At 42.1% G+C, this 72,089-nt stretch overlaps 1 protein-coding gene across 1 annotated transcript; it reads left to right on the plus strand.

Moving 5' to 3' along the window:
* The first annotated feature begins 8,317 nt into the window (after positions 1-8,317).
* HAS2 (hyaluronan synthase 2) lies at positions 8,318-28,566 on the plus strand. Its single transcript, XM_074846652.1, has 4 exons — positions 8,318-8,873; positions 18,367-18,993; positions 23,470-23,571; positions 25,689-28,566. The coding sequence occupies exons 2-4, from the start codon at positions 18,367-18,369 to the stop codon at positions 26,616-26,618; spliced, it is 1,659 nt and encodes a 552-aa protein (XP_074702753.1). The 5' UTR covers positions 8,318-8,873; the 3' UTR covers positions 26,619-28,566.
* The last annotated feature ends 43,523 nt before the right edge of the window (positions 28,567-72,089 follow it).

The following is a 72,089-nucleotide window of genomic DNA, read 5'->3' on the forward strand; positions in this document are numbered from 1 at the left end:
TTCTTTCAAAAATGTGTTCATGGAGTAAATTAATAATTAATAATAATTAATATCAATCTGCAGAATTAATTAATTAATATCAATCTGCAGAAGATGTGGGGGGAAAAATCCTTTGGGAATATCCCTGTGTGAGCATATCAAGAAATCATGCTATGCTCTCATTTTCTAATGTAACTGCCCATTCTAGCTTGATAGAAAGTGGCATAGATCTTTTTGGTGGCACTTAGCTGCCAAGATGTTTTAATGAAAGGGAATCGTCAGGAGGTAGCAACCTGAAGTACCAAGCAATGCCACAAAATCCAGAGATTTTGTCAAAAGATTTTATCTGTCCTTCTTCATACAGCTGTACCCTTGATTTTGGTCATGAAGTCATGAATGTTTTTATTATTCCTTGCAACATGCAGGATGAATCCATCAGTACTGTGGATTGGAGAGGGGACAGTGAGAGAAATGAGCCTGTTAGGGCTTATCGGTGAATGTAGCAGAACTAGCAGAGGGACTGAGGCCCTTAATGCATCTATGTTAAAAGGCCTTGTGTCTGCTGTAATCTGGAATTTGCCAAATGTTTGCTGCATGCATGTAGGATTGAATACGATTGAGTTTGTGCTGTGTACCCAGCCACCACATCTGAGATTTTTCACAGCGTATGCTAAGCTCAAACCCATTGCAAAAAAAAAAAAAAAAATCACTAAGGGATTTACACAAAAATATAGATTAACACAGCCTGAATGAGTGCATTTGATTGGGTCAAGTGATGGGCTGCAAAATCTTAAGATGCTGTAATTCAAGTCCCAGCAATCATATGCCTAATATATTACGAAGTCTGTGTCTATCCCAGTAAATGAAATTAATTAGAGTCTGTCCACTGGTCCTGAAGGGTAATGTTATGGTTTATTTTCTCATGACTGGGCTGGAGCCTGCAGCTGGTTCTGCCTGATTTGGTACAGTAGACATAGCCTGACATGCTGTCAGATGAGCGTATTCAAAAGGCAAAAAAGCCCCATCTTTCTTGACTTCAGAAAGCTGAGACCTCTGCAGGTGACATTAAATATTATGGGAGGATGGAGCTGTCTCTGGTAGGTATTTGCACACCAAGGACTTGTTAAATGTCACGTCCAGCATGACCCTGAGGTCCAGCTGGATGGCAGATGGAGGGTGGCACTTTTTACCTGGTCACAGAACACAAGTATTTGCAGAATCATTGTTTAAACAACAGTATCAGAGCATTATGCTAAATCATGTGTTTGGCTGCACAGAATATTGTGTGAGATTCAGAGGGTTCCTCCAAAAAGTTAGTAAAATCAATAGTGTAGAGTTTGTTTAACCTTTAGAAAAAGGCACATGCCAGGAGCACTGAAGATACCAGATCACCATTTTGTCCTCCAGCCACAGTGGGGAAAAGACACTCACTAAAACACAGGAAGATGAACCGGGGGGATGTCTCTTTAGCCATGATGCTTCTTCAAGAGCCAGTCCACAACATAACACAACAGCTCTGAATTACCCTCTGTAGGAAGCTGCTGTCCTCCACTGACTATGGAAAGAACTTGGAAAAATCACCCAGCCTTCACACATGCCCCCTCCTGCCCTAACACACTGTTCCCAGCTCGGGGGGTCAGAGACAGAGTGGCTGCCTGTAGCCCTCTGTGGGGACAGTGGGGTGGCAAGGCTCACAGCTCTCCCTGACAGATGAATGTGGAAGTTCATGCTTCTTCTCATGGCATTGTTTCCATGCCTGTGTCTACCCGGAGGATTTCCTCTTCCTGCGACCAATGATGGAAAGACTTTCCCCCGCCATAGGCCAGACAGTCAATATCACTTCAGACAGCAGCAAGCAGCAGCAGGAAAAGGTGAACTCTGCATTTGGGCATGTTAATGCTGCCAAATCTCTGTTGATTTACTGGTAGCTCTGATAAGTCACCCACTCCTGTTGCTGTGGTCAGGGAAAAGACCCCCTCATTGTCAAGGCTTCAGTCTGACAACAGGCATGAAAGAGCAGTGTCTTTGAAACCTGCCCTCATAACCAGAACTGAAAACATTTTCAGAAAAAGATTAGTAGAGTGAGTTGAATCAGCAAGCTCTGCAGCTTGTCATTACTCGCAGGTTTGCTTTGTTATCAGCACGTACATTCAAACGCATGTTTACAAAGGGGCTGTGGCACGGTTGCCCCATTCAAATTGTGGAGGAAAGCAAGAAAATTATTTGGCTTGTGTTTGCCTGTGATGAGGTCTTGCCTTCTTTGTGTGCAAGCTGCTGGGGATCATTAGTACTCTCTGATATTCATTATTTGTAAGCAGGCCTGCTCTCTTCAGGTTCATTTCCTGCTCCTCAATGCAACACTACTAGACATTTTCACACACTCTGGATGGATTGCGTAACATGGGGCAAAAATCTTCAGCAACTAAGTGACCGCCTGACCATCCACTAACCCAAACAACTCAGCTGTCGTACGCTGCAACCCAGCCTCCTACCCAGACCACGTGCTGAGAAAATCCATGAAGGCCAGAGACCTCTAAAAAGTGGGACCTGCACCCTTCCCACAGTTAACACTGAATCCCAGGCAAGAAAAAGTGTGGGCAAATCCAGACTCCTGTCCTGGGGCAGCAATTGATTGTTAGTGTTGTCACATAATATGTTACCATAGACAAGTGTGTTGGGTCCTATCTTGAGACGCACCCTTCCTTGGTGAGGTCTGCATGTCAGAGGCACATTGCACAGCCACACTGGTCGGCAACCAGCTGGGAGGTGCACAGCGGCCCACAAGTGTTAGTTCACTCCTGATTTTTAGCTACTTTTGATGGAAAATCTGATATTAACTCAGAGCTACTGCTCTGATGTGGAACTTCCAGAGAAAGGAACAAGAGATACATGGGCAGAAAATGGGCCTCCAAGTTCTATGACTGCAGCTGCATCCCTTGGGGTCTCCTGGGGCAGCTGTACTCAGATGCCTGCAGGATGGTGACCCATCTCTCACTGAGCTGGTGACAGTAGGGAGGGGCTCTCAGTTTAATAGTATTCACCTTCCTGCCACTGATCTGCAACATGAATCATGTTCTTGGAACGTGAGCAAGAGACCATGTAATTATTAAAGTGCCAAGTTTGGGTCAACTGGCTGGTAAGTACCAGAAACAGACAAAAGAGCAACCTAAAGCTCAATAAAAGGGATGTCCTGAGCCCCTGCCTAGACCTCATACACTCTAGGAAAGTCTCGCTCATTTTTTTAATTTCAGTTAATGAAACTTCATTTCAATGAAAATTGGAATTTCATTTCAATGACCTTAGAGGGTCCAGATCCCTGTGTCTTCGTTCCCATCTGGCAGCTGAGGATGACGGCACTGCCTCAGTTGGCAGCACTGTTGGGAGGACAGCCCCAAACATCAGGCTGGCAGAGGCTGGGGCAATGCTGAAAGCAGGCTGTGACCAGCTCCACCACTTCAGTGCCCTGCAAAGGCACCAGGGAGGTTAATAAAGGCAACTACCTCCAACCAGTTGTAGAGGCTTCTAAAAAACCACTATGCTGGTGGATGTAAAAACCACTATTCTGTCCAGTTCCTCCATCTGAAAGCAGCTGGGAATGTACAGGAAGATGTCCCCATCCTGTGAGCAGCCCATTGGAGGTGAGAGCCCCAACATCCTCCCAGGTGGGGAACTGGTCCCTTTCAGGGATGGTCAGGCTCTCCAGACTGGTAAGGATCAGCCCTGCCAGGAGCTTGACAACAGTGAAATAGTGTCGATGAACACGTGCCAACCTTGAGCTGCCTGGCTCTGGTCAGTTTAGTTTACTAGCATAGTAATTGTTTGTAGATCTATCTTTCAATTACATGTGCTCTTTGTTTTATGTGCTGTTATCTATGGATCCTACAAAGAATATAATGCTGCTATTTAAAAATAACATCAAGTCGTTCTAAACTGGGGTCTCACTACTGTCACATTAGACTATAGGCATGCGATTAAGTCATTTCTCTTAAATTAGACTTCACAAAAGAAACCTCTAACTGACCCGCTTTTACTTCTACTCCATGCTGGTTACACATTAGAACTCATTACTTCAAACCATCCTGAAGGGCATTTTTGCTGACAATCACAGTCCATTCTTAGCCAAGAGTTCTGGACACATCCAAATGTGCATGACTTGTTTCTAGTCTGAACTTGTCTGCTATTAACTTCTAACTGTTGCTTTGAGTTACGGCTTTCTCTGCTTTATGAAAAAGAAATTGTTGGAAAGTTTCAATTCGCAAGAGTGATTTCATTTTAAAGACCAGGGGTTTTCTCCAGATCCTGTAAAGCTTCACTTATGAACAACCTTGTATTTAAATGCCCAGAACACTGGCAGCCTCTAAAATGGTTCTGTATGTAGTGAAAACAACCACAGAGTTTTAGGTCTGTCTGCACCCAGTCTTCATGAGCCTCAAACTGCCCATGACATTTATATTAAAATCTTCAAGTGGATTCTCAGTCATCATAAAATCATAATTTAGGGCATGATTCTGCTTTCACTTACATCCGTAACAGTTTCTGTAACTCTCCCACTTCCAGCAGAATCTGCTACATGTGGAAATAGAAGTGGAATACACCTGACATGTCAGCCCGATTGTTGGTAGTTTCATGGAGTTTAGGGGTGGAAGAAACTGCTAGATCACTTAGTCTGACATACTCATTATGGAAATGCATTCAGTTATTCTTGTACTGGGTCCAATAAATTGCACTGAACTCAAATGTAGCTTCCAAAAAAGCATCCAGAGGATTTCAAAACATAGGAATCTACCACTCCCCTTCATCGTTCAGACAACTGTTAAAGAAAGCTCACTATTAAATGTGCCTCTTGTCTAGCTTGAATATGTCTACCTTTCACTTTTAGCTTTTCACTGTTACATGAAAAAGATCCTTATTATCTCTCATTTTCTTACTGTGAAGACACTGTGCATTGCAAACAGTTGCTTCTTGCTTTTCTTTTTGATAAGCTCTGCACAGTAGCTGATCTGCCCTTAAAAGAGTGTGTGTAAATCCTTACCTTACAGAAGATGTGAGATAAGAGCCCTTCAGCGTGGATGAGCTGAGCCACCTCAGCTTCACTGAAGGACCACCTTGGTGGTCTTCAAACTTTGATGGGCCAAGCAAGAGAGTAGATTGACATGTGTGTGTGTGTGTGTGTGGTGTACATTGTGGGGAGGACTTTAAGGGTGATAGGAAAGCAGAGGCAGGAAAAATGCACATGGAGCCATCCCCTCAGGATAAAAGCAAGTACTCAATAGTTGCTGGAGAGTGGCTAACATGCCATCAGTTCATCCCTTAATTTTCTCTGCAGTAACCAATTGATTTAACCATAGACTATGTCAAACTCCCCCCCCAAAATGTATTTTGTCTGACCTCTGTCAAACAAACCCATTGCCTCATTTAGAAAATGAGGTCAAGTTAGTTCACTAAGATTATTCTCCTACTGCTGGTGATTATCTATGCCTGTGGACAGTGACAGCCAAGAAGTCCCTTTTCCCCACTACTTGTGATTATAAATCCCAATTAGAAAACAGGAGTGTTTGATAATGGTAACCATGTAGACGTAACATAACATATAAAAGTAGATGTGAGATATACTTCCAATGAAACACATCTACATCTGTTTTCTATAGTACTACGTGGATTGGCATTAATCATATCCTCCTACTTTTAATTCCTTCCTAGTAGGCGAACCTAGCTTCAGCGACCTACATTATCCCGCTTGCCCTGACACCACGATCACAAAACATGAGCCATGGCTGAGAAGGAAGTAGCTGTGGACATGAGAGACTCACCACTCCCATTATGTCATTTTCTAAAACAAAGTTTCAGTGTGATTTAAGTGCTGCTATTGCTGCCCCTGTAATGCAAGCAGGACACAAAGATTTGTGCCTCACCAGACTCTGTCTCTTGATCCCTGTTCAAACCTAAAGAGCGTGGGATTAAGCCAATGGGACACTGTGCATTTCCAGAGTAATACACAGTCATCAGTAGAGAGATGTGCAGCCTCCAAATTTAAACTATTAGAAGGTGGAATATGAAAAAAAAAAAAAAAAAGCTCATTTGTAACAAATACTCATTTTAAAAAGTTCGTTTGTAACAGTCGGTTGCAAAAAGAAGGAAAAGCCCAAACACACATACCCCCCAACCTCATTTCAGAAATTATCCTAGACATGAAGTCCCCTGTGCAGGACATACTTGTACCTGGGTTACAACAAGGCAAATGAGTGCCCAGGGAGCCCGAGAGAGGCTGACAGCAACAGCTCTCCAAGGCACAGCTTTAGGGGTAGCCATGTTCAAGGACAGACTTGGGACATCTGTGTTACGACTTAATCCTCTCTTGCCTCTGGCAGCACCAGAGAAAGTATGATGTCAGGAAATCATGCTTTAGGACTCACAGAGACATCGAGGACTTGGTTACATGTGCGATGGTAGCAGAGCTTGGTGATAGCTCCTTGCCTGGCTAAATCACAAACATTCATCATGTTATAAGCCCAGTTTACACTAGATATTTGGACAGGGAGTTCAGTAGCCCTCGGCACCCTTCTGCCCTCTGGCCCTGCTTGGAGCAGACACTGTGATTTGCCCCTTGCCTGATGAGAGAGACATGCTGGACCCTGTGGCAAGAGATGCTGTAACACATTTGGAGGTGGTTGAGGTATGGGAATGGTGCTGCCTAGGAAGGAAGGCCTGAAACAGAGGATAGACTTCATGCTTGTTAACCCATGCTATCCTTCCAAGGACACTCCAAACCATCGTAAACAGATCACTGTCAAAAGCAGTTGTCCTGTCTTCTCCCTGCCCAAGTTCCTTGTTCTTACTTTTTTGCTGCTTCCTTTCCCCAAACAGCTATTTTCTAAGCTAGGTCAGTTCTCCTGACATAGGGAAAGGGACGGTGCAGAGGCAGGAATGAGGAGCCCAAAGCAGGAGGAGGGCAAGACTGTTGCTTTCCCTCAAACTGCCAGGTTAAAACAGCCCCAAACTCTGGCTTAAAGTAGAGGCAGACTTGTTATTTTAAGCAAACCAGTTTCTCAAGGAGCTCAGCTTCAATGCACATTCTAAAGCCACTCTTTCCCTTGGCAGTGACTGAGCACACCCGAAAATCTGACCACTTCCCCAAGATACCCAAAAAATCTCCAGTCTAGGTGACCACCGACTTTAAACCAGTTCTTGCTCATGAGGAGCCCCCAGAGCTTTCCCGCGCCGGAAGGTAATGACGGGCGATAACTCGGCGAGGAGTCACAGCCGGGTTTCCCAACGGTGTCTGGGCACAGCCTCCCTTGTGGGCTCAACACCTCCAAGCAGCGACCTTTGTGGTCCTTGAGAAAACAGCACGGGGGAATGAGAAGCTGATCCCCCCATCCTCCCCCGGAGGGTCCCTGCCAGGGCACGGCCGCAGCATCCAGCCCGGCTCCGCGCACCCGTCCGCACCGGCCCCGCATCCCAGCCCTGGGTGTTACCGGGCTCCGTGGTGCTCCTCTCACTTCAACAGTGCCACCTAGTGCCTTTTTAAAATTATTTCAAGTGGAAACGGGGGCTCGAAAGTGGGGAAATACGCCTTTGAGGCAGAGAGGAGTTACAAAGGGAAGGAGCCCGTCCGTGCGAGCCAAAGCTGCTGGCAGGCGGTGGGGTGTGCTGTTAGCTGCTGACGCCCCTAGCTAACTGTAAACCATCAATAGAGCACAGAGTGAACACTTCTGGTTTAAAAAAAAAAAAAAAACACCAAAAAAAACCCCACCACACTTAAAAAAAACTCCTTAAAAAACCCCAGCACAATTTTCCAGTTCTTAAATTATCTAACGTGTTTCCTGGCTTTTTTTTTAATGCAAGTGGCATGGGTATTAATGCCAGTGAGAGCTTCCTTGGGTATTTACTACTGCAAATGTTTCCGAAAGTGAATGGGTAAAGCAGAACTGGAAACTGCAAAGTTCATCCATTCATAGAGGCAATTCCCTTATTAATAAAAACCAGCAGCAGCAAAAACTGTCCCAGCTGAATAGTGGCTGTGGGAAGGACAAGTCCCACACCCCAAGCCTAGAGATGCAGCCAGTGGGGTTTTCCCCCTAACCGTGGGGCATGAAGAGGAAATCAGGTGGTGGCAACATACATGTATTGCGTTTCTCTGCAAAATTTACAAGTTAGCTAATTGAATTCCTGCCGCTGAACTGGTCCTTGGCTGAGATCATTTCAATGGGCAGGGTTCGTTTCTTTTTTTTTCCTCCTTACAGGAGTTCCCTCCCCTCCTTCTTCCCATCCTCCGCCTATTAAAACAACTCAAGTCTCACTTGTTAAAAGACCCCATAACGTGGAGGAGGCAGAAAAGCAGCAGCAGCAGCAGGAAAGAAAAAGACGTCTGGAAAATATTACCCGTTTGCTGCTGCTGCTGCTGAGAAACCTCATTGAAACTGTTACTCGGTCAGCAAGGCATCACCAAAGAGACTTTATCTGATGCTGTACATCTCTTAAACTTTCAGACGCTGCCTTGCAACTTCTCCAGGCTCCTGGCTAGCCGGGTTTGAAATAAGATCTTCAGCTTCGACCACGAGAAACTAACTCCTAATTTATTACTTCTAACTTTTTTAATTATTATTATTTGAAAAAACATCCCACAACTTTGAGCTAGAAACTGAAGCAGAGAAAAACAAATACGTGGTAATTGTGAAAACACGTGGGAGAAAATGAGTAGGACTGAATAGCCTTAAACGATTTTATTTTCATTTTTAATTATTTTTTATTTCTGAGCGTCTCAATAAGTCCCTGAAAAGTGCGATTTGATCTTTTACCTCAAACTTGGAAACTGTTCAGCGGGAGCAACGGTACGTGAGACCACACAGCTGGCTGGAGCCCCTCTATGACCAAAGGACAGAAGGACAAACAAGGTAGGTGATTTATGATTACGCCTCTGTCACCTCAAGAGCAGAGGACCCTCTCCTCTATCCCCACTATTCAAGGGAGGAAAGCAGAAACAGAGCCCCAAAATACGAGTGGACCTGGGGGAGGATCTTACCGGCTCTACGCTACACTTAGTTCAGCAATGCATAGGACCGTAGTGAGGATGAATGAGGTTTTCAGCTTCAACCCCACCTCCGTGTAATCCGTTAAAGATATTGCTGACCTTTAAGGTTTGCAAAAAACCCCCAACCGGCCAACCAACAAAACCCCAAACCCCAGCCCAACCGAAAACTGAAATAAAATCGAGCAACAGGTTCGGCGGCCGCTCCGCCGAGCCCAGCGCGGGAGGCGAGACCGGCCACAGCCCAGGCTGGCTCGTCCCCGGCCTCTGCATCCAGGGCCGGGAGGGGCGACGTGACAGGAGCGGGGGGAGGGATGGGACTGCCGGCGGGAAGGCGAGGGGGCGGCCGGCGGGAGGAGGGATCACGTCCCGCCTCGGCGGGGAGAAACCAACGCGCCCGAGCTGCCTCGGCGCCGCGCTGAGCCGAGAGCGCCGTTTCCCCAGGGAGGGAGGAAGGGAGGGAGGGAGGGGGGGAGGCGGTGGGGCGGGAGCCGCAGGCTGCCCGCGAACTTCCAGCGCCGCACGCCTGAGCCCGGCCCCGCCCCGCCGGGCAGCCCGTCGGCGAGACCCGGGCTGGCGGCGGCCGCGGGGACCGGCGGCGGGAGGGTCACGGCAGGGCGGGGAGGGGGGGGGGGGGGGGGTGGAAGGCAGCCCCGGCGCAGCCCCGAACGCGCCGGGCGCGGAAGGGTCCCGACGCCCGCTCCGCTCCGCCCGTCCGCCGCCGCCAGCCCGGACACGGCCGCCGCCGCCGGGCGGAGCAGCGCCCGCCCCTCCGTGACGTGGCGGCGCGGGGGATCCCCCCCGGGCCCCGCCCGCCTGCGGTGACGCAGCCAGCGCCGCCCCCATTGGCCGCGGCGCCGGGCAGGGGTTCCCCTGGAGGAGCAGCCCCGCGGCAGCGGGTGGAGCCGCGCGGACCCGGCCCGGGCCGCTCTCTCGGTGCTCCCCCTCGGGAGTCCGTGGGGCCCCGGGGTCTCTTCCCGGCTGGAGAGCCCGTCGGTGGCCTTCGGCGGCCCCAGGCGCCCTTCCCCGCTCCGGTTCGAGCCTCAGCTGGTGTCGAGACCCAGCCCTAAGAGCCTTCGTACCCCTCCCCTCACCTTGCCAGACTCCACAGCAGCGCTGGCAAAGGGGATGACAGGGACTTCAGGAGAGGATTTACCCGTTTCCCTGCCCCGAGAAAAGACCCCGATGTACTACAACCCTCCCGGTGGGCGTTGTCTCACCCCTCCTTCAGGGGCTGCAGGGACCCCGCATCTCCCCGGGCAAAGCCCTTCCACCGCGTTAGCGCTCCGCTTCGCAGTCTCCTTCCTCAGGGATCATTTTTCTACAGGCACACGTGGGCTTTTCCTCCAGCACACACTGCAGTAATGTGGAGGCCTTGGGGCTTCTTTCAGGGACTGGATAGAACATTTCACGTGGGGGTAACGGCAGTGAAATGTGTTCCTTTGCCCTGAAAAACTGCTCAAAATCCAGCGCCCACCAAGGTTAGGGGAGTTTTGTCCCTGGTGTCAATAAAGCCAGGATTTTATTTCATGCTACTAAACCTTTCTTATCCTACATGCAAGTTCAGAAAAACCTGGGAAAAGGTTTTCCCAGTGGGAAGAGCAGCTCTGCTGGATTCAGTGGAGTTTCTCATGCTTGTTCACCAGCAACTCAGCTGTTCATATTTACGGTGTGGAAGCAAATTTGCTTCATTTTGTTACTATTCAAGCTTAGTGTATAAAGCAGCAAATTACTTCTCCATTCAGTGTAGTGGGACTTGACTAAGTCAAACAAGATATGACGTGTGCTTTATAAACAAATTACAGGATAATCTATGAACACCAAATAAATATTTATTTGCTGGATTAAGGCGTGGAGTAATCAGTTTTGTGCCAAAAGCATCCATGGACTTCATAACCAGCAACCAGAAAACATTTCTAAACTAGATTTTTGTTTCACCACAATCCAAAATATCTGAGTACAAATATGATTTACTTCTTGATTTTTTCTTAAAGCATTTGTGTGGAGTTTGGGTTTTTTTTACCTTTTTTTGGGTCAACTTGACAACTAGTGTATCACTGTTTACACTGGGGACAAATCCAGCCAGCAGCTCTAGAATTCATTCCACATTGGTTACTCAAACCTGTAAGAGACCAAATTTGGGCAGTTCAGTGGGAAACATACATTGAGCAGACAGGAGATTCTTGATTTGCTGATCAAAGCCTGTGCATGCAAATACAGTTTGCCATCATTACTGATCCTGTTCTTTATTTTAAACCCAACCCCCAAGTTAATTTTAGTCTTATGTGAGCCCTTTCCAGAAGATCACTGGCATGACAAAATCTGGAAGTGATAAATAACCAAAAGCACCAGATATGGTAACTCTGCTGTAGTAAAGATGTACAGATGTAACATAACTTTTCAGTTTCCTCTCTGCAGGCTGTAAAATAGAAGAGGGAGTCTGGACAGCTATTTTATGCTTGTAATTAATGTGTACCTGAAATAATTTGTACTTCAAAGATAAATGATTTATTTTGCCACCAAAATGAGGCTAATAACCAATCTAAATATTGGATGAAAAACTGTAACCCTCAGATGCTGCTTGTGTACACACACAGGCTATGCGTGTTTAAAGCCACATACAGTATGTGTCAGGCTGTGTGCGTGCACACACACACTCACACATGCACTCAAACATGCTCATGTCATTGAAGCAGCTGCTCTGTTGAAGCCAATGTAATTATTCTCACAAGTAAGAAGTTTTTTTCAAGGCTTATAAATGATACTCTTCATTTAGCTGTGTGCAAAACAGCCCTCCGTAGCTGTATGCACATATACCCATGTGTGTCAGCTTTTATGTTGCCAACTTCACTGATCTCAGGCATCCTGCTGACTAAAAGTTACATGTTTATTACAGACAAACTCCTACTGACTATACCTTCAGGTGAATGTAGGCAAGGAAAATAGGAATTGGTGTGTTGCTTTTTGTTTTTCTTTTTTTGAGGAAAAACAGTCATATAGAAATAGAGAACCAGTGGGTCCCATACCACACCAGAAAGAGTAAGATTACAAGTATCAGTAACATAAGCCTTATGAAGGGTTTTGTAGACCCCTAGGAATCTCTTGCGTGATCATAATTTCCATTTTACAGGTGAGGAAGACAGAGAGAGGTGCATTCACTTGCCTAAGGTCACCCAGCAGGTGAATGGGAACAGTAGGAACAAAATCCAAATTGCCTGGGTCCCAGTCCATTCTTAAGATTCCCTAATGTAAGAAACGCAGTGGTTAAGAACCATCTGACAACCTTCGGAAGGGAGATTAGTCTCTATAATCAATTTTTCAAATGTATGCATACATTTTTATCATGGGTATCCCAGAAATAGCAGCTTTGCAGAGAAAGATTTTTCTTTTTACTCCTGCACTACAGAACTGTAAGATAAATTACCCACTGATTTCCCTCTTCAGCAAAATACTTAAGTGCACACTTATCTTTAATGACATACTTACATGCTTTGCTGAATCCAAAGCCTCAGCACTAAGGTTCAGAGGACCATGACTAGTAGACATTCAAGAATTCAGCTTCTGTACAGGCATGTAAAATTAGACATTTTCAAAGGTTTTCAGCGCTCAGCACTTCTGACTGAAACAAAGATTTGCAGACAAGTCTGATGTGCAGATCTTGTATGTGAGGTTGGTTTGTATTATCAATTTATTTTGAATCAGAAGTGTGCTGTTGAAGCCAATGCTTCAAGTGCCCCCCTCCAACCAAATTGCTTGGGTTTGTACTGCAAAGCGATCACTGGGCACACAAACTGGATTCCTCTTGAATGAAACTAATTGGAAGAGGTACCCCTGGAGCACACTGTTCAGACCCTATTGGGTTTTCAATCCATGAGATCTGACTAAACTTAGTTCAGAGTAAAATATGAAAATGTATGGAGGGTGGAGTTAGGCCCTCAGCACCAGATGCTTCTCTTTGCAGATCTGCTCCTGTAGTATTAGACTATTTGCTGATGTGACCATTAGCCCTAGATGTCTAGAGAGAGACACAGCTCTTTTGAACCTTTAGAGGTGAAGGGGACAAAATAAGCACACTTGTGACTATACCTTTACTGTTGTCTCCTGGACAAATATTGACTTTTGCAGTATAATGTTTTAGTCTTCAGATGTTTGGAATTAACAAGTGCTAATTCTTTCAAACAGCCTTCCAAATCATTACGTTTAATGTACAAACTTCCTGTGTCTTCCCCTCTTGCTTTCTGATCTCCTGGGGAAAAGCTAGCCAGAAGTACTCCATGGCAATATGTTTGAGTGCTGTACATGAGAGATGGCTTCTGAAACAGATGATGTAGTGAGCTGCATCCTATGTGTTGCAAGCAAACTTAACCATTTTGACCTCCTGTCAGTCACTGGTTCCATGTCCTGTATCAGCAGATGCTGGGAAACACCTGATTGCATCCTTAGTCCTCATAGTAGCTACGCAATGGCTGGTGCAGAATAAATGAACAGACTGCAGATAATATTGATGTGTTCAGACACCAATACACAGGTTTTCTGGATATGCATTTGCCCCTATTCTGTTTTTACTCTCCCAATGTATTAGCAACAAATTAAGCTTCTTTTTTGCTTTGCCTCCTGACTTTGCAGAGGGATGAACTATCTCCAGGTCCTGTTACTCTCAGCAATGCATGAAATCTGATTAATAACCATATGGACAGACTGTGCAATATGATCTTGAAGGAGGGAAAAAGTGGTACTTTACCGTGGAAGTCAGCAGTGTTCTTTGCTGAGTAAAGACCCAGCCCAAAGCAGGACATAAGAACCTGTCGAATTTCAGTCAAGTGTCTAGATCTTATTAAAGTTAGATCTATGTATGATAGCTACAGTTAAATGCTAGCCTAAATACTTTTCCGTATAGAGAGAACTCAGGCATATTTTGCTATGTTCTTCTAATTTGAGATCTAAGGCATTATTCAGTCTGAGAAAGGAGTGTGATCTCTAGTGTTAGAGTTAATACCCCGTCACTATATGTACAGCGTAGGTATCAGTCAATTCTTTGTTAACCTGAATTTTTTTATTAAAATTATGTTAGAAGACTACAACTTCTAATTATGTCAGTTATTAATAGTAACGTAGAGTAAGTTCTTCTTCATCACAGGTGCGACCAAAACAAATACTCTTTGTGTGGCTTTATCAGGATGCCAAAAAAAGACACAATGCCAAACAGTTCACTAGGTGGACTCTGATGCCAAGTACATGCAAGGGTTCATTTCTTGGCCATGCTTTTCTATAGGAGCCTCCAAAGAAAGGCACACATTGCCTCCTCTTGTATAGTCACTACAAGGCACACATATACTTGGGACTCCTTGGTGAATCAAAACGTGTCACTGAATCAGCAACAGCCTACATAGCCTTAGGATTTAGCATATGGCTTTCATACTTCATTTCTACTAGGTGCTCTAGCTACAACTGATCACTCCATCCATGGAATAAACAGCTGCAAGATCATAAAAACAGATTGCTCAGTAGTAGACTTTGAAGCCTCTCTACATACACTCATCTTGTGCATACAAACCTTGAGCCTGTTTGCTGGAGGCTGTGTAAAGCTTGTACAGGGTTCAGCACAGCAGGGTTAGGTGAAGGTGCCTATAAATGATTTAGGTGCCCAAACTGCAGAGTAGAATTAGCAGTCCTGTCTCAGGCTTCCTATGCAGTACATGGGAGACATAGGCACCCCCAAAGACTCTGACACAGCCAGTGCAATCTTATTGCCCCCTGGAAATGTCCTTCAGGGCTCATGCAAAGCAATGGACCCTCTGACTTCTTCCAGTGCTAAATAGCTTTCACTCTTAAAAAAATAATAACAAAGAAAGAACATTGCAGGTACTATCTTCCTCCTCCTGCTTTACAGAACTGGTTAAAAACCTGCCCAGAAAGTACAAGATCCAGGTCTGTCTCCAGAGACAGTGAGGTAACCCATCAACTCACCTTCTCACCAGGTGAGGAGCTCTGTCCCTCTCCTCACTCCAACACCTGCTCCAATGTAGCAGCATACAGAAATGACCTGCAATTATCTTTGTTGATCCAGGAATATGGACTGGCTGCATGTCTTCCATGTGTTGAGCACCTCATCCCCAGCCTAGACAGCACTTTTTTTCTTTTTTTAAGTGCTGCAGTGCCTATTTTGCAGGACAAATCTTACTGGATTAAATACCTCAAGGAACTGAAGATCCATTAGGCTGAGACATAAACAAAACAGTAAAGCTGCGCTGATCATCTGAGCTGATCATACGAGGTGTGTACTGTACCCTCCACCAATTAGTTAACTGTTGAATAGGGCTGTAGTGATGGCATCTTCGCATATAAGCAAATACATTTTGCTGAAAGAATATTGCTAGCACTTGGAAAGAGTGCTTATCAATGAAATGACTGAAGAATAATTGTGGCTTTGAAAGTTAATGTGGCTGTTTTTCCTTCACCAAGTGTTTGACACATCTTGACTTGTCATGGCGTTATTTTTGTCTTGCATTGTTAAAACACAGTACTGTATGCTGGTTCTCTGATAATACTTGATTTTAGCTTTGTGTGACAAGTTCATGAAACTTCAGGAATGGATTTCAGCTGATGTCTTATGAAGGATATCGTTTTACATTTCACTGTGTTAGGCCAGGCTAGGTACTCATAACAGCACTGTCTGACCTTGAAATCTCTGATGCAGCTATTCCCTACCCTCGGCACTAGTATTTGACTCAGCAGTTCATTTTTGGTCCCAGACTTATACAAGCATCATTTCCTTTTAACTTTTTGGCTCAATTATTGGAGAAGGGTGGAGAGTTTTTGGCCATTGTTTGGGCATGTTCAAGTTGATAAAGATCAGTTCTGCTGGGCAAGCTATCAATAGCTCACATGCTAAAGCTTGAGAATATTGAGCAACTTTTTCCAGACTTTCCCTGAGATTCAGTCAGTTAAAAGACTATACATAAAAACCTCAATTGCACATACAAAGGGGAAAGTTTCTTTGATGAAAGCCAGGAATTTAGATCAAAACACAGTTTATTTTCCCAAGGTTGACAGTGAAAGGATAGGAAAAAAAAATGCTGTTTTATTAAGACCAGAAATCCATTTCTTGATCTTAAAAGACTGGGCTTTTGCAAGGGAGGGAAGCTGTGCTGTAATGACAAGATCAGAGAATTAATTTCTTTTTTTTTTTTCCTTTTTTGCGGAAACACTTCATAGGAAGAGAAAAGCAATGGCAAATTAATATAAAAGAAGCCTGGTACAGTATATAGTCAGTCAAATGTAAATGTTCCAGATCTTAATCTAAATCCTGTGAGCTCTACCCATACAAGTGGTCTATTTATTTCAGCCATATAATTCTTAATGCAAGCAGACTTTAGCCCCTACTCACTAATAGTAATTTTCTGTTCCTGGCAAGAGAAGAGAAGTAGTGGACCCCAAATGGGAAAGCAGAGTACAACTGCACCGTTAATGAAACATTTGCACCGTTAATGAAACATTTACCTTGACGTTTGTGACCTTCTGCATGCTTGAGGGATTAATAAACACACAGGCTATTTGACTTCAAGGTAATCTAGAGGGGATCCATTACTTAATCTATTTTCTAAAGTGAGTCTATTTTGGGCACTGAGCTTTAATTCACCTGTAGTGGTGGTAAGCATAAGCTATCTTTTATCAGGCTTCTTTATGACCCCTGTTGTAAAAGACTTTCAGACAGGCCAGAGCAGGGATGGTCCCTTTTGCTGGTGGGTGATTACTGCACCTGTTGGAGCCCAGTCGTAAGTATTTGAGGAAGTCCTAGAGATAGGGTCCAATTTCTTTAACAGTGTCTCCAAATATACATTTAAGAGGCTTCCTCCTGTCTTGTAATTAAAGACCCTAAATAGCCAGTGGAAAAAAAGGATATAGCCTTTGTAACCTCAGACTTTATGCTCGCCTGGTTTATTTTTATTTTGTAAGTTATTCTGTGTTGAATTTTTTTTCCCAAGCCTGTAACTTTTCAGACAGAAATATAATTGATGACAGCTATGCTGCTGCAGCTTGGTAGTATTTTTTCAAGAAAGAGTTAAAGGCATATATGATGTAAGGAAATACTGTTCCAACTTTAGCTTTGGCCAACAGATGGTGAAACAAACATGATCAGCAGACAAGCAAAATGATAACAGCAGGGAAAATATGAATAATAGTAAGAAAACACAAATATTAGGTCCATTACTGTAAGAGGCCTGAATTCAGCAAAATATTCAAGCATGAGTTTGAGATTCATTGACTTGCAATGCGCTTGCTGGGTTAGCTTTAAACAGACATTATGTTTTATGTCCTTTATGTCAAATGCATCAATTGACATAAAACATTGTCATTAACTTTCCTGTAATTCTAAGAAAGCTGTTGCATAAAATGCTTAATGTGATTGTCAACAAAAAGCAGTTAGGTAGTAATTTATTCTGCCTGTCTGCCTGACTACACCGTTTGTCTCAAGAATACCAGAGCACCCTCCATGCCAGCCAGCTCCTCCATAGCCCAGACCTTAGTTTAGAAGATTTTACAGCCAGGTAATGTAAATATGCAGAAGTGATCAGAATCAACTGATGTTTTAATGAATTTCTGAGTCCAGGGTGGAGTCTTGGCTCTGTTAAATTAATGCGTAGTTTTGCCACAGACTTAATCTCCATCAAGTTTTAGCCCTATACACACATGCTCACACGTGCATATATCTGTGTACACAGATGTATGAATAATACATTTTTGCAATGGTATTGAGAAGACCTTTTAAAGCAGATGTCTGACTATATAAATATAAATTATAAATATAGTCAGACATCTGTTTAAAAAATTCTAAATACATTCAGACATCTGTTTTAAGAATGTCTTTCCAATATTTTTGCAAATATAACTAAGCGACAGAAGCAATTCAGGGTGGAATGCAGTCATGACATGGATGGGGGATGAGGAGGGGCTGCCCAGACGTTCAGCTGTTCTACTCGCCCATGACCATATGAAGTGAGTGGTGGCCCAAAGGCCCATTCTCCACCCCCCCCAGGGTAATATGACAGAGCATCTCATTCAGCAAGCCCAGGCTGCCAAAATAATTTCCTGACACAGAAAGCACCTTCTGTGAGGACATTACAAATAGTAGAAAATATCCCTGGTACATTAAGTGTGTTTGAGTCTTACTTTACACAGAAGAAGTACTGCAAAGAGATGTTAAGTTGAGCAAGGTGATGCAGTAAGTCCGTGACACAGCCAGAAGCACAGGGTGTATCTGTTGATGCTGAGCTCTATGTTGTAGCCACGTGCACCCCTTATGTGGTCTTATATCAGCAAGTGGTGGCTCTGCTAACGGTTCCCATGCTTCTTTGCAGATGTATTGTGAGAGGTTTATATGTATCCTGAGAATACTTGGAACCACACTCTTTGGGGTGTCCCTCCTGCTGGGAATCACCGCTGCTTACATTGTTGGCTACCAGTTCATCCAAACAGACAACTACTACTTCTCCTTTGGACTCTATGGTGCTATCCTGGCATCACATCTCATCATCCAAAGCCTGTTTGCCTTCCTAGAGCACAGGAAAATGAAGAGGTCGCTAGAGACTCCAATCAAGCTGAACAAAACAGTTGCCCTTTGTATTGCTGCCTATCAAGAGGATCCTGACTACTTAAGAAAATGTTTACTTTCTGTGAAAAGACTGACCTACCCTGGAATTAAAGTTGTTATGGTCATTGATGGAAACTCAGAAGACGACGTTTACATGATGGACATTTTTACTGAAATCATGGGTAGGGACAAATCTGCCACTTATATCTGGAGTAATAACTTCCATGACAAAGGTCCAGGTGAGACAGAGGAGTCTCACAGAGAGAGCATGCAACACGTATCTCAGCTGGTCCTGTCCAACAAAAGTGTTTGCATCATGCAGAAATGGGGTGGAAAAAGAGAAGTAATGTACACAGCATTCAAAGCACTGGGGAGAAGCGTGGATTATGTACAGGTAGGTATTAGAGCGCCAGGTCAGTGCCAATTCAAACACACTTTGAAAGAAAGCAGCTTTTGTATATTTTGTGCAGCATGTTAGAGGCCATCCTAGTCCCTGATGAACACAGTGCTCCTTTCAGTCTGTTTGGAAACAGCTTGACCGTTAAAAGCGTATTTTGCTACCTTTTAAAATGGTCAGTCTGTGACTATGTTAAATCTGTGCACCAGCTACTTCAGAAATCTGAAATCCTTCCCCAGGCTTCAGTTCTGTCCCCTCATCCAAATGGTTTTGCTTCAGACAAAGCCAGTGGCCTCCTGAAGACCCCATCTCTGCTTCTGTAGGTCAAGATCTTGGGTATGGTTTTATTTTGTGAGGTTGTTAGTGGCCCTATATGCAAGCAGACAGACAGGTATTTGGTGGCACTAGGGGATATCTCGGAGCAATGGTGGAGTCTGTAAAAAAGATGGGGATATTTTAAAGGCTTCAAAGGCCAGGCAGAGTATTCAATAAAAGGGTCAATGTGCAGCCTTGAAAGAAAGATTTCTTCAGCTAAAGCCTGAAGGAACTTTTGCTTCATCACTTACAGCTGCATTACCTCACTCACCGCGACTTGGCCTTTAAAGCCCTTATGACACTATTCACTTAAAAATGAATTAGGCTGGGTCCTCTCTGCCTGTTTCCAAAGCAGCAGAGACACATTTATTTCCAGCTGCCTTGGATCCCGTGAAAGATTTTCTATGTTTTTGCCTTACACATGGAAGCACTCCTCCTGCAAACAGCCCTGCTGACTGCAGAAAGGGGAAGAGGTCATGTGTGGAGGAAGGCGGGTGGGATCAGGATCTCTGGCTGGACAGTGAGGATCCTTGCTTATCGATCAAGGTCAGCAAGGCTCATTTGACTAATCCCACTGAACATGAGATGATTTTCCTAATTAACCACCCTCAGCCATTCTCACCTTCTCCCAACCTCAGAACATCCGGTGGCCTCCTCCAGTGGAGCAGCAGCTCCCCGTGAGATGCTCTTTGTTGGCTCAGGGCAGCTGCATGGCTGAGCCATAGGTGTTTCTGGGGCCCATGCCCAGCCTTACACGGGTATGTGTGTGTACATGCTCCACACAGCACAGCATCCACGAGCACAGTGTCCAAGCGATGCAGAGAGGTTGCCAGTAGCTGGGCTGAGAGCAGTGAGTCCTCCACACACAGGAGGGGCAGAAACTGAAGAGTGCTGGGAACTGCTCTGTTATTGGGGCTGGGAGAGTAAGGCAAAGGTTTAAAAGCCATCCCCTACCACTTCCAGAATTGAAACTTATTTATTCTCTGAAAACAATGGGATTAAGCACTCCATTGTCTGAACTTTGGTTCTGTGCTGTGAGGGACTATGGTGGGATAAAAATGCTGGTTTTCTTTATTAGCATGGTTTTATAATCACTTCACACAGAAGTATCAGATTGCAGAGAGAGAAGGCAGAGAGGAAACAGATTCATCGCAAGTTTCCTCCCTCAGTCCAGCTCTTGCATTTGTTCAGGGAATGTGGAAAAAGTGTTTCTCTTTCAACAGTCATAGCATAAACTGAGAAAATAGAAGAGATATTTCTGGTCTTTCAGTCAATTAACACTCCTGACCCAGCTCAGAAGTCGTAATGAACATGTCAGGAACCGTAATGCTGCTGTAAGCAGCCTCCAAAGGCTACAGTAATGATTGATGGCACAGTCACATCTACAGTCACAATCTACATTCGAAACGCAGCACCTTGGTGGCCCTGGCTATTACACAGTCATGATGCAATGCAGCTAAAATGTGGCTCTGTTTTATGAATGCATGAATATTGAGACATTTCGAATGGTTCTTTGGGGGTACCCAGAGTAAATTACTTTAAACAGGCCCAACATTTTAAGGGCTGAGCTATCTGCCTTGGTGATCAAGCCCTTAAAACAGTGGACCAGTCAGCACCATTGCCCACCCCTGGAACTGTGGGCCTTATGGTTCTTAAAAGATACCTTGGGTTTATGGACAGACAATCATAAGCAGTCAGACCAATGCAGATAATGAGCTGTTGCTCATTAGTGGCATCTCATTAAATAGCTGAAACTGCTGTGAAGGATTATTTCCATTGTGGAGGAGATTAGGAGGGCTCAAGCAATCAGGTAGTGAAGTTAAACTGACAGATATCATCTGTGCAGAGCTGGTCGGGGCAGCCAGCGTGCAATTCATCTTGGCATGATGGAGATACGTGTGTGGACAGTCCAGCACAGCCTGAACTTCTGAGAGCAGCTTAGATAAAACACCACTGGTTATAACAAGTATCTGAACAGCTCACTTAAGGTCGAGTGTCCCTTTCATGCAGCTCTGTGGCCCAAGGTAGTAATTTCTAGGTCTCTTAGCCCTTATGTGGAAAGATGGCAAATTGCCTCTTGGGCTGTGCTGGGCCACCCCTGGCTGGGCAGACCTTGGTGTTTCTAAGTGTCTGTCTTTCTCTGGGCGTGTCCTCTTTTCACCTGCAAAAACCTCATCCAGATGGAAAATGAGGGCTTGTCAGGTTTGCCTCAGAAACCCACTGTGCTGTCCACTGTGCTGGCATGCCCAGGACACATGATGGTAATTTGTAACTAAACCCAGTGTTTTCAGGATTCCTCATCTCATATTAGTGATGTTGCTTATGGGCAGGTCTTCGGCTATAGATAAATGCATCTGATGGGGTGAGGGTTGCTCAGCCGCATCAAATGACAGGCACTGGAGGCTGATCTCAGCCCACCACTCATGGTCACAAGAAATGGGATGAGTGTCACTGCCTGAGCCCTGGGTGCTCAGCAAACTACATATCCCCTGGACTGGTCTGACCAGGAAGGCCCAGATAAAATATACACATCCTTTCCCCTCTTCAGCAGAATTGTTTTGCTTCCTTTCTATCAACAAGTGCTGTCACTGATGACAGCTTTCCACCAAAGCTGGAGGCACACCTTGGCCAAGTTACAAAGATGCTCCTCGGGATGAGTTTTTGAGGAGAGGAGCTGGATGCACCAAGTTAGCAGGAGGTGGAGATGCTTGTGGCTTTTCTCCTGATGGAAATATGAGAGCTTTCATCACCTTTCTCCTCTTGGCCCCCTCTGAGTGAGCATGGAGGGGAGTATGTTGGCAGACATGCAGCGGCATCCCAAGTTATGCAGCCCAGCTATCCCAGGTAACTTCCCTGCTTGAGTCTGGTCCATAGCAGAGCCCCAAAATGCTCTCCTCCTCCTCCACAGACCAGACATGAAGGTTTCCACTCCCTGGAGTGAGAGGGTTTAGGCTGAATTGAAAGTTTGGATGAAAGGACACCAGAATTAGGATACCAGATATGAAGCCTCACCAGAATCAATACGTTGTTCATGCAGAGCTACTGACTTTTGCCCCTGTTGTCCCCTTCTGAAATCACAGGAATGCAACATGGGGATAAACTGGAAGCAGTAGGACAGGATTCAACTGGCCAGAGGGGTGTTTCTGGGACAACCTTCTCTGCTCCAGTTTCTGGGTGTCTGCAAAATGAGTTTACACACGATGGGGGCACCACTTTCAGCAGCAGCAGCTGCGACAAGGAGACACCTGCTTTTTTTAAACAGGCTGCAGCCCATGTCATTCTCCTCCAGGTAAAGGAAAGCAATGTCAGCTGCATTGCAGATCAGCCAGCCTGTCTAAGCCCTCCTTCTACTCTCCGGGGGAAAACCAGTTCCTAATGTACACAGTGTTTAGCTGACTAGGAGTGTTTGTGTGGCTGAAACGCCTCGTGTGTGTCATCTATTTCTGCCCTAGTCTCATGGAGTACTGCACTTTGGGACTAGCTCCTTCTGGCCTTACATATTTTGTATAAGGATGCCAGAGGAAAATAGAAAATAATTTCTATAAATCAAATGTCAAATCCCTGCATTAATAATAAGACACCACGCATCTAAAATTAAAAATTAGTTTGTTCTGGAATCCAAAATACATATCTTACATGAATTGCTAAAGCCTTCTGTGAGTGCAAGAACTATTAGGTTTCTTCCCAGACTCCTAGTTGACTTTTTCTTTTTTATAACAAGTGTTTGGAATTTAACTCCTCACTCCTTTCTTCATATGGCAGTGGGAAACATTTGACCAGAGTGCTCCAACCACGTAGTCGATGCAGGGAAACCCCATGTCAGGGCTCAGCAGGAATCTGCCACACATGCCCCATGTCTGAGAGCACATCTTATTTGAAGAAGCCAGCTCAGTATGCCAGTAAAACAAATAGAGCTGATACAGGAGAGAGGATTGTTTGCATGCACAGCCCTAACAAGCACTCTTTCATTCAGCACCACTCCTTGCTGCCTGATACAAATAGTCTTTAACAGAAGTATCAATGCAGACTCCAAAGTGAGATTAAATTGCCTTCAGAAGAATAGGCATTTAGAGTCACTACAATCACTTGCATGATTTTTATTTTCTTCTCTAGCATATTCCTTAACCCATTTTTGTTCTTGTTTTGTCTCACTTGTAGGTCTGTGATTCAGATACAATGCTTGATCCAGCCTCATCAGTGGAGATGGTAAAAGTTTTAGAAGAAGATCCAATGGTTGGAGGAGTTGGAGGTGATGTGCAGGTGAGTACAGCAATTTTCAGCTTAACAGAGGGATTTCAGCAACTATTTGCACTGCCACAGATTTCCCTGCCTGGAATAGTGTTGAATATACTGTGATACCATCATAGAGGTTCTTATGATACCTTAACTTTTCTGTCCATTGAACAGAAACTCTTACTCTTGGATGTGAGTACTGTATGTTTTTTGACACCCATAGAAAGCAAACAAATATTATTCTGCCCCATATACATGAAAAGTGAGGCACTGGCATTATCAGGACTGTTGTGGCATCTTTGAGTCTCTGGGTATAACTGCTTGCTCAGGGTACCAAAGAAAAGCTATAGGGGAGCAGGGAATTGAGAACAGGTCTCCCAAAGCCAAGGCCAGCACCCCAAGCACTTCAATTATGCTGCTATTGGCAGCCAAGATTGTTAGGAATAAAAGCCTTTTTGAAATGCAGAGCACTATGTATTGTTTGGTTTCCTCCGCATCTCTGTCAGTCAGGACAGTGGAAAGCCCCCAAGTCAGCCCAGCTCCACTTCTGTTAGGATTTCCAGCATTGCCAAATTTGGCTGACAGCTACAGCAAAAGGCTGTTCATTCCTTTTGACACAATTGCTTCTGCCACAATTCATAAAGAAAAATGCATATTCATATTTCAATTGGCCTTAGGATCAGTCCCCCATACTCAGTTGGGCTTTTATGTGAGACAGAAGAGAAAGGGCCATCTATATGGGCAAACACTTACTAATGAACACTCTAGTAGTCAGAAGTATGTCAGGCACGTGGCTCTTAACTCCAGAAACCAAGATCTCCACAGAAGCCTGAATATCTTTGCGGCTCTGGACTGACCACGAATCAGGCATCACACTTACCCTACACATGTGAGATGCCAAGCATGTGTGAGTACAACTGGAAGGAGACAGTACAGGTTCAGCTATGAGAATGAAGGTTCATAAGCATCTGCAGGAGAAATGGGAAGGCTCTGAGCTTTTTTTTTCCCACAATTAGTTTTCCAGCATATACCAAATACATTTGAGACAAGATTGAGCCTATCTCTTAGCCCTGCTGCTTCTAAGATATTCTGGAATTAAATTGAAACAGAGACAAGATTGTCCCTTGGCCTTCAAACCCGACAGAAATTAGGGCCATCAGAGCAAAAGACTATTTTTTTCTAGTTGTAGGGAAATGCTTTCTAGTTGTAGAAGGTCACAGATTCCTCCGAAAATCCCCACACTGAGAAGATATCAGTGCAGAGCTGGCACAGCCACCATGCTACATACTTCCTTGCCACATTCCCTAGCGCAAGGTATGTGGTGAGAACCTGGATGTGAAGACATGGGCTTGGGCATCTGCACGAGCTCATACCTCCATTGAGTGTTCATACTCCTAGATTATGTCTATATTGTATTTTAAGTGTAGGCCTAAGCTTCAGGTCAGCTTTGGGGCATATAGAAGAGAAAGGCAGAGACTGAGACCTTTATGCAAACCAAAGCAAGACCTACTGGAGTATTACAGTATGTCTTGGGGCAACATAACAGGGCTGGTACTGCAGAGACAAATCAGAACAGGTTGTTCCTCAGAGGGCCTAATGTCAGATATGGTGACATAGTCCAGGGTTAAACTTCTAGGGCCAGCCTTATGATACTAAAAATGTAGGCCAAAGACCGTGTGCTCAGCCTTTCTCATGCTCTGGCATAGCTTAAGGAGGGCTGGAAGATGTCCTGTAAGTCCCAAAGATGGAGGGGGGCAGGGAGGGCAGAGAAGCAGGAGGCCACGTCTGGAACTCCACCATCTCCTCCCAGGAGAGGCTGAGTCCAGCAGGTCCTTAACTGGGGATGAAGGGAAAGGAAGAATGAGCCAGAAGAGAAGTTTATTGGTGGAGAACAGGAAAGGTTGTGAGGAAAAAGAGAACATTTTGGTGGAACAGCCTTTTGAAGGTTTCATCTTGCCCTTCCTGTCAATGTCCTGGGCTGTATAGGTAACTCCTGAATTCGCCATGAGTCAGACACAGGAGTGAGTTTCCCCCTGTATTTCAGCTAATGTTGCTCTAGTCTCTGCAAATTCCTTACTGATCCAATGTGTATATTTTCCGTCTCAAGAGCTCATCTAAAATGAAAACTTTTTTTTATTTTGCAGATTCTGAACAAATATGATTCCTGGATCTCCTTTCTGAGCAGCGTGAGATACTGGATGGCATTTAACATAGAAAGAGCCTGTCAATCCTATTTTGGCTGTGTACAGTGTATCAGCGGACCTCTGGGAATGTACAGAAACTCTTTGCTCCATGAATTTGTGGAAGATTGGTACAATCAAGAATTTATGGGCTCCCAGTGCAGCTTCGGAGATGACAGGCATCTAACTAACAGAGTCCTAAGTCTGGGCTATGCGACGAAATACACAGCTAGATCCAAGTGCCTTACTGAAACACCAATAGAGTATCTCAGGTGGCTGAATCAGCAGACCCGCTGGAGTAAATCGTACTTTAGAGAGTGGCTTTATAATGCAATGTGGTTCCACAAGCACCATTTGTGGATGACCTATGAAGCTGTAATCACTGGATTCTTTCCTTTCTTCCTTATCGCCACAGTCATTCAGCTCTTCTACAGGGGAAAAATCTGGAACATCCTCCTCTTCTTGTTGACAGTTCAGTTAGTGGGCCTGATAAAGTCTTCCTTTGCCAGCTTCCTTAGGGGCAACATTGTCATGGTTTTCATGTCACTCTACTCAGTGTTGTACATGTCAAGTTTACTGCCAGCAAAGATGTTTGCAATTGCCACGATAAACAAAGCAGGGTGGGGCACGTCAGGAAGAAAAACCATTGTAGTTAATTTTATAGGACTCATTCCAGTCTCCATTTGGTTTACAATCCTCCTAGGTGGCGTAATTTTCACTATCTACAAGGAATCAAAAAAGCCATTTTCTGAGTCAAAACAGACAGTTCTCATCATTGGCACAATACTCTATGCATGTTACTGGGTTATGCTTTTGACTTTGTACTTGGTTCTTATCACCAAATGTGGCAGGCGGAAGAAAGAGCAACACTATGACATGGTGCTAGACGTATGATGTTTCCGTGGAAAGTTACCCAGAGAGTTGTAAAGCAACCCAACGACCTTGTAGTATCTGTGGCATCAGACGAATGTTGCCAAGGGAAATGGATCACTGCTGCTGGGAATAGGACATTTATATTCCTCTGGGTTCATTTTCATCCTGCCAAAGTAAGAAAAAAAATAAAACCAATAAAAAATGATTTTTTTTTTCCAAGGGGGGGAAGATGCAAACCACACAGTTTCGACCTGTTCGCAAGAAAATGGGAGAACTTCTATGTTTATGCACTTTTTTATTGTGCATACGCCTGACAGTGTTATGTTCTATATACCTCACTGGTCATGCTTATGTGTGTGGACAGGAAGGAGAGGAGAATCGAGAAAAGGATCTTACAACCCCTTGCAACCTAATTTATGAACTTTTCTTTTTTTATAGTTGTTTATAGGAAGGGTCTTTTGTGTTAGGCTGCCAAATGTAATGCCAAAGGTAAATTTTAAGAGGCCATTGGCTGAGCTGTATTTTTATATTATTGTATTATTTGTGTGTGTGTATTTTTAAGCCAACTTTTTTTTTAAATCACATATTTTATATTTTACTATCTGCCAAAAAAAGCTGCCTCCCCAACATTTTGTTCTTTAGCCTTTTTAAGTATGTTTGGGAAAAAAAAATCATACCTTCTCCCCCCAGAAATTGTGCTGAATTGAGATTGTTCACAACAGAAAGAATAAAAAGTCTCTCTGCATTTTTGCAACTGATGAATGGTTATTTCTGTGAAAAAGCATTTAAATGCGCTCTTTGAAGACATTTATTAGGAAAGGCCCAACATTGTCAGTTTTTGAATACAAGCATAGTTGTGCATAAAAAAGGCCAAAGGGGTAGATATGTGCAATTTGGAGTTTTGTTTTGGATGACATTGTAAAAGGGAAATTTGCTTCTCTGCTGAGAGCATTATATCCCCTGCATGCGCAATAGCCATAAAGCAAGGCAGGCCTCCATGCCATTGGAAAAGACATTGCTCTAGGAAAGCTCCCACTGATTTTATATGGGACCTGAGAAGTCAAAAACTTCTGAAGTGGAGAAATACTGGACACCTGAAACTAATATTGACTTCACTGATGGTCGTAGTTGTTCATAATCTGCTAGTACCAAACAGAGAGTTCAGATTTTTGAGTTTAAAAAGAAATACACAGAAGGAAAACTTATCAACACTTTCAAAATATGGGTGTCTCACTATAAAACTTCTGCCCTTCGTACAGTTTACAGAAAATACAAAACATCAGCTTCTCTGACATCCAGTGTAATACAGACCCCAGTACTGAGCCTAATAATTTGTGTTTGACTAGAGCATATCTACCAGAAAAGAAGCCAATTTTTTTATCAGAAAACATCAAGCCTTAGCCAATCTGTCACTTCCTTGGTGCCTAATAATCAGTCTTGGACATTTATTTTGGACCATGATTTTAAGAAATAATATTCAGGACTAAATTCTGCAGTCCTTCACCAGCCAAAGGAATGTGGCATTGAGCCCTAATATACTTTATAAAGAGCAACAGAAAGCCAGCTGTGTACAGACACATGCCCTTTTTAGATTCTGGTATTAAAAGCACTGTGGTAAAGCAGAAATCAGCATATGATGCTTAAAGAATTTAGAAGCATTTTCAGCTTCTCTTTTTTATGCAGACATGAATAGATTCTGCTGTAGAATGAACTGCACACACACTACCTTATTTGTCTGATTATCTTGAGGTACATGATTGCTTGAAAGTCATACTAATATTATGTTAATGATTGGAGAGTTGATTCATGTTGATTACAAAATAGAACAGTATTAAAAAAAAGCAAAAGAAACAGTAAAAATAAAAAAAAAAACTTGACTATGCCTTTTAACTATTTATGATGTAAGTTAAAGCTTGGGTTAACATTCAAATGTCAAATAAATCCTCTCATTCTATAAAAAGATTGAATTAATTGCCTGTATTTATTCTAGCAATTATTCAATGTACTTCCAATATAGGTTGTATAGTATAATTGTTACTTTCATAAATAAAATATTTTTGATAAGATTATGACTAATTCATGGTATTTCTGATCAGCACTTCTGCTCTGAAGTCATAAATCTGCATGGTTTGAAGGCTGTTGTTATCATGTCACCAGCCTGATTTCCAAGTACGAATTTGCCATAGCGTAGCAGAGCACCGAGGAAGTATGCGCCTGGAGGGGCCAAGAACTAACTGGTCCCTGCTCTGAGAGGCAGCACAGTATATGGGTAGCGCCACGAGTCTCTGCCTGCTTCTGCCAGCAGCTGTTAGATGAATTAGGTCAAAACACTTCCTTCCTTTTTTCCTCAGCTTCTTGATTTGCAAAACAGGAATAGCAATCCAATCTCCCTTTGGGAAGCACTTTGAAGTTTATGACCAAGGTACTTTACATGAGGGCTGATATTTTCCAGCCCTCCTGTCCACTCAAAGTTACTACCCTCCATAGCTGGGAAAACAGAGGAGAACATGTACGTGGCCTTCTACTACTCCGCATTACTGCTATTTTTCAAGACCAATTTGCCCTGGCACTGCTGAAGTGCATGTATGTATTTTCTATCTCTGAGGGTTATGGGCAGCAGCCACTGGCAGAGGGACAGAGTTGGCACGGGGCAAAGTGATGTCTCGCACATCTCTCAGACCATGACAGGCTCATCACGGGTCAATTACTTAGGAGACAGCTTCTCAGCACCCAGCACTTGTTACCCTATGTCTGGATACTGCACGCAGTTTCAAGTTCCCTTGGTACAAAGAAGTCATTGATAAATTGGTGCAATTTCAGTGCAGGGCCAGTGTGAAGGTTTGGGCTGGAGCAAAGGGTCTGAGAGAGCTAGGCTGGTTAGGCTGGAGAAGGGATGGCTTTGACAGGAGGGCACCTGAGGTCACTTCCAATACCTACAGGGAGGACATCAAGAAAATGGAGATAGGCTCATCACAGTGCTGCTTCATGAGAAGATGAAAACCCCAAGTTTAAGTTGAAAGGGGAGAGATCTGGCCTGAGCATATAATTAGGGACTTCTTTTTCCTGTGGACAGTCAGGCATTGAAGCAGGTTGCCAGGAGAGACGGTGCAGCCTCCATCCTGGGAGGGTTTCAAGACTAGATTAGATAAAGTCCTGAGATGCCTGGTCTGACCTCAGAGCTGCCCCTGCTTTAAGCAGGAGGTTGGGCTAGAGACTTCTGAGGCCCCTTCCAATATGAGTTCTTCTGTCATCCTTTCTGAAGCAGGTGCTGACAGTCTGCTTCCTAACGACAGCTCCCACATGCAGGGAAGCTCATTCCCATCTCTGTTCCCCACACATCCATCCTGACCCCAGGCACAAATAACTCATCATCAGATGGTACTGAGTACCCAAAAAATCAGAGCCCTTCTTGTGACTCTGTGTCACTCTCCTCACCATGTTTATGGCTGTGAAAAAAAGTTTCCAGCAGAAAACAAGACTACAAAACAGTTCTTAATGAAAGTGTTCTTAGACAAATTAAAGTCTTCAGGAACATTTCCTGTTTCCCATTAATAACAAATATAATTGTGAGAGCTTTGTCAAAAGAAGAAAACATGTTAAAAAGGAAATTCGTGCTCTGTTTTGAACTTTTTTAAAAACACAGATATTTTTCAGCCACCTCTGATAGACAGATGGTGCTGAACACTATAAGAAAATCCCACCAATGATAAATTCTGCATAGAAGTTATAAAACAATTTTTCAAAAAAATGCCATGAATTGACAATATCTCAGGTTATAACCCATGCCCAGAGTAGAGCAATTTGGGTTTGAGAGCATCTGTTTGCAGAGACCAGGTGTGAAGCAAAACCTGCAGGAATCCAAGGTGCAGCAGGGAGAAAGGAGCCCTCCTGTTCTATCTGCTAACAAGCTTCAGTTTGGCCAAGAATCAGGTTTCTTTCATTGGGAAATGCATGAATATTTAGCAGAACTTTTCTAGGAGGCAGAAAAAATCCTGTCAGACACATACTGCCAAACATGTCCCGATGCACAAGCTGTTGTGAATCTGTCTGTTAAAAAATTTGCTATGAATTTTATTCTTAGCAAGACATGAGATTGTAAAGAGGAGACAAAATATACTGAAAGCTGCTGATGAGGTTTGGTACTACTGAGGCTTTGTTGGAAATGCAACTTTTCTCTGGAGTTAATGCAATTAACTTAAATATAGTGCTTTTTATTCCCCCCCCCCCCCCCCCCCAACTTTCACTTGGCCTAAGTTTGCTGCTTCAATTTCATAATGGATAGATGGATGGATGAGTGTCCCAAATTGTTGCTGCTTCTTCCAGCTATGGTATTTTATATAATACAGTATTCTGTCTCTCCCAAAGAAATCCAACTTGAATTTTCTTCTAGAGTAACCCTAAAATTTCCATAAGTTACCATGACTGCATAGAAAAAAATGGCCCTGTAGTTACATTTACACTAAATAAATGAGAGACCAAAGCCACATGTCTGAGCTTTGGTACTGAAAATACTCTGTACTGTTCAAGTGTAATCATGGTCCATGGCATGTTTTTGCCATAGGCCAGATAGTGCTGCCTCAATGTTGGACACAGCTAGAAGAGATGCATGGACTGGGAACCAGCCTGGTTTGGGAGATCGTAGACCTTAGGTGTGATCTCTGTCATCAGCTGGTCTCAAGATTGGGGAACAGTCCTTGGCTTTTTATTTTTTACTAGGTTAAATATAAACTATCAATGCCCCACTGAGAAGGACAATGCAGGTCAGCTCACCCCTTACTGGATATCATCCACGTGGGATCTTACTTTCAAGAGATCAACAGATGTCATGATGTCATTAGTTCTGCAACTCTTGAAAACACCTTTTTTCTTTCTTTTCAATTAAGAAACTCCACGTTTTCTAATTGCTTTGGACATGTCCAGGAAGCAAGAACCAACACCTCCCAGGAATCAAAAACTACTGCAGTCACAGCGCTCAAGGTCTAGGACCCATTGCATTAATACTTCTGTTGCTTCTTTTACAGCATCTCTGCTGGGCTGTCTTTCTCCTAATAGCAATCTGCTTTGGATTGATCCATGTTTGACATGTCCTGTAGAAATGAAATGGTTATGACAGAACCTTTTTTTTGGCTGCTTCTCACAAGGTTCAGTGGGAGTAGAGAGCATGAAGATCTTGCCTGTGATCAGTGCTGCTCTATACTACCCAAGAGAATTTAGCCTAGAAATCAGTCACATTATTGGAGATTAGAGAACCCACACAAAAAACATGCTCAGGAGTGACACCTAGCAAGTGAATCACAGGAAAATAGATTTTGTAAGTTCCTCTGCCCGTATAATTATTTCACAGTTTTTAGGAGGGAAATCATCACTTTTAACTATGCCTTGACTCGGCAGCACTTTGGGAACACATAAAACACTGTAGCCATGAAGAACTGAGCTGACTGTGGCTAAAACTATGTTAAAAAGGGCATCTTGTTCTAAACAAGATTGTGACCTGTATCTGCTCTCCAAAAGTGCTCTTAAGTTTTCCATACTGATTCTTTCTAATGAATGTAGCTTATAGGCTGAACCCATCCAGTGAGCTGATGCTGCAGATCACCAGTGATTTCTGTCTGCCCTCATTCTTCATTGCCTTCCACAAAAATTGCACAGCATGTTGCCAGCATGAGTTGGTGCTGGTGTGGTTTCTGCCAGCATCTATGATACCTGGATAACCATGACAGCACTGTGACATGTATTAGAAGATATCTCAGTATCAAAAGAGAAAGTCTGTGAAGACCATAAAAGAGGGCCGGCTCCTTGAAGAAAAATGAGTTACTTGATAACAGAGATAAAAAAGCAGCATTTCACAGTACACAAAATGGCTGTTTCATGCTTATACTGTAGAGCAACAGAATTCCTTCCCTACAAGTGCCTGTTTCTGTTTGCTGACTATGGAGGAAGGCTCAGTTATCAGCTCAGATTGTCGACTCATAGTGTAATTCAGGTTGGAGGGACCTCAGGAGATCATCTAGTCCAACCTCTTGCTCAAAGCACGTACAGCTAGGAAGTTAATACAACCTGAGAGAAGACACAATCACAGCGTAAGCACAGCCCTTCCTAAATGCCCACTTTTGTAGGTGCTCACACTTGGTCAGAGCTGTCTCCAGACAAGGAACACCATCTTGCTCCAGAGGGTGAGCCCAGCATACATCCCACACTTTGGCAGTGGTGGACCAACAATCTGGTGTTGGAGAAAGAGTCTTCTCAGCAGTCCCAGCTGCTGCCGTGCCATTTCTCCCAGCCGTTGATTGAACATCCTTCACATAGCAGTTCTTCCCTCAGTTCCCCAACATACATGTGTTCATATACATATATCTATTTCTATATCTATCTATATTCCTTCCTAGGTCCTAGGACTGTAATAGTCCATTTCTCATAGCATGTATACTTGATCTTGTCTTTTTTTAAAAGACCACCAAGGAGACTTGCTGGCAATTTTTCCTGGAGATAGGGGGAGGAGGGGAAGTGGATGGTTAATGCTCTGACCTGCCATCTGGCTGAGCACGTCATGCAAGGAGATTAAAACTAAATGTTCGGGTGCAAAATTTGTGGTGCTTGATTCCAGCCAAGAGAAAGTTCAAATAAAACCACCTAAAAGGAATATCCATGTATGTCCCAGAAGTTTATTGTAAACCAAGTATGAGACTGGAACTGAAATCACAGATGGTTTTTAAAAATGATCCTTTTGACTCACTGTGGAGTAATCTTTGGACACTTTTATCCATTAAAATCTCTCTCAAAGATAAAAGCTAAACAGCTACAAGCCAGGTTTACATTAATGTAAAAACATATGCACTGTGAAAGCCTTGTCTACGCAGGAGAGTTTATCTGATGTAACCAAAATCTTTGTGATTTTACTTACTGTAGTATAAGTGTTATTTTATTTGGTTTGTTTTGATTTATGTTTCTTAGGATATTATGCCCATAATTGTGAAATTGGAACTCCTGTTTACTAGCTTGAACAAAGAAGAAAGCTGCACTTAAATTGTTATAATAAATTGGTTTAATCAAACTGGCAGAGAAACATGACACTTTTATGTCGATTTGTGCCAGATACATTTTAGTTCAGTCTTGCATGATTTACTTTAAGAATGTACAGCACTTCAGACAGTCCATAAGAACTGCCCTGGGCAAATCCTGGCTCTGCAGTAAGTGTGAGGTAGTTTAGCCTGCAGCGTCAGAGTCATTAGTTACATTGTATTTGCCACAGGGTAAGAGAGGAAACATGGACAAATAATGTATAATGACTAAGGCAGTGTAAACTCATGCCCTAGGCTGCTTGAAGTAGCTTTTAAACATATCTGTACCTTAAACTGATCAGGACTGCCTTCTAGGTAAACCACGGGCATGTGCATACAAAGACACTCAGGAGAGTTGAAGGGAATTACCAAGATTTCAAGCTGGTTATTTAAACTGTGGGAAGCCTCCATTAAGAATGTGTTTTCAGAATAAAAGCAACTCTGCTTTGATTTAGTAACCCCTCCTGTGTTTTTTTAGGTAGGATTTTAATGATCTTGCACACTAAAATTCTGACCAAGATGTGCTCACACAATCACAAGCATACTGTTAAGAAGCTGCCCTCCTGCAGGCACTGGAAGAAGATACTGAGCACATACCGTCTCCTTCAAAGCAAATTAAACTGGAATAGTTGAAGTTGTGCCTCTGGACATGCACCGTCCCTGCCTTTCATACGACTTTGCACAGGCCAGAGACAAAACACCTGCCTCACACTGCCAGCACCCATTTTCCTCCGGCTGTTCTTAGCTGAGCAAGGAGCAGGCTGTTGGTTGAAAGTCTGCATATGACCCTGTGAAGCAACTCCAGTGCCTGACAGATGCATAGGTTGCATATATGATGTACCCAAGCAGTAAAACAGAACATTCTGTACGTGCAGCTAACGCATATTTGCCAGGAAACACAGGAGTCGGGTGCAAGCAAGACATCTGGTCCTGGCAGCAGTAGAGAGAGAAGAGTTTTCAGCACTGAAAGAAGCATAAGTAAACTGTAAATATGCTATCTCACTGCATGGCACACGCCTTTGTGGCCAGATGAGCATTGCTCTGGCTGCTTTGCCTGAAGGCATTGGCACATCAGCCTGTTACCCCAGGGGAAAAAAGAGTATGAACCTATAGTGCGTTATGCTGTGTGCAATTGCCACAGTGCATGCTTGTGCCTCTTGGCCCACTGGAAGCAGTTTAGTTCTCTTTTGCTGACAGACCAGCTGCTGTATGCATACTGCAACATGAAAGCATGCTCACAGGCAGCTCCTAGCTCCATTAATTACAATTTTTATAATTATTAGTCTTTAATTCTAGTAATTAATTAATTGATGGTCATTTGGCTTAACTCAGTTCCAGGACTAAAACACACGATGTAATCAGTTGGATAGCAGTGTTCCTTGCAAGTGTGATTAAAATTCTTCCATGAAGAATGAATCACCTGCATGCCCCAGGCAGAGTGTGCTCCCCAAGCAGCATGAAAGATCTCACATGTGTATGTATACCTGTTGGGTAGCGTGTGTTGTCCACAGCTGCCAGCTCGGCCACTCTCTTACTTTGTTGCTGATCTAATTGCTCCTTATGTTCTTAATTAAAGGAGTGTGAGGTTCTGGCCAAGTTAATCATGGCTGGGAATCAATGTTCATATTTCTCTTGTGGCTTTGAAGCCTGTCTAATCTATCCTGTTATCACTATAGTATCTGAGATGTGATGAGGGCTTTCTAAATACACAGATTAGACAGATTGCAAAGTTAATGGGGACATATGGGTGTTGTTTCTCAGCCATTATTCTTTCTGTAATTGTGGTGGAAAGAATCTGTCAGCAGAAATGCACTCTTCAGTAATACATTGCTACAACATGTTGTTAAATGTTGGGGAGAGTGCTGGTCTGCAAGAGTGTGTTCTGCACACATGATCAATGACTCCATACCTTTAACTTGCCTTTTTTTTTCAAAACACCTAACCAGTGATGGGGTCATTTGGAAATATATGTGGCATTGACTTCAGCTTCCCAAGCACTATATGCTCTTTTCTGATCAACCTGGTGTTGAAACAAAACAAAAAGCTTATTATCTCTGTTTTTCTGCCTGTGACTTTTGAATGATATACTATGTTCTAATAAGAAAAGTCCCTGGAAACTCAGCATCACTGCACAGGACACTGCATCCTTTTGTTTTCCAGGCACCTCCTCAAATCTAATTTGTTACTTCTCTGTTTAAATCTGCACAGCCAGGAAGGTAGAAAACTAAAGGCTTAACCACTCATAGCAATTACACGTTATGTTTCATAAGATTAGGCAGGAAGCACTCCATAAATTCCAGTAGTTAACACTCATTTTAATTGAATTGCCCCAAAGTTTGAATGGAGCTGGTATTCCCCTACTCTGAATGGTTGTGTTTTCCGAAACACGCTGTGTAACAATAAACAGATGTTTTCCAAGGCAGACAAGGTGACATTTCTAGTGATGGTAAAGTGATGCCTCTGTTTTGTGCATTTGTCAAGTACTTCTGCATCTAAAATAATTGGAAAAAACTTCCTTTTGGCTCAGCTACATTGGCATAAGCAGAAGTTTGAAAAGAGCTAGCAATTATCTGGAATTTAATGCATATTAAATCATTAGATCTTGATTTGTCCTTTTGTCCACAGACAGGACAAGTCATCAAGATGCAGGGACACATATTTGTCTAAGCAAAGCAGAAAAGCAGAAAATGTATAATTCCTTAGATCCATTTAGGCTGCAAAACATACTGTGCTGTAGGACTGTATCATAGAAGAGCTGCGTTTACTTGTTCGTGTGAGGTAAACTACTAAAATAACTTGCCTAGGACAACATTGTGTTATAGAAGCCTAGCATCTACATTGTCTTTACATGCCAGATACTTCAGATGGATTTAGAAATCGCTTAGGCACACAATATGCTCTCGCTTTTATACAGCATCCATAGGAAATTTTATGCTTTGCATCCTCACCTGCTTCAGCAACAGATCAGCCAGATCAATGCAAATCGTGTTCATCAATGGTAACTTCAGATAAAATATTTGAATAGTGATATTCAGGTGAATAGTACTCTCAGTCCCCTGTATGACTCCAGTTGTGGAGGCAACAACAACAGCCAACAGCCAGGGATATTTACTTCTTCAAGAGTTACAGGTACATCAGGAAGACACTGTCTATCTTTGCCCTGATACATGTAGATTGTAATCCAGCTGGCATCGTCCTCTACTGTTGCTGCCAAACATCTGAAAGGGAGGGGCTACATATTTTAAAGCCTTGTCTGCACATGTCAGTTTATTTAGTATATGCTAAGTCATTTATTTTAATCAATTAGATCAAGGAAACTCCTGGAAGTTTACTCAGGCACACCTGTTTTGGTTTTTTCTTTTAAGACTATGTTATTTGGAATCAAAGCCAAAAAAGCTGTTCTTACACCACAGTAAGTCTATCGAAGAGTAGAAGAGGCCTCCCCCATGGATTGTCCTATATTATTATGTTCATACAAACAGTAAAATTCAGACAAGCCACAACTCATTTACAAACAGGAGCATACAAACACTAAAATACTAGAAGGAGCAGTCTTACATTACTTACATAGCAATAGAATGCTCTAGAAAAGTAGTTTCCAACCCATGACTCAGAGCCCTCAAAAACTGGATGTGGTCAGAGGAAGTAAGTTGAAGACAAGACCAGCAGGCAGAACCAGGCTTGAACTTCTGCAGTTTTTCTTGTAACTTCCACCTTGTGAGCTAACTACAGGTTGAAGAGCACTGAAGAGGTTTTTTCCATCTCTAATGGCTATAATTTCACTGTTTAATTTCTTCTTCTTAAATTCACCCCTAATTATGCTTGAGTATTTAGCAGAAACATGAGAACCTCTTCATTTAAGAAACTCTGAAGTCCTGTGAAATGCATTCCCATTTAACACAGTTCTGGTAAGAATAAGACTCCTCATAAGTTGTTTTCCACTTAAAGACCCAAAGATGTTTGGCAACTCCATAAATACAGATTCTGTGCATATAAATGCTCAGTGAAATCAGATTTCCTCCAAAGGAATTCTAAGATTCTAGGAACATTTTATAAAACTGGGTGAAATGTTTCAAAGATGAGTTGACACGCATCACCCATGCTGAATGGTGTCCAGTTTGGATTCAAGTTCTATGTCACCATTATTTTGTCCTAGAGTCTGAATAAAATTTCAACCACCATGTGACTGATCCCCAAATGCCACAAATATAAAATGGATTCCAGACAGACCTTGATTGTGTGCCTGCTGAGACACTCACTTTGAAATGCAACCGATTTTTTCCACCAGCTGTCATATAATTGTCTATATATTTTCACCAACCATATACCTTATAATGGTTCACCTGACCCCTTTATTTGGATTATAGATGCTTAGTTTGCTCAAGACATTTTCCTGTGAAATGTCTTGAAAGTCTCATCGAAATGAGAAATAGCACGTCTACAGCTTCTCTCTCTTCTGCTCTCACATAAAAGTAGGTTGTTGAATAGTTTGACAGAGTTTGTTATCAGTAAAGACACATTAGCTAATTTTATCACTTACTATTTTCTATCTTCTTACTTTTCTCCTGCCTTCCTTTTTATGATGTTATTTCTTTGCCAGTCTCCAATCCACTGGAGCCTCCCATGTCCCAGAGAGTCCCTAGTGGTCCACAGGAATGTTTCAGGTTAATTCAACGAATGCTCAAGGTCATGCTAACTAGCACACGAAGCTTTTTCAGCAGTCTTTCCTTTTGGGCCAGGCTGTAGGTATGGGGTAGTAGGCAAGAGAAGCACATGAGCTGGGGTACCTCCATTCCTATCAACTGTGCACTCACTCCTTCCCCTGAGCTTTGACTAGTTCCCAAGCAATAGTCCAGAGTCACGCTTCAAATTCAGGCAAATGAAAGAACCACAGCCATGTCCAAAACCATGGAGGTGAATAATGATTTTGAGGATTTCTCCATCTGTTCTTACACACCCCAACCAATTTTAACCTTTCCCTCTACATTTACTGTGGCAACTGAATCTTTAATTTCACCTCTTCTTCCTGACAAGACTATTTTATTTCAGCTGTTTGAGCTACTAGAGCTGAAAGCAGGTAGTTGCTACAGCATCATTTGGGGTGATTGAGAGCACTTTACGTCCTCTGTCTGAATGTATTGTGTGGCAATGAGAAACTGAGTCTGTGCTGTTGTTAAACCTTGAATCAGTTCTATCTGTAAACTAGAAGAGGATTCCCTTCATTTTCTTTCCTAGACCAACATGGGACCCAATGAATTCAAGATGTGTATGTTCTAAGTCAGCAGGGACACTAGGATAATGGGAATTACCTAATTGACACATACCACCACCCACACACTTCATAAAACCTAGTCTTAAATTGACTAGTATTACATTCAGAAGTAGGCTTTTCCCAATGTAACTACATGTAAAACTACTGCAAGTTTCTGGCCCAGTGTTACATAGGTATGAGTCTAGTCTTGTGAGGTAATAAGCCCATATACCCACTAGCAGAGGAGGCATCAAACTCATCTATTGGTCTAAATTCAATGTGTATTTTGCCTGAGGAAAGACTAATTATCATTATTTTTTATATTGTTTTAATAAAAACACTTTGAAGTGCCAATTATTCTGCTGCAACTTTTCTTGGTGGTATATGCAGAATGTACTGCTTTGTGATATTTTTATTTTATCTATTTACTATTTTCTAGTGAGTGGCTTACTATGAGCAATTCATTCCTTCATTTGCTCTTTTACCTTCCTGTACCAACATTTGAGCTCAGGGTGGAAACTTCCACTTCTCTGCTGCAAGAGATCAGACAGAATTTTTGCCAAGGTACACAGAATTTCTACAGGGGCTTTTTCTGCTTACTTGGCTATTTGTAGCCTATTTGGTCATCTTATACTTTCAGTCAAGATATGATCGGTACTTGCAGAAAGGGTGGGTTTTTTTAGATTTGGTGTTGAGATTTCACAAAACCCCACAAATTCTGTTAGCTGAGCTGCACTCCAGAGTGCAACATATTTCAGCAACTGTCTTTTATGCACTTCATTAAGTGTAAAAGTAACAGGCATCTCAGTGTTCTCCATAATGAAAGGATTCTTTGAGAGTTAAATACTCCTTTAGTTGTTTTTAATCAAGCTTAATATGTGTGAAATTTGTGGGAACGACAGTCCCATAGACTAACAGCAATGACAGGTACAGCCAGAAATCCTGACTTGCATAACATATCCATAACATGCCATCAGTTTTATTTGCTTTTGACGTACTCAGAAGACCTTGTCTATCAGTTTTGCTGTCATGGCCATTCAGTTGGAGTTCTGCCTGCTGTCTTTCAGCAAGGATATCCACAGGTGGCTTTTTGACATAGGAACTTAGGGAGAAGGTGTAACATACCATCTGTTTTTATTATGCAATTTAACTCACTGTGATACCCTGTCTCGCTACTGGCAAAATGGGGGAGACCATTTCATAGTTGGACAGTGCCATGTTAGTCACCTGCAATTACTTTGGGGGTCTAACTTATCAGTTAGATAATCAGATTTGAGTAAAAAACTCACAGCTATGGGTATCTTGAAGCAAAGACACAGAGCAAGTGGGACGGGTTTATACATTTGTTTCAACTTCACTTAAAACAATAGGCTTGAAGTGTTATTTGCCCTGTTCATTTCAAAGGGTTATTAACTAGATGCCCAGTGCTGATAAATGTCATCACGCTATGTCCTTTTTTACAGTATGTTCCAGATCAAAACCCTGGACTGTTGCACATGTACCCTTTTTGTGTTGCTTACAGAGCAATTACGTCCAGGACACATTTTAGCCATAGTAGAGCCAGGCAAACTCATCTTAAGCTGCCTGTCCCAGGTGAACTTGCTTCACCTTGACTTGGGAGCACTCAAAGAGCATAGCAAAGGTGAGGAAAGATAGAGATGGGGAGTCCTAGGAAACTCTAGCAAAGAGGAATACAAGCAGGAGTATCCAGCAGTCTTTTCCAGTGATACAACCCAGGCAGAGTGTTCACCTCTCAACAGGCTGCACTCAGCTGTGAAGCAGAATCAGCGTTATACAGTAAAGCAAGTTATATTTACAGCCCATTCAATGTTACAGCTGCTCTTGTAAATCCGGCCGCAGCCATAATGGGCTGACAAATGTATTCCAAAAACTGTACAACAACATAGCTTGAAATGAACCATGATTGCCATGTAAATCAAATGAAAAATCCATTTTAATGCTCTGAACTGTATTTCCCCCTTTTTTTAATCCTTTCCTATTCCATCTGTACTTTGGACTCTCTTCCTGCCTTGCCAGAGCAGTCTCCCAGACACAGGGCCATCTTCTCTTGTTTACTCACTCATTATCAGTGAAGCATTTTCAGATAACTCTTTCCTTGGTGATAGACAGTTTAAAATGAGGGAACTTGGGGGTAGAGATTGTTGGTTAGTTTAAAAATACATAAATTCATAGATGCAGAGAGAGAGAGAGAGATTTGTATAGAATTTGTATACATGTTTTAATGTAAGAGGAAGAATAGGTATCACTTTTCCAGCCATAAATCAATAATGATCTGCACATCAAAAGCTTTTAAAACTTGAAATGAACTAAACTCTGCAAGTTTCAGTTTTTCTGGTCATGCTCTACCTCATTCATCCCAGTGATCTCTGCTGTCTCCCATCACTGTGTTCTCTCCCCTGACAGCTCCAGACCCATCCACTCCCTCTCTCACCACACACATGCTTTAGTAAAGCTCATTTGTTTTCACACACCTGGTAAACTTTTGCTTGGATTTTAAAAACAAAAGAAAAAAAGTTCAGTAAGCTGTTTTCACTCCCAAATTCCCTAAATGCAAGGTGTGGGAAAGACATATGTTCTTAGTAAAACCACACAGTCCTGAGGGACAAGGCCTGGACTCCTGGAATAGCCTTTGGCTCTCAGCAAGATGGATCTGCTCTTTCTTATCTACTCTGCTGTAAAAGAGAAGTTGAAGTGAATTGCACTGTATCAGTGCAAATGCAATGTGCAGCGATGCCCCTCTGATTTCCAACCCATTTGAGCAAAATCTAACCATCAAGCCTCACTGAGTTGGAGCTCTTCTCTTTTGTTCCTCAGCTCCAGCTTGAATGATCCCAGATTTTCCCCAGATCTTCAAACACATCCCCTGCCACTCCCTAGCCTGTACAGAAAAAGGAAAGCTGGCAACTTCAAGAGCACCGGCCACTCCTCCCTGCTCAGAGGCCACTGCACATCTCCGCTTTGATGTGGCTGACCTCCTCTGAACTGGAGAAGACTGTTGATTCTCAACTCAGATTTCCCCCTGAGGCAATGAATTATCCTGACAACTGACTACTGACAACCGACACCTCCCCAAAGGGCTCTGTCCTACTGTGGGAAACGATACTTCAATGGGAAGCTTCGATGTATATCCCAGGCTGGAAGTGCTTAATGAATGTTTCTATTTTGCTGGGAGACAACCACAGGCTGGAGGGTTTGAGCTGTAATCTGAAAGTCTGAAAGTGTTTTGATGTGAGGGCTCAGCCATTCTCATGACAAAACAGAAACCAATTGTGAAATCTGGAAGATTCCCAAATTTTCCCAATTTTTAAATGGACATTAAGATCAGTTTGATGGGTCACTTCAACATCGAGTCTCCATGGATCATTGGTTTGTGCCTCCGTTTACTTTCTCATTTGTGCCATCTCCACTTTCCACTTTAAGGAAATAAGAGTTTATGAAATGATTATTCTTCTTTACCAGACTCAGTGAGCAAAAATCAGTCAGCAGAAATGAAAGGTGTTGAAAACAAATGATGTTCTTAGTTATTTCTAAATTAACTATTTTTTTAAAAATATTTTTTTCCCAGGGAATAAAAAATCAAACTGCATAAGGAAAATCTGAAATGTTAAGTCACTTTTAAAGTTTTGCATGCTAAATCCACTCACATCCTGTCCCAGCTGCAAACTTGCACATGCGCAGCACAGTAACATGTTGAAAAGACCATTCACAATGTGTGATTTAGGGCTGGTCCATTCTGTGAACTAGGGTTTCAGGTTAAGATGTTGGGTTTTTTTTGTTCTGGTGTATTTTTACTAGCAAACATGCAGCTGAAAAGACCCACCTGGATTATTAAGTTTAGCCCATAATCATAAGTAAATCTGTATAGTGCAGGTGGCTTGACAGATCAATCAATCCACCACAGCCATAAAATAATTCCCCTGGAAAGAAAGGGAGAATTAAAAGGCATCACTAGTGTCCTGGATTAGTTTGGTTAAAAGCACAAGGTGTTCCTTAGATGTTGAGCACCAATACATAAAACTAAAATGCTTCCCTGTCTGCCATAGTCGCCTGGGACATAGCTCCTTCTAGCCCCAGATTTAGTGGTGAGCCTAACATGGAACATATGAAGTAGACCAAAACAGCTGAGAGCAGAAATATTTTGGAGTGCCATTAGGAACAGCCTATCTATCAGGTGTACTGGGACTAATTTACCAACTTCAGACATGCAAAGAAGCATTAAATAGGACACATCAGAAGCTAGATCCTCAGTTTGTACAAATCAGCCGTGTTCAGCACATTTATGCTAATTTACACTAATTAAACACATGCTGAGTTTCGGATTGCATTCCACATAATATTAACATAAATTTGAAAATTTACTGTATTTTTAACAATACTTTTTTTCCCAGCAAACCAAAATGAGTATAAATTCTTCTGCATGTCTCAACTTTGAGAGCGTCCCCTTCTTCAGTGTCACTGATGGTCAGCAAGTGATTGCAGCTGATGGTATCTGCTAGCCAGAGGATACAAATGTGCTAATCTTACTTCCAATATAAACAACAGTTGGGGCAAATTTTTGCAATGTAAATAGTTTGTTGGGTGAATTTTATGACAGCTTGTGCCTTCACAAGCACTGGTCATTGTTAGCTTTTCTTTAAAATGAAGTCAAAGTATTTCACAGCCTTGTTTGGCACAAAAAATAAATTAAGTCCCTTTGTGTACCGTCTAGGTGCAAGTGTGCACGTAGGCATTTGTGCTCAGTTTTTAAAGGGGATGCAGTTTTCAAGAATTCAGAAGACATCAGCTGCATGTAAGGACTTACAGGGTTTTCTTAACACTGAAGAGAATTAACTATAACGTAAAACTATGTAGGGCTTATTTTTTTGCTCTCTAGTTTTTGAGATATGCACTAACATTGTATTTTCAGGATTCTGTTAGTGCCAAGGAAAAATGGACATTTACCCTGGTTGGTTACTGTTAGCTTGATAACTGAACTTTTTTTGCTCAGATGAATTTGAGACTATCAAGCTGCCGAAAACAACCCCAAAACCTTCAAGTCAGAAAAACTGGATTTGAGTGATTTTGTTTGTTTGTTTATCCATAGTAATTTTAAAAGACATTTAAAAACTGCTATTAACTGAAGTGAACTTCACATTTCCAGTCACTGAGCTCACTTGGAGATGAAAGACTCCTCCTGGCTGTTACTCAGCACTTTCCCTTCGCACTGCCCTGTCCCACCATGGAGGTTATTAACTTTTTACAAGCACTGCTCACATCCTCCCTTTGATGGATGGTGTATTTAGATTACAGGATTTCCCAGCAAGGCTGTTTTGTTATTGAGGGGAGGGAATTTTAACACAAGATGTTTTTTCATATCAAACACTCAATTTTCCCCATAAAAATTTGCATGGGGAATCTTCTTCAAGGCATTTCGCACCATACACTGCACGGCCTTAATGCAAGGTCTTGGGTGTCCCAAGCACAGGGTGCAGCGGTAGGTTTTGGACTAGTCCTTGCCTGCTTTTCATGTCCAGCTGTGAGGTGCAAGGGGGCTTTTCCCTGCAGCTTTCAACTCTTCTCTCTTGCAGCTCCCGCCAGGATGCAGGAAGCCTTGGGTGACCTGTAGGAAGACTAAGGGAGAACAGAGAGGAAGGGGGCAGACAATGGGGAAAGAAAGCACCGTTTTGCTTCTCTGAAATCCTTGTCCTCTTTCAAAGTGGAAAAAAAAAAAAAAAAAAAGAAAAAGAGGAGGTGGAGAGGGAGGCTGGAGGGGAAGAAATTTCCCTGCCACCTCATTACTCTCTGCTCACTGTAAACTCCCAGTTGTGGCCAGCCTGGCTCCCGCATTTCTCTCCCCTCTGGCCTCTACACCTAAATTTCTCACAACCTTCTTCCCAGCGGGAAATGTAAATCAAGACACATTCAGGATTTAAAAAAAAAAAAACAAACCTGAGTAAGAATGCCCCATTCTCCTTTATGGATTACGTAGGAACAGACGTTGTTGGTCTTTGCTGTCTCTAACTTCTGTGATTTCTAGCTGAATTTTCATGACTCATGAACTTACTTTTCTGGCTAAAGAACTTAACTGGTTTAATTTTTTTTTCCTCAGTGGAAAAAAGCTGACACCAGATGTTTCTTTAGACCCTTCCCTGTCCTGAGTGAGTAAACACCAGAGACAAACAGACTGTTCTGTCATCTTGCTTCTCTCCAGAATACCAACAGTTTTATCACTTAGGTAAGAAAAAAAGTGCATTTAAACTGCTACCAACTGCATTTCCAGCTAAAGATATGTAAGTCCTCACTCTTAAAATTAAATAAAAATGTTTACGCATGAATAATACAACTGTTTATGAGCACTGTGGTATGATGCATGGATACAATAAAGCTCTTGTGCTGTCCGAGCCCTCAGCTCCGACGAGCATGTCTCCTGGCCCAGGAAAGCAATGGCCCTTTCTAACAGCCGCTTGTCAGTATTTTTAAACCTTCTCTCCTAAAATAACATGTCAATGTTTGCATATCTGAACTTACAGGAAGGCTGAATGAAAATTTGTGGGCACATCACTGTAAATGGATTTTGTCACAGTTTTTATGATGTCAGACTATTTATCATGCTGTGCTGAGAAAGCAAGTGAGAACTGCACTTCTCCCTGCAACCCCCTTGCCTCTGAAGGGATTTTTGAACTCTTTGACACCTCTGAAAGTGGGAGGTTGAAATTGTGGACAGTAAACTACCCCTCCTGAGGTGAAGGTGAGCATGTTGGATCTGTTCCACCAGTTGGTGTCCAAGCTTGCCATGTTGCTTACAAATATATCCCAAAGTGAATCATAAAAAAACCACCACACAGACAATTTTAATCCCTTCCCTGTCAGTAATGCTGCTACATTTGTTTAGCAGCTGAGCGTGGCACTGTGACACTAGCTGATATGTTATCTTGTGCTACTGGTAAAAATCTACTTATTTTGTATCAAGACATTTGAGAGAGTGGGAAGAGTAAACACCTCTCAGATCCCAAGATGTTTTTGTATTGAAGCCTCTACATCTGCAAGTTACAAGTCTTTCAAACTTTTTTCAATTACACACACATAAAATATTAGATCACTGTATGGTTAGTTATTATTATTGTAATATCACCTTTCATGTAGAAGAATGTTGGTTCCTTCCACCTTGGTCTTTGCTTAAAAAGTGATTCAGAGAACAAATCTTGGGTGTAGGAGTTTTCTCACCTTACCATAATTGTTTAAAACTAGTTCTCACTCTAGCCTCCTTCTGTAGTCAGAGGACAGAGTTATGTACATTCTGGGAGCTACTCAGCCATTCAAAAATCGATGCCTTTTGTGATTACATCAATGCTGAGGCACAGGTAGACTCCTTTCCACCTGGATCCTGGGGTACCCCAGGGCAAGACCTAATCCGTAAGTGAGTGTTTTTCATTATACACCATAAAACGCATTTCTGCATATGTGCATTTTGCAGCAAGAAGTGCACCCAGTCGTTTGCATCACAATTTCCAGAGTGGTGTCTTCACCACCACACAACCCCAGGGGTTTCAGTTGCAGCACTGGTGTTTATAGATGGTGGGGAGGGATTTCAGGGTGCAAAGCCCTCTGTTATAGGTCTGGGGGGCATATGGGAGGGAAGATGGTGCTGGCTCATATTGTCAGTGGGAAGCAGCCCTTGGAGCAAGCCCTCCTAGAACTGTAGCTGGGTTATGTCTCCAGGGAAACCAGTCACTGGGTTGGGAAAGATTGCCAGTGAGAATTAATGCACAAGCACTGCAGATGACAGCGGGGAGGGAATCTGAAACAAGGGAGGGAGTAAGGGAACTAAAATAACCAGGAAGTCTGTCTGGAAGCTGCTGTTTTAGTAGTGCCAAGATCTTTAACTTAATCTTAAAGCTGATTTCTCCTTTGGTCCCCAGCAGCCTGTGCCATGGAGTCCATCCTGTGGAAACCATGTACCTGAGTGCGTCTCCTAGCTAGTGTGTGCATAAATAACTTGCAGAACTAAGGGGCAGGTGTGGGGAGAAGGACACCTTCTTGGACAATAGTATTTGTGAAACATTAAGATAGAACATGATAGTCTTTGGGGCTGCAGCAGGGCTGGGTTTTTGTGGCGGGGTGTCAAAAGCTGTTCCTGGTATTGTTTTGGTTTCCTTCTGAGCTTGCAGAGTTTCCCCACTTCCTTCAGTACTGCAAGCCATCCAGATGGATCGGGGTGATAAGTGGTGAGAAATTACTTTGCAATTTAGCCACATATGGAAAACATGCTTTGGAAAATGTATTCATTTGTCTTCTTAAAGGTGAATGTAGAGATCTTCTAGTCTGAGGCATATTTCTGAGTCTTTCGTTCAATTTCCCAGTACAGATCTGTGTCTTGACTCCATCAGTTAAATTTAAGAATATATTTGTTTTGCAGTCAGGAAAAAATATACTTTATCCCTGCTTGTTTCACATTTCTGCATCATCAAGTCCCAGCAGATGCGGTAAGAAGGTGACTTTTTTGTTGTCCTCTTCCAGTCAGGACTTTATAACAATGGCAGACTGAGAAGTGAAGACTAATTCCTGTTCACTTAGACAGGATGAAACACATCTATGCTCCAACATACACATCCAGTCTACCTTACTGCAGCCAGCTGGCACTGATTCACCTATTGCTCTTACTTTATTGCTTGAGGAACCAGGGTCTGACGGACTGGAAATCTCCACAATCTGAAATGATCTTTTAACTTTTGAAGGATGACAACATTTAAGTGGATGACCTGGATGTGGCCTACAGCTCTGATTCTATAGTTAATTTCTACACAGAAAGCCATTAAACACAAGTTTAACTTTGGATATAGATGCAGATTCTTTAAATATTAGTTTCCTAAAATGAGTGTTTAGAAATAGCATATTATTATAATCTATTATAACAAAAGCACAATGGGTGGCAGCCTAGTTCATAGGCAAAATGAATAAGACGACAGGCAAAATTAATATGAGGAGACTTTTGTGCTATTGATGAAGTCACCAGTTGTAAAGCACTGACAATCAGATGCAAGCCACTCACTTTCTCCAGTATCCAACAAAATGTCCATACGGTGAGTGATTTCACATAATATAAGCAATCTTCTGCTGTTTTATTGAATCACTGCATAATCCAAAAAAGAAAAGTTGGTTTCTTTACCAACCCAAACTCTGGGGTGAGTTTCAGAACACCAGAGAAATGTTGATGCTCCCGTGCTCATGAGGCATTAGTGAGGGTGGAAGTGTTGCCCAGGTATAATTGCACTGAAAACTCATTCTATTGCTTTATTCTTTGTCATTTCAGGAGATGTTAGTTCTTACAAATTGGGGAGAGAGTCTTCTTCTCGCTGAAGGTTGAATAGGCTTTTTGAATACTCTTGGATGGCCACACTAGCACACAGCACAGTGCCACACACCGTGCATACACACAAAATACAGCCACAGGCTTTACATGATGAAGCGGTGGAAATGTATGTCCATGGAATGTAGGATCCTTATTTTATAGGTACAAATCTTCTGGTCTGAGGATAGTCTGAGGCATTTTGTGGGGTCTTCTACACTGAAACAAAGGATAGTTGATGTGTCTCTCAGGAAATGAATACACTGAAAAGCATTCAGGATAAAATTACTAGTCTCCAGCATTATCAGTCTTAATGTTGGTAGTTTCCAGAACTGATTTAGTTTAAATATGCAAAATGAGAGACTATAAGTCAACTGTATGACATTTATATATTTTCCTTGTGAGACTGATAAAGAAAATGTTTCTTGCTTCATCTCATCTTCTCTTGGTTACCCTTCATTTTCCAGATACAGTTGACACCCTAGTTAATCAGAGTACTTCAGATTCCTGCCATGAAGATACTACCTTACAGAACTTCTAATTGCAGAGCTGACTGTATTTAACTAAATTCAGGGGTTTAGATTTGGGAAGTTATTAGAAATATGGTCCACACATGCAAAATTTTCCCTCAAGATGTCTGAGGCTACATTAATTAATCAAGCATCCAAGATAGGAAGCATTAATCATTTGTCTCTGCACATTGCTGGGATTATTCCAAAATCTCCTTGTTTTTCTCTGTCAATATAAATAAAATAAAGAGAAAAGAGGAAAGTTTAACATATGGTCAGAGATAGAGAGCATGTCCTTTTCTCCAGGAGCATATATCAAAGATTTGCAGAGGTAGGATTGATTCATCAGCAACACTCTTAGGCCAATATAGAGTCAAGTATGTGAGTCAGTCACAAGCAATGTGACTTTAAACCTCCATAAACTATTTTTAAAGATGATACAATGGATGTATATTTTACTTGCTCTGCTCCCCCTTTCAATATTCTACTATAAAATAATGCCTTTGTGGCAATTCCTTTTGCCCTTATCTCCAAGACACCAGGAATACCTGTGGATCGAAAACATGAAAATCTCCATTCTTTAACAGAGTCCAGGAATCAAACTCAGAAAGCCATATCATGAACCAAGATGGAACCAAGTGTCTTGTTGAATCAGTCTCCTGAGGATTCATGTTCATGATGTTAGTGATGTAAGGAAATTGATGTTATGATGTTCTTGAGGTGCATGTCAGACACAGATTAAGTTTTCCAGAAGAAACACAAGATAAGGATAAGATTAGCAGTTCCTAGAAAGATCAAGCTAAATTTGAGCTGCATGGAGCATTTTTAATCTAAAACTAATGGTCATTCTCTATTCTTGGCTGCACAAGAGACCCCAGGTTACTACAGCTAAACCGGTGGAGTTGCTCCAAACTGTTAGTGGTGTAGATGCACTTGGTTTCCAGGAAAGTGGTGAAAGCCCTCTTACTTCATTCACCTTTCTTCTCTTGATGTTCTCAATTTCCAACTAATTCTTCTTAGTTTACCCTTTCAAACTATAGGCAGTAATTCAGGTTTTCCATGCTTTAGGGGGTTTACAATACCATGACAAAGAATCTTAGCTATCTGATCTTCTTTTCTTAAATCTGAATGACACCATCAGTGTGAGTATGCTTTATATTGTACTGTTCTGAAGAGCTAAACTACCCTGAAATTATCTTGGCCTCTAGAATTGCATGGGCAAAGTTAGTCATAGGCCAGGAAGATCAATCAAGGTCACAGTGGAGACGTGCAATATATGTAAGCTGTGATACATCAGTTCTATAGCTTTCTTATAGTAAGCAAAATTTCATATCAAGCTTCTCTCCCAGGAATGCACAGAAAGAAGAACAACAGAATTGTGTCGGGGACAAAAGATTTTCTCTTGCTCTCTGTGGGACTACAAGGAATTAGAAGACTAAATATTAGATAGTTTAAAGGAGCAACAGGCTTTGAAGGAACAGAGAGTCCTATGATCAAAAGGCTGCATCATATCCAAAGCTAAAGTTTTTCTGTTTATACTTTTTAAGTTAAGCCACTTGGATTTGCTTTTGTAAATGATGCCCTATGGCCCTGAAGAATAAAACCATGTGGGAAAAGACTAACTGCCTAAGATTTTTGCCCTCCTATGGAATTGCTGCACCCTTGTGCAAGAAAGTCAACCTTTCCTGATTATGCCTGTAGCATAATCATTGGACCACTTTCTTGTTTCAGCTGTTCCCTGAGGCATCCAGTCCATATCAACAGTCATTTTACTTTTGCAAATGAAAAAAGAGGATAATTCCATTAGTCAAGACCCAAAATCCAAACTGAAGTGACAGCATGCCAAACTGCACAGATGCTAGTGAACGTATGCATAGTTTCAGTATTGCTTCAGGCAAATATCGTGTAGCTCATTACCTATCTTTCCCACAAGAGAAACTGCTTTGAAAAATAGAAAACAAACACATGACTTTAAAAAGAACTAATTTTTATGTTACTTATAAGAAGCCAGATCACACTGACAACAACATGGATTTTTCTTCATTTGATTCACAAATCTACAGGAGAAGGGAAGTGTTTATCACCTCCCATAAGAAGTTTTGATCATTCAGCATAAAATACAAATCTCTGTTTAAATTTTTTGTGCTTAGTGAATTCTTTTCAGTATGACACACAGATAGAGAGGAAATTTTAGTATTGGTTTGGAACAAAAAAATTAGCCATTTTTTTAGTAAGTAATTTTGGAAACAACCCCAGCTTTGCAGAAGTCTCTGTCGAGCCTCATACTGTTTCACAGAGTTCTCTTTCTGTGCAGATCCTGGCAGAAGTCAGCCTGTTAATTCCCAATAACAAGAATTAGCCAGATAATGGTTTTTATGGAACTGCTAAAACATTTGGCTCCATTAATTGGCCAAGAATATGTTTACACTTAACCAAATGGCCAGCTTAGAAAATTCCCAAGGAATAACCTATGCGTTGAAACAACTTTTGCAAGACATCCTGCCTCTTTTGCCTCAGTTTCAGGAAGCTTCATGTAAAGGCGTGTGCCTGCATGCATGCTTAAGATCTAGGGGACCACACCAAGAGATGGAGGTGCTTTAAGGGAGAAGGAGGTGGAATTGAGATGCCTAAGTCTAAAATGACAATCCACAAAACCTTGCCTAGCCCTGCAAGGGATAAAAAGGGCCACAACCACTGATCGTTTCTCCAGTAAAGTTCGCAAGGTGCTTCCAGTTCTTGACAGCCTGGTCTACTGCCACTCCTCCAGAGCTAAGCATTTTGGTGCCTTTCTCATGCCTGCAGCCCTCTGGGACAGCAAACTGAACACTCTTCCACCCACATCCCCGGGGATCCAGCCTAGTAGGTGTTTTCTGGAAAAGCTGGATATGTATTGGCAGCACTGATTTCTGCATGAAGCACAGCAGGCCCTTGGATAAAGTCCTGCATCTGGAAGGGAAGCAGAACTGTTGCTTTTATCTAACAGTTTAGAAGTTTAAAGCATTTACCCAGGAAGCTGAAGCTTGAGGCTTTTCTCCTCCTCAGCCAAAGGTAGTTCCAGCTCAGATCTGCACAAGAGCACAGGGAAGAAACACCCTCCTCTGTGAAACTGGTGGGACCGAGAAAGCCAGCTTCAAAGGGTCAGGAAGAGAGTAAACCACAAATGGGTGGCGTTGTCCTTGTGCCTAGGAAGCGCGGGCTTCAGGCTCCCTTCCTGTGCTGCACACTAAAGATCTTAAAGAATTTTAATACTTTTAAATTAGAACACCAATGAGTGAGGTTACCCCCAGCACCTAACTAATGTCTTTCTGCCATCTCAACTACTCATAGCACCATTCATTTTAGACAGAAGACTCAAGGTAAGCACTTCTCAGTTTGCAGGACACTTGCTAGAATTTGAGTTAGTAAATTAAAAATGAATTATTGGAAATAATATATTTCCAATAGGAAAAAAAGAAAACTAGCAGAACCAGGCAACCTTACATCTTCTTTTTAATCTCAGATAGCAATCAATTCTTTTCTTATTTATTCAAACTTTATCAAAGCAAGGGAGGTACTTGAACATCTTAAAGACTGAAGTGACTAAATTAATTATTTTTTGTACAAAAGAAAGCAAAAATGTGTATCCATGAATTGTCTTTCATCATAAGTGCTTCAGTTGATGGCTTCTAAATGTCTGATTGTACCTGCAAACAAATTTCCTCCCATAACAATAGACAGAGATTAGTTATTAAAATTTGGCTTGTATTAATATAAAGTACCTCTGTGGTGTTTTCTAAAGTAAATTGAATATACTTTTGATGTTGTATGTAGAGTTGGAAAACTGTTTCAATATGCCCATTTCTCTAATAGACTGAGAAAGACATTAAATCATCAGTATCATCCATAAGCGTAAGGAAATAACGACCGGCAGTATTGAAGATTCTATAAAAAAAACCAGTTTTCTGATCTGAATCTCTTTTTAACCAATGTAATAATTATGTAAAAGCCAATCAGACTTTAAAAATTAAACAAAGTGCATCTGTATGAAGATTTTCAGGAGCAGATAGTATTTTTGGCAGCTCAGTTCAGTTTGAAAATTAATTTCACAGAATCATGAAATCATTTAGGTTGGAAAAGACCTTTAAAATCATCAAGTCCAACCGTTAACCTAACACTGCCAAGCCCACTGCTAAATCAGGTCCCTAAGCACCACATCTACACATCTTTTAAATACTTCCAGGGATGGTGACTCAACCATTTCTCTGGGCAGCCTGTTCCAGTGCTTGACAACCCTTTCAGTGAAGAAATTTCTCCTAATATCCAATCTAGAACTCCACTGGCGCAACTTGGGACTGTTTCCTCACTCATTACTTGGGAGAAGAGACCAACACCCACCTCACTACAGCCTCCTTTCAGGTAGTTGTAGAGAGTGATAAGGTCTCCCCTGAGCCTCCTTTTTTTCCAGACGAAACAACCCGAGTTCCCTCAGCCACTCCTCATAAGACTTGTGCTCTAGACCCTGCACCAGCTCCGTTGTTCTTCTTTGTTGATCCCTTCGCAGTTTTGGAATTTTTTCTACTTTCCACCCATCTATTTCAGTTAAATAGATAACTTGCCTAGAAGAAGTAAAAAGAAAAGTAGTCTTTGCTATGAAATCTTATTCTTTAGCCAGAAGCAGTGAGAGCAGTGATTTTCTCACAAGAAGATATTTTTACTTCACAGGGAAATGGGTTTGTGCTAATGAACTTTATGAGGAAAAGAGTGACTCCAAAATCCCAAAGGACCCTACTGCATGTGGGGGTTTTTTTGAAGGAGGAAGTTCATAAATCATTCTTCCATATTACATAAATACATCTATATGTGTCTATTTAATTATCTATTTTTTAAAATTGAGATCAAGTACTACAGTCCTTAGTCCTACAATATTTATCCTGGAAAACTATTTTTAAAATCAATACTTAGAAAATGAATAATCTGGATTTTCATATCTAAAGTATATTTTATACATGGAAATTACAGGTAATTGTAATATTCTGAAACTGAGTGATGTCATAGCAGGTCCAATTATGAAATAAACTTTTCATTGAAACTAGAAGATATTAACTACACATTTGATAAAAACTTAAATCATACTCTTCAGAGAGGAACACAGAGGGAAAAGAAGCACATGGAGGACAGTCTGGTGACATCCATTACCATATTGATCCGATTGATCCAAACCCCATGAGCCATATCAATGTATATTATTTTACTTATAGCATGTGGCCACTTTGAGAGCGTGGGTTCACTGAGAGAAAGGGAAGAGGGAAAGGCAGAGGGCAAGGCAGAGGGCAGAGGGCAAGGCAAGGCAAGGCAAAAGACTGCAGAAATACACCCTGTCTCTGGGAAGATGATAAGATGGAGGAATAGGATACAGCATGCAAATAAACTGTTCACAGTTCATGGGCCCTCAATGGCACAGTACTTAACTGGCTAGGTGTGCTGGTGCCTTGTTGGTTGCACTCAGGGCTCCTGAATTTAACACCATTGCTGGCTATTTTTAAAATGTAATTTTTACACTTCTAAGGTGATTACTAAACGATGCTCACCTCTTGTTCTCAGCTTTCTCCCATTCTCCCCATAAAAAAGAGCAGTTCCATTCCCAACCTGGACAGAGAAAGGATGATTTCACTGAAAGATTTTTTAAGTGTCCATGAAGAGAAGGTATCTACTTGGCAGGACAGCTCAGAGAAATCACTGAAGAAAAACAGAAGAAAGCACAGTGATGTGGCATTGGTATGCTGTCACTGGAATGTGTGATGATATGGGGATGAGGGGACCACCAGAATCATATACAGTGGTGCACAAACTGGAACAAAAATAATTGGGGGAGGATTTAAATACCCTTGCCAAGGAGCATGCTTGCACCCCTGCCTTCATCCATAGATCTGTCAAGAAAGAATAAAAATAGCTGTAAATCATGCTTCACAAAACCACCACCAGTCTATGGGGTGCTGCAGGCAAACTGAATTTTGCCACCCCAGTGTAAGAGTCCTGGACCTGGTCAGGACGTCTAGAGAGATGAACTGGGGGAGCCCTGGAAAGCAAGTCCTGTAGTTCCTCCTGCTTTGGTCATATTCCTGAGCAGGTGGACACAACCATGGGACTTGGTACTGGCACAAGCCATCCCAAGCAGAATGGGGCCTCCTTGGGCTCCTGACTTCACTTTCAAATGAGAGAGTGCATTTGGCAAGTGGAGATTGATCACAATACTGCTTTTGGCTTTAACCTTCCCTCTCCTGAATTTGCTTCATCTGTCTTTGGTGCTTCATCATTTATCAGCAATAAGAACCTTTTGTAGTGGAACGCCACCATCTTCCCACACCTTCATGCAACAGTAACCAATGGTAATATTGATAATAATAATCCTATATGGGAAGGAGTAAACTGCTGCCAGCAAGTGACTCTTCCAGAACAGCTGCACTGTTCAGATTTGGAGTGGTCTGAGCACTTTTTTGGTTTTCATGAAAGGGGCAATTAAGCAACTTCTGTAGAGGTGAAACTTGGAAACAACTAAAACCACTGCCCAAGGCAACTGGGCCAAGGTGCCAAAGCTGGAGCAAAGTGTGCACAGTGTCTTATCTGTGCTTCCTTATAGGAAAGCAGCAGAGTATGAGTATAGGTTTGTGGGGAATATAGAACCATGAGAAGCAGCTGTGGGGGAGTACCCTGGCCAGAAGGATAGGCAGAGCTTTACTTCTGCCTTCTCTGAAGTGGTATTTTGCGGATTTTTGAGCAAGGAATTACTGACACTTCTCAATACCCCCGGGGGAAACAGGTTTTTGTGCCCACTCATTGGAAGTAAACTAGATGACAGCAAAGATGATGCCTTGTTCATGATATCAAAGTTTCTCCCTAAACAAGAAGACACAAAAATAGTCCTGAAAGGTCCTGAATGTTAACCAGATTGTTCATGACACAAGGGGAGGAAAGGCTCTGAGGGGGCTGTAAGAGTTAATGGATTAGTTTCTGTACGCTTTGAGATCTTGCCATAATGCTTGGGGGAAGAGCAGAACGCTTGCTCTGTACGTATTTACAACTCCTTAAATAAAGACCACAGTGCCAGGGCTTGAATTTCACACATTAATCCGCAGGGACCTTCAAGCCAGACACACGGCTCTGAGGCAGCAAGGAAAATAGTTCTTTGCTGTTTTTCACATCTATCTGATTAGGTGGATTTCTACCATATGAACAGCCTTACAGGAAAAGAACAGTCACTTCTTTAGAAAGCAGCAACAGGCTCAACTTAGACAAACTCTGTTAGAAAAAGGTAGTGTCTGTCTGCAATCACGAAGTGGACTAAATCTATGCTGATTTGGGTTCTGTTTCTCACAGTGGAAGAGTGGGAAAATGATCTTCCCTTGCTCTTGGGATAGAAATGGTATCGGATGAATCAGCCTCTTACAAGAGCTTTTTGGACAGAATGCAGGAAAATCTTCATATGATTTGAATTTTGTTAACTCGCAAGTGGTGTTTTTTTATGTTGTTGGCAAACATAGTATCATTAATAATAGGAGCTGCCAAACGCTACTACTTTACAGGATTTATGACAGTTGAATCTATGCATCAATAGCTTATAGCCTCAGACCTGTTAGCAGGACTCATTCTGCTCTGCAGCAGGGACCTTGCCCATGGATGGAAAGTATCATCAGCTTCCACACCAGCCAAGCCAGGCTAGGGCTCTCAGCACTTTGCAGAACTGACTCTTGCATTTTTGTCCTTTCCAGCAGAACCCTGGGGTATTGAAAAGAGCCAATAAGCAAAAAAAAAACCCAAAACAAAAGCCAAAAAGAAAAAAGCCCACTGTTTGCTGAAAATGCTGAGCAACGTCTGTAGCGATTCTGTTAATGTGTCCCTTAAATTTCCTGCATGTCCTTGTGTGCAAATGACAAAGGTGATGGCTTTATTTCTCCAAATATTAGGGAATATTTTCTTCGGCTTTTCTCCAAACACATCATTATTCCTTACGCCCTACATTTCAGGGCAGGGTTTGAGAAGGACATGCCTGAGGAACATTTCACTTACCTACTCTGAGACTGGAGTTTGTACCAGATCCTAAGGATCAGGTGAATTTAGTAGGGTGTTTCCATTTTCTCTGTGAACACTGTGTGTAACTTTGCTCACTGGTCATTAGTTGTTGTGAGCATCCTTAGACTTACCTACTGGGGCTGTACAGGAGGGTCATGTGAAATTGTTTTTCCCAGACTATGGACAGGCTTTGGGGTTATGACACAGGGCTTGAATTTCAATGTATGAACTGAAATCACAGCATCAGGCAGGGCTGAGAACTGCTGGACTCAGTGAGCTGTGATCCATCCCAACTGCAGGCCCTCTCCACTGTCAAGGGTTTGCATGTACAGATCTCATTCATGGGCAGCAAATGAAGTTGTTCCAGCACTTAACTAGGAAAACCAACCCATTATCATGCTGCTTGTGCCATGCAAGCTGCTGCTGTCAAAAGTCTTCTTTTGAATTTGTCATTCTTGGCTATCAGCAAAAGAACAGGAGTGTAGCACACGGAGCAGAATAAATTCTGTGACTGCAAGTTCTGGGAAAAACTGCTTCAGTATGTATTAGAAAATGTAAGAAGTACCATAGCCAGTCAAATCAAAGGCCTGTCTAGCCAAGTATCCTGTCTCTGACAGTGATTATTAGCAGATACTGAAACAAAAGTTTGAGAATTAAGGCATATAGAGTCTTTTTACTGCCTTCCAGCCTCCAAAAATCAACAGCTTAGAGAATTCCTGAGACTGAAATTACATCCAGAGCATAGTATCAAATAGTCAACAAAGCACTCATCCTCCATTAATGTGTCAATCCCTTTTGGAATTTATTTATTTAATTTATTTGACCACAGTGTAACTACAGGCCACACAAAAATGTTTTCATTTTTTGCCTATTTTAAACTGACAATTTTATTGGGTGCCCCTTAAGATTTTATATTCTGAGAGACTGTAAATGACCAGTTCCTGTTCATTTTCCCTGCACCACCCTGGTTTTACAGAACTGTGCCATATTCTGCCTCCATTGTCATTTTTTCCAAACTGAGAAACCCTATTATTTAATCAGCAGAACAGAGACACACTAAAGAGGAAAAGACATTTGTGGTAGGACCAGTTGTGGAGGAGGGAGGAGCTTCTGGGGGCAGGTGTTGCTCCAGACATCTACATCTACATCTGTAGATTTGTGAGTTGAAGAACAGATACTGTGCCTTGGCAGCAAGTGAGTATCAGGCTCTGGTGTCAGAGGAAAAAGAAGCCAAGGACCACCCCTGCTCTGAGACTCTGACAGAATCACAGAATGACAGAATCATCTAGGTTGGAAAGGACCTTGAAGATCATCCAGTCCAACCATTAACCTAACACTGACAGTTCCCAACTACACCATGTCCCTAAGTGCTATGTCGACCCTACTCTTAAACACCTCCAGGGATGGGGACTCTACCACCTCCCTGGGCAGCCCATTTCAATGCCTAACAACCCGTTCTGTAAGGAAATGCTCCTAATATCTAGTCTAAACCTCCCCTGGAGCAACTTGAGGCCATTACCTCTTGTCCTATTGCTTGTTACTTGGTTAAAGAGGCTCATCCCCAGCTCTCTGCAACCTCCTTTCAGGTAGTTGTAGAGGGTGATGATGTTTCCCCCGAGCCTCCTCTTCTCCAGACTAAACAATCCCAGTTCCTTCATTCCTCCCCAGGGCCACAAAGATATGGAGGTGGATGGTAACTGTCACCTAAGAGTGGCAGGAGAACCCATCTGTCACATGGCTCTTAAAGGCAGGCAAAAAAGAAAGGGAGAAGTTATCGTCTTCTCTGATGCCTACAACTGCCTGCACTGAGGGTCTGAAGGAATGTTGGGCAGCTGGGTGGCTGAGGACAGGGGACAATTTTCTGGGTGATTTCACAGGGAAGTCTTAAAAACCACCAGACAAAGAAGACCAGGTTGATGATGCTTTTTATGAGCAAAGAGGAAACTCATCTTATACATGGTATTTGATGTCAGTGGGGGGATTTGAACTGCTGGGCAGAAAAGGAAGTAGATCATAGGCTGTGCACAAATTTGGAGAAGGAGTTGGATAAACTGTTTTGATGCAGAAAGAGAAAGAAGGTTAACGGGAGTAAAGATTCATCTTGGTCTGATTATAAGGCATAGAGAAAGATGGAAGAAGAGTCAGGTCATGGAAGTCCTCAAAAGAGAGAGTCCACAATCCTTAAAAAATGAGGAGGGAGAAGATCAGGTAGAAAATACCAAGTTTCAAGAAGGAAGCCCAGTAAACTCTATGAGTCCATGGCTGAAATTTCACAGGGCAGAAGCCAGAGCAAAAAGGGATGGGGAAAGGAGTAAGGCAGAAAGTTCCTGCCTGCAAGTTGGCAGTTGCTCCCAGAAACAATAGCAATAATATGAGCACAAATTGTCCCAAAGCGGAGAAAGGGTAGGAAAGCAAGCAAGAGATCAGCTTCACTGACATTTAGTTTTACTGACCTTAACAGATTTTATTACTGCTGTAGATAAAATTAGGCCTTTATAGGAAAACCTCTTTTCTCTCTTGCTCTCAGCTCAGGTCTGATTCTGAGTCATAAACTCATAAACTTGCAACTTCAGCCTCAGTCCCTTTCATGAAGAGCCATGTTAAAATGTAGGCCTTTAAGATCATTAAATCCAAGTGTACATGGAGGAGATAAAAAACCAGCAAGAAGCACATTCCCAGAGATGAAAGCCTGTGCAGGTTTATATGTTATTATGACTTTGCAGAAAATAAAGTCGCAAAAGGAACAGATGTCCAAATGTAATTGTTTAAAAACTTGTATGCAAGATGGAGAGATGTCTCTTTCCCACCACATGAATAGGACAGGCCATGGGAGGAGTGATGCCAGATTTACACATGCACATGAAAAACTCAAGCAAACTAGTGAGCCACGCTCTGAGGCAGCTGCCCTGGTGCCCCTTCCCTGTGTTGTAAGACCTGCCTCCAGAATGAGCAGAACTGGGGCGTAACGCCCCAGGTCTGCTGGCCAGGAACAGCCTGTTCTGTGGTGTCACATTAAAAACCCTGCCTGCAAGACAATCTATCACTGATAATTTTGCAGACTGTTCATGGAAACAACTCCCTTGCTCACAGATTTCAAACAAAAGCCATCATCAGTGTGATCTAGCAGCCAGAGCACATGTTTTCATTAATTAAGATGTTAGTCATGGAACCACCAGGATCACTGCCAGACAAATAAACAAACATACTCAGGACATCCAGGACTAGTAAACTTTGCACTTTGTAGGACTACTCTTTCCACGATTCTTTGTCATGTCTTATATATCTAACGTGGATTCAATAGCAAGCACCTCCCTATGATAACTTGCATCATTGTTTGCTTTTACATAGAAGATACTGCCTGAATAGCTGCTGGCCTTAACTTCAGGATACTGGCTGCTAAGAATTGAGTGCTTAATTTGACAAGCAAGAACAGATGATACCCTAGCCTGGAAAAAGCATTATAAAAAGGAACTGCAGCCTCACAATGTCTAGGCCTAAGTCCTGTAAGTTTGGGTAGGATGTCTTGATGATAACAGAAGGACAGTGAGGGCTCACTCACAAGTTTTCTCACTGCTACCCCACCCTGATCTGTGCCTGTGAGTTCATCCATATGAACAAAACTATCTCCTTTCATTCAGTGTCACTCCTTGAACTGAGATTGGAAAGGGTTTAACTAAATGTCCCAGTCTGGGCATTTCTGTTCTCAATGCTAATACTGCATGCCCACCTCTGCATGAGAAATTAAGATCTGTAGAGAAATGCTAAAACTTTTGAGATATGCTCTGTAAATGAGTAAGGTTTGTAACATATCTTTTCTACTGGTACATGTAACTTGTGATCCCTGTGCTTGATTTTCCAGAAAATGTTTTTTGCATCTACCTTAATGTCATGGTGCTTGAGACCACTGGAGTCTGTGATGTAGTTAGCCATTATATTTGCAGAGGTTGTGGTCTCTTTTCTTTAGCCATTTTCTCTGCTAAAACCTATCCAAACTACCTCCCTGCAATTTCTATATCAAAATATTTGACTCTGCCTCACTGTAGCAAGGAGAAAGCAGAAGGCCTGGTCTCTTCCCTTGCTGCTGTCCTCTCTTACCTACAGCTATCCAGCAAACATCTCTTGGTAGAGTGAGTTGTAGTTTTACCCTGGTCTGCTTCCTGGCAGGGCTGGACAAGGCCCAGGGAGAGGAGAGCAAGAGCCTGGCAGGGGTTGCCTGAGCCAGCATAGGTACTGTGTTAGCCTGTGATCCCTGTCTTTATTAGAATGACATGCCTGGCCAAGATGCAGAAAATATTATAGCTGGTGGAAGGACAGGATGGAAACAATAATACTTATTTGATTTTTTACAAATTTAAAAAGTCAATTTCATTTCATATTGAAAAGGAATTGAGATGTGGAAATCATGAGAGATCAGAAAAGCTCCCAAAACAACTACCAGCTCTGTTGGAAGATTTTTCATGGGGATCTCGTCAGCTCAGGTAAGTGATCTAAGTCCTGCCTAAAGCAGCAGTGCCCTTCTTGCCTGCTATGAGTACTTACAAAATGTGGAAAAAAAATCTTTCTGTGGCTCATGTGTTGTTGCCCACTTAGGAAGAGAGACCCTGAGATTCAGGCCTGATTTACAGATATCCTCCCTGTGTTCCCTGAGCCACTTGTGAGATGACTGCTTGTTCTCCTTTCTCACATCCATTTTCGCTCACTGTCTCACCATCTCACCCACAAATGTCAGCGCTTCCTGCAGTTTCCAGAAGTTCTTATTTCTCAGGTAAGAAATATTCCACTGACAAATCCTGGCCAGCACTACCCAGGATTAGGTTTTCATTTATGTGACCTGTTTCAGGGCTGTATGGGTGAACACTATGTAAGTACTTGATTTACAGAAGAAATACACAAACCTGCTCAGATAAAACAAGAATCACTCAGTGAGGTCTGTGTTGTTTTAAGTTCAAGGTCTAAATTCACCGCCAGCTGAGTATGACTGGAGTCAGCAGAAATGTCCTTGATGAACGAGCCCCATCTTCTGCCTGGGATGCAGCTAATCCCCCTGTTCAGGCACTTTTGCACCAGCGAGCAGAACGGCTTGCTCTGGAGTATCGTTCCTCCAAGGTTCTGCACAGATCTTCAAAATGAAATACTGTCTTAGGAAATTGTCTGAGATGAATTTCACTCCTGCTGTGTCCTAAAACAAGTACTTAGCAGAGGGGGACAGAGGTAGAAAATCCAAAACTAATGTCATAGCTTTGAAGAGCAGGAGATCCGACTCAGTTTTGTGGCCACCATGTGTTTGCAGGACACACTAGAACAGTGATTCAGATCTCTATGGCTCTGGTGTCCTCAAGCCACAGAGACTGGGTGGACAGGGCAGGATGTCGATATTCTCCAAGCAGGACATATGTCACCCATAGCAAAACTTCGCAACACTGACTTGTCCGAATGCCCCCAGACCTGAGTGACAAGAAACTGGACCTGCCAATACAGTGCTCATCAACCTCCGGAAGGCTTTGTTGGCTCCCATACTTGGAAACCAGCTGAGCATGAAGTTAAGACAAATTCCTGATTTAAGCTGTTGAGAATTAAGAAATGACAGAGTAGTTTCCTGGACTAACCACATTTGCCTGCTTTTGTTTTTTTTTTGTTTTTTTTACAGCAAAATGAGAAGAACCAGTAAGCATCTTGAATTTCACATGTTTGTCCTATCTTTTCATTTCACAACTATTAACTGTAGAGCAGTTATAAAATGAGAAATTAACTAAGTGGGACACTGTGCTTTGTAGTCAGAGATGAGCTGATCACATCAATTAGGGCAAGCAAGCCTAGCATCCAGCAAAGCACTTGCACATTTTTCGTCTGCCTAATTTCTTGTGCCCACTTGTTCACAAAGCTGCTTGCTTCTGACTGTAGGCAATGTCTCTCACAAACAGCAGAATCAAACAAGAAAAATAAACATCACCTCAAGCTGTTACCAGAACAATTTACAATTTACTTGTGTTCCTTTCTCAGATATTCTCCTTGTTTATTGCAGAGCTGCCAGGAGGCAAAAAAATCTATACAGACAAACATTTTTCAAAGGTTAGATTAAATGGGTCAATAAATAATCTGCTTGTGCTCTCAGTCACTGGGTGGAAAACCATTCTGAAGTATTCAATTAAAAATAAATTTAGCAAACTTCACTCTCCATCATTGCCCATACTCTTCAGATTCCAGATCCTGATTTAAGGCTGTGCAAAAATCCCATTGCAGAAGAGCCAAGACCTGTTGTCTCACTAAGCCAGGGAAGCCTTTGCTTTAAATTGTGGTTTTAGAGGCAGACCTTCAGCATAAGGCTGTCTCTGTAGAGTTTCCCTCCTGAACCCTGACAAGTCTGTCCTCTAAGTTCATTCACCTCATTTCTCTGCCAATAATATGATAAGAACAATAAATAGTAAGGCTAAAAGAGGCACCTCAGTTTGCTGAATGCGCATTTTATCATTTAAATTGAAAGCTTAACTTGTAGTCACAAATGGCTTAAGTATTTAGCCAAAGTAATACTTCAAAAATTAATTCTTCCTAAAACCTATGAGGTAATTCATAAGATATTGTCATTTGGGAACCAGAATAAATATTATGGAAGGCAAAAGATGTCAAATCTTGTAGGCAATGGAATAACCTAAAATTAATTCCAGTAATGAATTTTGATAGAATGATTTCTAACATGTCTCTTTGGAGTGATAAACAACCTGACTTCAAAACTAACTCAAAATCTAATATTCAATACATTTATGAGTAACTCCATGGTAAACTGACAGCCAGTTTATTTCAGTCCTGGAGGCTGCCTCAGCATAGCTGTTTGTGGTAAACTTTTCAGTTCTTTCTTAGCAGGATTGCTGGAAAATTGCCAGTTACAGAAATCTCTGGCAGTTGTGAAGTGCAGCTGTGGCTATCTGCTTAAGTGTCTATAAAATCAATTCACATCAGGCAATCTCCAACATATACTGAATAAAACACACTCAGGTACACATTTTAAAAGTGCTATGGTGATCTGATCCCAGTGCTGTTTTCCTGCACCATATTCATCATATTCATACATTTTTATTGCCATGACAAATAATGCAAAGGCAGTAATTGTGGGTTTTATCTACTGCAGAGTACACGTGCTCTTCTTGACTATGTAACAGAAAAGAGAAACAAAGAAAACTATGCCATTTTTGTGCAGAGCAAAACCCTGTAAGTCAAAATGGATAACTGGTATGTATCAGCTCTTTTAGTGATATGAATCCACCTCACTCAGCATACACAAATAAACTGTAAATATAAGATCCCTTTCTATTTTTAACAAAGATGCATGCAGTGAAGTCTTTGGAGCTTGCAAATACTCAGGGGAAAGGAAGGAATAGAAAAAAAAATTCCTCTTTTTGTCAGCTTCCTTATCTTCTGCCAGCCTTTAGCCCATACTACAAGTATGAAAGTTAGCTATGGAAGAAAGTTAGCTACACTTTCACCTGTACATTTACTCTGATTGAAGCATCATTTAAAATGTCTCTCATTATCTGAGCAGGTCTATACTTCTACCAGTGTAGAGATTTAGCTATAATTGCAATTTCTTCTGTGTCATACCTATACCAGCAAAAACCCTAACACAAGCACAAACTGTATCAGCATTAAAACGTCTTTGCCGATACTGTCAGCTTCCTGTTATCCAGGGTAATGGGAGGCTGGAAACAGATCCCCATACAAGGGATCTCTGTCCCTGCACTCACCTCTGGCTGGACTCACATTGCGTGGACCCACGGTCGTGCTTCTGGCAAGTTCTAACTACTGGGTGCCAAACAGCACGTGTGCACCTATCCTGCAACCTAGGCCAGCAGCTGCCTGGTCACAGCACAACTGTGTCCTTCTGGTGCTGAAGTTGCGCCAAGAAATCCCATTGCACTCGAGCTGGTCATGTGCAAGACTGCTCACACGCTTTTGCACCACGACATGGATGAGACTAGTTAATTAAAAATTTTGATTGCAAGAAGTTGGTTTATTTTCCTGTGGAACTGTTATAACTTGCACCTATACGAGGAAGGTGTGCTGATGCAGCCAGAGCTGTGTGAAGATAGCAGTAAACAACTTAAAGTCCTCAGTAAGGTCTTTGTTTATTTTGCCTGGATATGTTTCATTGATCTGATTCACCTGTGAGTGTTTGATCCATCCTGTCTTCATACGGTATAGCTTTGATCTAGTTTATACTGCTTGTCTTGCCTCTAGTTCATGTATAAAGAGCTCGAAAGAGTTTACCATGAACACAAGGTTACTGAACTACAGCTATTGAGAAGGAAAGAAGAGGGAATGTTAAATGCTTTGGCTGCCCCTCTTGCTGCTAGTCAATACATCTTTCTAGCCATCTCAGCTATCTCTAGTTACAAATACAGAGCAGTTGCTTTTTACTGTATGACTTTTCAGACTTGGTAGATTATCTTAATTCACAACATCTGTTTTACATCTGACAGTGAAACATTGCTCAAAGGAAGAGAAGGGAAGCACGCTGGTGCAGGATAGTTTGATGAGGTAGTATTTCTGTCAAGATGTTCTTTACAAAAAAGATGAGTATTTTTTGTTCTAAGGAAATATTTTGATGACCTATGGTATCACAGAGGGAGCTCAGGGAAACTATTAATACATATTTTTAATAGACAGCAGCTTTCCAGGACCTGCACCTGTTCAAACATACAATTTAGTCTATAGAGATGGGCTAACACAGACCACCATGCACCAACAGAGGCTAGAAGTCCTCAGTGAGATATGTCTACTGTATTTGCTATCCAACGTCAGGGATAACATGTGAGCTATGATATTCAGAGGTGCAAAAGTTGGAACCACCGGGATGTAAGGTAACTAGCTCCCTCTCTTTTTTACAAATTCACTTCATACTAGTAGGGGTGAATTCAGTTGTCAAAAAAGAAGTGCCACAAGGTATTTTCTTATGAGGTATCTTCAGCTGCTTCTCCAGAAAGACACAGGTCTTGCATTGGGTCTGCCTTCTTTATATGGGACACACTATGACATCTCGCATGACACTCGATGTTTAGGGATATGAAGTGACCCTTAGATATTAATCCAGGTTCTTTAGAAACACAGAAGTTCAGCATTGAAATGACAAGTTCCTGAGGGAAAAAAAAAAGATCTAGAGTTTGCAAAATTGAGCATAGCAACACTCCAAATTTAGGCACCCCTTTGAAGATTTGTTCCACCCAACTTTGGGAATGTAACCAAATCACCTAGATTTCAAGGCCGTTTGCCCCAAACTCTCTCTGTAATTGATGGAAAGAGGCAAGACCTTCAGAGACTGACAAAGATCCTACATGTTCTGAAATCAGTCCTGCAGCCCCTCTGAACTGTATAGTCATTAGTTTCTTAATGTAAATGCCACTGTCAAAGGAGTAAAATTAGGTGGGATGGATCTAGGCCCTGGTCATGCACTATAAAAGTCTACAAAAGCCAGCAAGCTGAGTGGAAACCTCTTTGAGCAAGCCAAGAAAAATGCAACAAATGCAGAGGTAGTTTGCATACTGTCATGGGAACAGCATTCACAGCCTCATATTCTTCTGTGGATTTAGGCATTTGCCTAAAACGTAGGCTCAGCTCTTCCACTGGTCTAAGCAGGTTTCATCTGTAATTGCCACCTCTCATCTGAGACGTCCAAACAGCTCGTTATATGCTGAAGTTTATCACGGCCTTAAAGATGACGCACTAACTAAGCTAGAAAAAACAAATAAACAAAAGATCTGACAAAAGTTATCACCCACAGTCAAGTGGATTGAGTACCTATGAGGAGAGAGACCTTGAGAGATCTCCCAGACCTTGTCTGAAGAGAATAATCATTATTGCTCTGGTTTGTTTTGTTAAAACAGGAAAAATTAAGCTAAGGAATATCAAAAGATGTAATTTATTAGTTAATTCAGATATATACAAAGGGATCTCCCTTTTAAAAGTAGCATCTGTATTTCTAGTGCATGTCAATAACTTTTCCTTTTAGTGAAAATTTCACAAGCACCAAACTTTCAATTGAGAAAAACAGACAGTGAGAAAAAATACATTATTAGCAACACTCATCACCGATGTGTCAATATATCAGTTGTGTCCCAAAACACCTTCCTTTACCCTCCTCTTGTAGGTTCAGCTACTGGTAGGGCTGAAATCCAGCATGTTTCTTGTTCTTAGACCGACCTCTGTGCATTCAGACCAAGTTCAGACACCAGCTGCACCTCCTTTCTGAGCTTGTGTGAAAACCAGGGACAAAGAAGACCAAAATATTGTTTAACTTAACCACAGGATTAAGCTATGTAGAGAAAAATGCATGTTAAAAAACCCAGCATGCATTCTACATGCCTTTATGGTTGTCCCAGCTCTCTCAGACCAAAAGGAACGTTATTCCCACAAACGACTTTACAGCCTCTCTTGTAGGAGTTCCCTTTTTAAGCTACTGCACTTCTTTTGATCTCTGTTGGGTCTAGGTTTTCTCCTGTCTTGCTACTGTCTTTTAAAGTTCTCAGGCACTTTGCAAAAAAGCAGCCTGGTTTCAGCTATTCTGTTTTGTCCCCTATAGAGCTTTTTTGTCCCCTTTATAGCTTCTATGAGATTGAGACAAGAAATTAATTCTGAAAGTCCTACAGTAACCAGGTGGGCCTTCAGTATTCATACATCATCACAAAGGAACATCTCCCCTGTCTTTTTGGAGCTAATATGTGAGACCATTTCCCACAGAATGCATCTATTTCAGATATTGTATTATCTTTGTGGTTTTCTCATGCAAATATGATCAGATGAGACCATAAGCTCATCCTGTATAGGGCACCATCCAACTGTCTTCTGAGAGGGGTGCTGACAGAAAACAAAGATGGGTGCTATGTCAATGCACAATAGACACCATAGCACTGTAGGCAATTACATTTCAGCAGATGATAAAGTGCTATGATGCAAACTTCTTCACTTCATTAAGTTAACATTTCCTTTCTGTTAGAGTTCAAGTCTGTATGTGTTCTACTCAACAATGTCTAAGCTCCCCAAACTATTCCAGAGATAAATATTGTTACACTTAATTATTAAAGCATGGCATTTAATTTAAGCAATCTTAAATTCAACTACCACATAAAACCAGCTAAAAGAGCTATTGTAAAGATGATGACATTCAGAACTGAACTTCTCTTATTTGTGCATTAGTTATTAGATATTTAGATATCTATTACTATTAAATGGAGAACTCTGATGTGACAGATCTTTCCAAAATACATTTTCATTATTTTTCAAGATTACTGTGGTCCTGCATATCAACAAATTCTAGAGGGGGAGCTACACAGGTATCAACCACTGATAGGCAATAACACTTATCCATTCATTTAAATATCAGTATTGCTCACTCTCTACTAAAATCTGCAAACTGTTTTTTTTATTAACAACACCCCAGATGATGTGTAAAAGATTAATATAATACATCTACTACCATACATTTATACCAATTAGAAATCAGTGACAGGTTAGTGTTATGACAACCAGCTTCTAATCAAGTGGAAACATATATGTGTACAGTGATCTCGGCACACATCACTGTGGTAAATCTTGCTTGGGTTTCCCTCATGCAGTGTTAGTAATACTGCACTGTATTGCTCTCTCAGACAGCAATCCTTCCTGTTTTTTATAATTGTTTTCAGGAATTTAAATTTAAAGAAGGTAGTTTTCAGGAGTATTTTTACCTCAGTTTTCAGCTTGTAATTGGCAAATCCTTGTCATATTTTCTACTATCTTGACCAGTATGGTAGTCACCCTAATGGTCTGTAGTTGGAGCTGTTTTTAGCATAATTTCATAAAGAAACACAATCTGGATAATTATGCAGTGTGTATGTGGCTTGGGGGGGAGTGATGATTGTCTGTGTGATCTTCCAAATACATGTTCCCCTTGTAAGCCAATTCAATCATATCTTAGAACAGGGTAGAGGATTAAACTTTTATGAGTCCTTACGGGTTTCAAAACACTGGTATCTGCATAGGGGAGAGAGACTATCAGTACCGCAGTGAGAGCTCTCCTCCTGTTTGATATCAGAGGCTTTACAAAGAAGAACTTTTATGAATACTTGAGCCCTTAAGACATTAGAAACCAGGCAAAAAAGCAATCATAAGACAAATTCAGGGGATGCCAAACTTCATTAGTTTCACTGATCATGGAACAAGTTCTTGCATTGCCAATAACTTGTTCAAGTCTGTGAGTTCATCATGCCAAGTCCCACTCTACAGGTTGGAATATCCTGATTTTAAGGAATTTTTCCATTTCTCTGATTTCTCTGATTTTAAGCATTCTTGCCAATGCAATTACTCATGAATCAAAGTTACCTCTGGAAAAGAGTCTCCGGTAGACCAATCTAGTTGAATTTAATAATGCCACTTTGCATTATTCCACTGTTCCAAGAAACCAGACAGGGGAAAAACTACAAATCATTCTGCATAGTAAGGAAATGTCAAAGCAAGATCAGTCTGCAAATGCCAGACTTCACAAAGGCTGGTCTACACCTACAATAGTGAAGGTTTTTCATTTGCAAACAAAACCTATTAGAGATCAATTCCAATCTGCAGAAATCTGATTAAGGCTTCTCATTTTGCAATTCACTCAGCCTAAATTGCCATCCAAGGGGAATTTCATTTGAATGAGGACCGCAAGATTGAGCTGGACATTCAGATGCTTAATGTGACTGTATCTGACTCCGTTCCAAGTGTTTCCCCATTCCTGGCTCCTACACACAACTTTTATATTATGTCATAAATACTGTCATCAAATTAATCATGCTATGCTCTATATAGGTCAGCTGGAAAAAGATTAACACTTTACATGACATAATGTTGTGTGAAGAGGTGGAGCAAAGAAAACTCGGTAGGAAATATGGCTGATCATCTACTTAGTAGAATATTTTTCAGTTTTTTATTCAGGCTCTCATCAGACATAACTTCAGTCTCACAGGAAAATAAAGGGATTTCAGCAGGAATTAGGCAACAAATAATTTAGCATCACTGAAGGCACTCATTCTCTTTTGGTAGCTGAGAAGGCATGACAAAGAGACATGAGCATCCCTTCCATGGACTTGCCTCTTTGTGTCTATGTATTTTCCCCAAGATAACCCCAATTAGCTTGAGTCCAAATTCATTCCTTTTTTTGATGAGTACCTGAGATTGGGCAAAGCTCTTAATAGGAGCGGTTCTCCTCAGCAAAACAAAGGTGCCTGAATTGCTGTAATCTGCCTGCCAGGAAGGACAATGGCCAGGAAAACCCAGCACGCTGAATGTTATCATATGCTAATAACAGGGTTCAAATGCTTTAGAAACACTGGCAATACACTTTGCTTAAATGCTTCTTCTAAAGCTTATATGGCGTCATTTTTACTGCTATTGCAACCTTGGCTTGCCAGTGCAGGGATGCCAGACCTTGATAAAATCATAGAGTGATTCTGCTGTGCAGGCAAACCCTTTGTAATGAATCGCCTGAGAAGAGCTGGGGTTGATGCTCACCCCCAGAAGGAACGGGATTGTACTATACCATTTGAGTCCCATCTAAGCCCTAAAAAGAGTAGCCTCTTGTCCCAGAGGAAATTTCATACCCTGTCCTGTTTAATCTAGTTCTTCTTCCCATGGAGGGTTGTAAATAGGTCCTTTATTCCACCTACAAACCTTAGAAAACTTTTTCATAAGGCTATCTCTGCTGAAGACACAGTGATCTCATTGTTGTGGCAAACACTGAACAGACCGTTCCTGCAATGACACTTCCACTTCAGGCCCCTACACTACCCCTAGAACAGCCTTTAGCAGAAGTCACTTCATTTTGTATATCTGTATTCTGTTTGTTTGTTTGTTTTGCCAGTAGACTGCAAAGATGCCTTCTCTATGAAGCTGAGGAGATTTGTCGGCAGCATCTGGGTCCACATGGATTTTACAATGACAGTCATTGTGTTCATATATTTCAAAGAGGAACTCTGGGACCACAACTGAGCTGAGATTTGCAGAGTATGGGAAAAGCAGTTCCTTGGACTTGCAAGTTCCTCGTCCAGTGCCAGGAAGCCTGGAAGCCATGAGGTGCCCAAGCTGGAGGCTGAGACCCCATGTAGTTGTACCAGCCAAACCCTGCATTTTGAGGAAGCCCAGTCAGTACATAAGGCTGCACTGGAGCTGTGCACCTTGACAATGGGCCAAGTGAACTCTCAAGAAACCAAATGATTTTCTGATGGCAGCTGATTTCCTGGCAGGAAGGGTTTCCTCAGAACTCTGCATGGGTTTTGTCAGTTTGCCAAAACCCACCCATTTCACAAAACATTTTGATTTCAACAAATCAGTGGTTTCCAAAAAGCCAGAAAACAAAAAAAAAAAAAGAAAAAAGAGCTGTTTAAATACAAAGTTCCCAACCAATTCAAATGATTTCACTCAGTTTTCCCAAAGCTATAAATCAGCTCAATTGCTCTGTTTCAAAACAGGAGCCCCCAGTTGTGTTTGCCAGTTTGGAACAGTCTTACATACCAAGTTTTGAGATGGCTGACAGCACTGTATTGTGCAAATGTCCTGATCAAACGATAGCAATATGCCTGGATATAGCCTCCCGCTCTCTTGCGATGATCCTCCCACAGTCCCCAGCACGATGTCCATGTGCCTGTTCCCCAGGAGGATGAATGGCTACAACATCACTCTTACCACAGAGTCCTTCATTCAAAATAGAAATTGCAGACTCTGGAGCACAGAATATGTTCACTGCCTTTCTGTGTCCATGCTATCTCAGAGTGCAATTTAAACAGGACAGGTAACAAGCAGTGAAGGCATCCAGGTACGTCTGGCAGTCACCACCAGAAGACAAACTGACCTGCCAGGGACACCAGGTAACTCATGTGGCTCCTTGCCTGGGCTAGGTCAGTGTCATGGCAACTTCTTTAGGTAACAATAATTCCAATTTAAAGCACCAGTGAAGCCAGCCTAGAGGATTCTTAACCAGCTTTGCACAGAGTGCCTTTTCCTTCTTGGGCTTGGTACCCCCGCTGGATGATTGACCGAAAGATTTTATACAGAGTAAATGAGAGACCCTGTCACTTGACAAGATGCACACCACAGATAACCATGCAAACCTCAATCTCCAAAAGTATTTAGGTGGCTGTGAGTCAGAGACAGCAGGATTGCTGTGCAAGATTTATGTCTCAGTAACATTCTCCAGTTGTGATTGCTTTACACTAATTGGCATGTTTTGCCTGCATCCAGAGGCACAGCTGGCTTTTCCTTCAGAGCAAGTCCCTGCTTCCATGC

The sequence above is a fragment of the Strix aluco genome, chromosome 1 (assembly GCF_031877795.1).
Source record: "Strix aluco isolate bStrAlu1 chromosome 1, bStrAlu1.hap1, whole genome shotgun sequence".
Taxonomy (NCBI): Eukaryota; Metazoa; Chordata; class Aves; order Strigiformes; family Strigidae; genus Strix; species Strix aluco.

Excerpts from the sequence above, each read along its gene's own strand:
- HAS2 (XM_074846652.1), top strand. The coding sequence starts at position 18,367 with ATGTATTGTGAGAGGTTTATATGTATCCTGAGAATACTTGGAACCACA. Across the intron at positions 18,994-23,469 it reads GAAGCGTGGATTATGTACAG|GTCTGTGATTCAGATACAAT; the intron begins GTAGGTATTAGA and ends TCTCACTTGTAG. Across the intron at positions 23,572-25,688 it reads GAGTTGGAGGTGATGTGCAG|ATTCTGAACAAATATGATTC; the intron begins GTGAGTACAGCA and ends TTTATTTTGCAG.